The 72,089-nt window shown below is 35.3% G+C and overlaps 1 protein-coding gene across 1 annotated transcript; it reads right to left on the minus strand.

The window, feature by feature from the left end:
• Positions 1-314: 314 nt before the first annotated feature.
• On the minus strand, positions 315-39,937 carry LOC150103951 (uncharacterized). The gene is made up of 3 exons (XM_090396868.1): positions 39,852-39,937; positions 9,502-9,668; positions 315-1,537 (listed from the first exon to the last, which is right to left on the minus strand). The coding sequence occupies exon 3, from the start codon at positions 1,465-1,467 to the stop codon at positions 664-666; it is 804 nt and encodes a 267-aa protein (XP_090252994.1). The 5' UTR covers positions 1,468-1,537; positions 9,502-9,668; positions 39,852-39,937; the 3' UTR covers positions 315-663.
• Between the last annotated feature and the right edge of the window lie 32,152 nt (positions 39,938-72,089).

The following is a 72,089-nucleotide window of genomic DNA, read 5'->3' on the forward strand; positions in this document are numbered from 1 at the left end:
GGTAGGTGGATGCTTCTTCGTTTGTCGTAGATATTTCAGTCAGTATTAAAATGTCTATTTCGTCAATATCTTCCTTCGGATAAGCTTGCAGGGTCAGCCATTATTTTTGAATGCTTCTGATGTTGATCTGGAGAATAGATAGTCCTTTTTTGGGGATTGTCACTTGTTGTGACCATATAATAATAATAATAATAATAATAATAATAATAATAATAATAATAATAATAATAATAATAATAATAATAATAATAATAATATACAGAAATAAATAGTAAGAATGAACAGTACCCTATAATAAAATGAATTATACCAAAAGAACTAAGAAACACAATTAGACCGATGAAACGTGGGAAACAGATTAAAACGGGCCACCTAGATTAAAGTCATGAAAGAAAAATAGATTAAAAGATTACGAATCACTCATAATATTTGAAATTCAAAACATAAGTTGGATACTTGAATTCCTTTGAAATATTTCTTCATAATACTAACATATAATATTATTGATTTTTGATTTTCATTCTTATATTTACTGAATCAAATCCGTTGTCCCATAAATTGCAAGACGTGCCATATCACCAAATGTTTTATTATAAGTTTTAACATTATTTTCATCAAAAACTTTTGGACCAGGATTTCCGTAATGCCGAATCACCACATGAATTACATAGAAAGTTTTCCACTGATCCCTCGAGTTTCATATAACATACCAAACATATCAAGTACTCCGAAATCATTAGCAGCTACTCGGTGTACCAGATGAGGATTAGGAACAAGTATAGACTGTGTCGGTAGCTGTCCAGCATTATAATACCACTTGTCACCTTCATAGAAATGATAAGTATCATACCACAGACGAAGAAAACGAGCATTCTTATGAGCCACTATAACTTGATTTCCAAGATAATAATTTCCATCGGGCCATCCAATAGCCATTTCATATTTTCTGAAAGAATCTAATGATTTTACTATATAAGAATCGGTGTCCAGGTAGATTCCACCATATTTCATTAATACTTGAACACGAGCAACATCCGATGCATGCCAAACATGGCTAACAGGTATTCCAAAAATGTGAGTTGGCTTTTCAAAATCTTTCACTTCCAAAATAGATATATTCTTCACCATTTCCCAATACTTTCCACTGAGCTCTCGTTGGTTCGAGTGAATAATTATTTTATCGGGTTTCTGGTGTTTGTAAGCTGCTTTTATGGTTACTGCTTCTATAAAACTAAGTTGAGGCTTGTCAAAATGGACAAAATGGACTATGTTTGGGACTACGTAATAACTAAATCCAGTAATATTATCAGCGTTTGAGAAATTAATCACATCTCCGGCCAAATAATTTTGGATGGTAGGAATATATAGCCATATTAAACCTGCTACTGATGCAGTAATTATTAAGGAAAAGGATATTATTAAAACCCTTTTTCTCTGTCTCGGTAATTTCATGTTACGCAGTATCATATTGTGCTTTGTTGGAAACACGGGCAGAAAAAAGGTAGCTTATGCGGCTTCCCAATACACCCTGGTAAATCTGAAAAATAAAATTACGTATTAATGTACGAGAAAAATTTAAGAAATAGTACATTTATTACTCAGAATTATACTAAGATTAGAATAATATGTATCATAAAACACACCTATATAAGTTCTGTGGAACAGCCTTCTGCATGAAGTATTCCCTCAAGACTACAACTTCCAATCCTTTAAGTGGAATATCAACCGATTATTTTGCTTTTTACCTCAGCCCACACACTACATTTATATTTTAATAAATCGGTGACGTAGCTAGAGCTTTTGCCACCCGGGGCGATCCCTGAGTTGGCCGCCCTTCTCAATACACACCAAAAACACTACAAAAAATTCAAAAAGACATACAGCATTTCTGACATCTGAGGGTTAGTCACGTCACCAGTGGTCAAACTGGCGGGCGTTTTCGTCGTCCCAACTCCCTGAGTGCAGAAAACGCGCAGCAGTATGATAGATTTGTTTAAATCTAAACTCTAGACTAGGGGATTAGCGACTTTTTTTTAGTGTGCATGCCAAAATCGCCAAAGCTTTGATGCAAAATTTTCTCACGTGCCAACCGAAATTTTGGGAAACATATTATTATTTGGTGTCTTTTAAGTATTGGGAAGACACTTTCAAATAATCAAAAATCACACTAGGGTGGTAAAATGAAAGAATATTGTAAGAGTGATTATTGTAAGCCATGTAAGATTGAATGAATGTAAAAATTAGTGAGGAATTTTTACTTAAAAGTCCTTCTACACTGTTGATAGCAAAAATATTTTTTATTTGCATTTCAGTGTAATTCTAGCTGACATATAAAGCCGCACAATTTAAAGACGCAATTTTAACATCTGCAAGAGTAAACAATAATTCTGAATTTCTTTTTTTTTAAAATAAAGATCAGTCAGTCATAATTTTTTTCAAGTTTTTCCAGTATATTGTAGTGCACAATCTCATAATCGTTTTACTTGACTAAATAAAAGAAAATAAAATTAAAGATATAATTTTATTACTTCTTAATCCATTACGAGTAATACATAAAAATTACAGATAAATTGTTATTTTATTTACATAATAATATAAACAGAAATTAATCTTTACCATTTTTAACAGAAAACATCAAATCAAAACTAGACAAAGAAAAATAGTGGACATTTTATTTATTTAGCATCAATGAAACTTCTGCTGTTGCTACATCACTAATGACGGATAATTTATATCAGGTTTATATTTTGTAACCTGTAGATATACGCATGCTCTACTAATTTCATCTGCAAGTCTTCTCCTGTTACGAGAATTAACAAAGTTCATCACTGAGAACAATGATTCACAAGACTATGTAGATGCAGAAATGGATAATAATGCTGTTGCATGGGTTTCTAAACATACAAAAGTTTGGAGAATAGCATTCCAAGTTCTCAGTACCTCTTCTTCCGCACGTCTCTCTGTTACTCCCGTCTTTAGTCGCTCGTTTTCAATATTTTCCAAGTCAACTCTGAGATCAACAAATTTCTGCCTCGAAATTGAGTTACTTTGTTTGAAAATCGATCAACTGCATTTCAAAATCATCCATATTTCTCCATGAAAACATCTGCAAGTTTATTTGAAGATAATTTTGTGTCCTGTAGTTTGAGATTGAAGTCATTTAAATGTTCCAAAAAAATCTGCAAAAAACATCCGTTTATAAATCCACATTATGTCATACATTTCTTTATAACACATTTGTTGATTAGTCAAAAAGAGATTTATCTCATCCAGACATTCAACGTTTCTGAACAAGACCTCGACTAAGCCAACGAACATTGTTGTACGCTATTATTCCTTCGTACACCAATCCACCTCATTCAATAGATTCTGAAATTGTCTTTTATTCAAAGCAGGTGCAGAAATGTAATTAACAACTTTGGTTACTGTTTGCATCACTTATTGAAGTTCTTTTAGGCCAGCGTTTGCACATTAATTCTCCTCACGTAGGATGCAATGAAAACCTATCAGTGGATGATCACCATATTTTGCAAACAGATTTACAAAACCAATCATGCTGGGCGCGCACCATCTGTAGTGACGGATGCCACTTTTGAAATATCAGTTTGTCGAATAGATAATTCGTTCATAACTTCTTTACATATTTCAACCCCACTGATACGCTTAGGTAGTGTTCCAATGTTAATCCTCTCTTCGCATACTTCGTCATGCCTACAAAATCGAGCAAAGATTGCCAGCCTAGCTGATGATGTAACGTTTGTGCTCTCATCAACACATATAGAAACGAACTTACCTGAAACCAAACTTTTGTTAATTGTTCTTCTGTAATCCTTTCCAACTTATGTATCCTATCCTTAATTGTTTTTCTACTCACAGACAATTCTTTAATGCGCTGAATAATTTTTAGCTTTTCCGAAAGATTGTGAAAAAGGACAGGCGCGCATTCTAGCAATGCTTCTTTAATATACTCCCCATAATAACCGAGTGGTTTTCCATGATGGGCATTTACTTTTGAAACCTTAAAACTAGCAGCAACTAAGTTGGAACTAGGTCTACCTGAAATAAATATTATCAACGTATCGGACTGTTTTTTTCTCTTGATCAGTTCACTAGAAATAAATTCTCTCTGTTCTTGCTCAATTTTATTACTTAATTTCTTATGAACAGTTACAAAATGTCTATTTTCAGAAGTCTTACAAACAACTGATTCGGAAAATAAATGCATAATGCTTTATTATCTTTCTTAATCTTGCCAAATTTTTCAGTCCAATATTATTTAAATTGTCTAATATCCTTTTCATTTGAATGTCTGTTTCTTTGCTGGTGGTTGTGACATTGAGCTAAATCTGTAAAGAGCAAATAGCAAATAAATAAATAAATACATAAATAAATAAATATATATATATATTGTTGTTGTTGTTGTAAGTGTGTAATGTTTCTGTCGATCTTTTTCGTGTATATTATATCTTTGTACTTTGACACCTGAAGAAGTTGGCTTTACAACGAAACTAGTTGTGTCTGTATTAAACATTTATTCTTAATTATCTCGATGGTTGTAGTCATTAAAATTACTAAACATGTTCATAAACCGAGTCAATCTGCATACAAATTACAATATTCCTTATGACGAGGATACCCAACATCTCATCAAAGACTACCAAAGGATCGGAACTAATTGTAGATACTAAACGCAGTCTAGCTTCTTTTTTCACCAAGAAACGTTCTCTAGAAAACCGCTTAGAAAACCGCTCTAGAAAAATAGATCTTCCGAAGAACCGCTTTTCTCTTTGACAATATGTCATGGAACAACACGAAAGAAATCAGCGCACTTTTGGTTCCAGATCCGAAAACATAAACAAATTTAAACTTGTCAGGAAGTTCGATTCTCTCAGACATACAGGAACGTTCCTTCTCTTCTTATGCTTCCTCTTTTGTTAAAGAAGTAGTTGTAAATAAATCGTCACATATCCTCACAACGGCAGAAGAAAGTGTTCTTGCAAAGGAACTCAATTTCGTCCTCGCTCCTACATCCATTCCCAAAGAGCTTTTTCTCACTAAGATAAAAGTTGCCTCCTTACTTCCAACCCAAGACGCAAACCTACTTCGGATGGAGGATATTTTCACAATAAATAATAAAAACCTCCTTCTGACAACGTTTCTCCTAGTGAAAGAGTGGCCATTAAAACACTGAGAAAGAACAAAGATATTATTATCCTACCAGCTGACAAAGGAAATGCTACAATGAATCTTAATAAAACAGACTACCGCAACAAAATTCTTAATTATTAGAGGCAGATACTTATTCAGAACTTAATATGGAACCCACAAGAGAGTTACATAATAGGACCAACAATCTTCTAAAATCAACTTCGGAATTACCTAGGAATATCCGCCTTTCGCTCAGATCCCTTCATCCTCTTATCTCACGTTTGTATGGCCTTCCTAAGACTCACAAAATAAATACTTCCTTAAGACCCACAGTTGAAGGCATCGACTCGCCCATATATAACTTATCAAATAACTTGCCTCATCCTTAAGACATCTCACAGGTAAATCCGCTTTTTACATCAAGAATTCAGCTGACTTTGCGTGCAAGATCAGAAACCTAAAACTGGACAAGTCAGTCATGATGGTAAGCTTCGACGTAGTTTCTCTTTTCACCAATGTACAAACTCAGGAAGTTGTCACTCTTCTCAAGAACAAATTATCCAAGAAACTCTTCACGCTACTTGCCCATTGGGTCAGCTCAGGCTACTTCAGATTCGAAGACAAGATCTACAAACAAAACACCTGTCTAGCAATGGGTAGTCCGCTTTCCCCGGTACTAGCAAACCTATTTCTCGAAAACTTTGAAGAAAAAGGAATTTCTTCGGCCACAATGAAACCCAAAATCTGGCTCCTTTATATTGACGATGTTTTTCTTATATGGGAGCACGGGGCCCAGACAATCTCAAAGTTTTCTTAGAGCATCTAAATAACTTTCATCACAACATCAAATTCACCTCTGAGCTAGAAGTTAACAATTGTCTTTCTTTTTTAGACATAAAACAAAACAGGAGTACTGATAATATTAAAATTTCAATCTACAGAAAACCAACGCATACAGATAGATATCTTCATGCTTACTCTCACCACTACCCTCCTCAGAAATATGTCATTATTTCCACTCTTGCACACGGGGCCAGTTCCTTATTATCAGACGACGAAGAGTTTCAAAATGAAATAAACTCCCTCACAAAGACCATTGTCAATAATGGCTTTGCGCCAGAAAGTATTGAGAAACTTCTTTTTCTTCGCCGTCAACAAACTATTGAAGATTCTACTATCCCCAGAGCTTAAATTTCCTTGCCTTACATTAGTTCTTTCTCCCCCAAACTGGCTAGAATTTTAAAAAAGTTCGACATCAAAACGTGCTTCTCTGCTCTTCCTAAACATCCTAAACTAGTGGTTGTGGCATTCTGTTCAATGTGTAAAGAGCAGGAAGCAAATAAATATATATGATAATCATCATCATCATCATACGTATCTAGGATTTAGGCCTAGCATGGCTTGTTCCGGCCTTAGAAGTCATCGTTGAATCGTTTAAGAGGACATCCTGGTTTTCTTTTTCCTAATGGCTTGTACTTTAAGGCTTGTTTTGGTAATCTTTCTGTTTTCATTCTTTGAACGTGTTCCATCCATTTATGTTTATATTTTTTAATTTTTTCTACTACTGGTTCTTGGTTTAATTCTTTCATAATACCTTCGTTTCTTTTGTGATCAAATAGGGTATACTTTGCAGTTTTTCTCATAAACTTCATTTCTGCTGTTGTTAATCTTTGTTTGTCGTTTTGTTTTATTGTCCAGATTTCTCTTCCATACGTTAAGACCGGTAAGGCTAATGTATTGTATACTTTTAGCCTGGTTTGTTTTTGAACTAGGTTTGGTTTAAATATAGAATTAATTACACTTGTTATTTTTAAATATATGATATATGATAAATGTATGAAAAATATATGATAATAGTATGTTTATATATATATATGTATATATATATATATGACTACTAATATTAACTCGGCGTTGGGATATGTTCATTTTAATATAAACTGACTAAAAAACCGAGAATTCTAACAAATTGAGATTTATTTGGAACGCAACATGTTTCGTCGGGATCGACTTCATCAGGCGTTAAGAACATAGAAAGATATTAAAAGACACAAAACATTGAGACGCTCTGAAACTATACAATTATAAAACTATAATATTCGACTGTAAATTGCAGTTATTATGAACTTGAGCTATAGTCCGTGTTACAGTTCTATAGTTGTCTACTTGTGCGTGTGTGGAACCACGCGATCTCCAGTATCTGATAGTAGAGATGAAAGAGTCAGGCAAATTATAGCTGAGATTGTTGTTAATATGAAGAGGGTCCAAGGTGATTTCTTTTGACTCGACAATGCGGCGTTCTACCTCATCGTGGCAAATGTGTAGGTTTGAAGTTGTTGTCCAATTTATTTCATGTTGGCGGCTTTCGTTGTTCGTGTTTATTGAAAACAGGACATGGCCCGACAGAGCAGTAGCTCTGGTTCTCTTATAAGCAATGTCTCTCTGGTGCTCCTCGAGACGCAGTAGGATACATTTCTCCGTTTGCCCATAGTAAGGCTTTCCGCACTCATATGTGACCTTGTATACACCTGGGAATTGTAGAAGGTTGCGTAACAACCTTCTTGTAACATGTTGCGTTCCGTAGCTTTAACAATAACTTATGTTTATGGCAATGTAGTGTAGTTTGAATGTCGGGGTGGCTTAAGTGTCTGTTAGGATCACTGATGATGATATGGCAATGTAAAGAAAATTTACAATTATATCTAATAAATTAAACATATTAATTGACAATAAATGCTTCCAATCCATATTTTAATGACTTACGATTTAATTAAATTCACACATAACACTTTGGAAAACCAATAAATTCTTTACACTGTCTGGCTGACTGGTGATGCAACAACTGAACGGGACAAAACTTGTACGTCGGTATATCGCTGAGATAGACGGCTTGGAAATAGGATGTTTGGATCATTTTCTTATTATTTATTATTACTAAATCAGTTGATAGTGTTTGTTTCTTTATTGCATTTTTATCTGGTTTTTCTCTAGTTAATAAAATTGTATTCTATTAGTTAAAATATACAACTCAGTAAATAAGGTTAGCCCTGGGTTGCGTGCCAGAAAAAATTTGGTGGAGAAGTTGGTAAAGGAAGCATCGGACATCAACGGGCAGTGAGCTCATGGTACGTAATGATGATGATGAATAATTTATTAGTGTTTAGGTGGTTTTATTTAAGATATAAAAACTAGTTTTGCTGCTTTAAATGAAAAAGCGAATTTATTAACAGATAAGATAAAATTTAAAGATGAGAAGGAAAGAGTGAAAAAAGGAAAAAAATGCGTGATGACGTCGTTTCATTTCACAATCTAACGATGAGATTATATTACATTGGAAAGAAAATTTCATTTTTAATGCTTTTAATTTAATGTCAATCGAGATAAGCTAATTTTGGAAATTAATGAAAGAGTAAAAAACTATTTAGACATATAGATCAAGTGTTGACATGAATAAAAAAACATTTAAGAAGTAACTTGCTCGAAAATAAAACAAATTACCTGTCGTTATTATGCATTGAATCAAATGTAATGGACTCGATTAATTATGATGACATTATAGATATATTTGCTAAAACAAAGCTGGAAAAAACTTTGCTACTACTTTTTTAAATTTAAATTTGAAATGATTTATTTTTATACTTTTTTTTAAAAAAATCCAAATTTATGTATACCAATGTTGTGTTATTTTTATTTTATTAAAACGAGTTATTATGGAAACAATAAACTAAAAAAATAAAAAAAAATTTGCATGAATTTTATTAACTGAAATAGACTTCTTTTGAGGCCTCATCATGATGTTGCGCCTAGAGTCTCAAAAAGTATAAATTGCCCTGCATTTAGTCTTCAAAAAGTAAGTTGGTCTAAAACAGCCTCGCCTACTCCTTGTAGGAAAATAAAAGCCATTAGCGGATTTATTTTATTATTAAAATACAGAATGCCTGATTTTACCTTGTGCTTCTCAGTCTGTGTCCCCCCCCTCCTGTTTTTATTTATTTTTTTTTAAAGCCTTTTCTGCCGGGAATGTGGCGTTTTTTTCCGAAGACAGCCGACTGAGTTTTTAACGTGGAACTCGAAAAATCGACCTTAGATCTCACAATAATGTTGCCTGCAATATTCACGTGCACCCTTCCTTCTGAGCATGCCACCTAGGAATGCAGTCTATATAAAGGATCGATCGTTTTTTTTTTTTTAAAGTTAGGACTACAAAAAAAAAAAAAAAAACTGCTGCCCATATCCTTTGGGAATAAATTATCATTAGATGATTATTACTAATATTATTCAAATATATTATAAATTTATCATAATAAAATTTCATGTACATTTTAACTAATATTATTCCTATCAATAACTTACAATTTCATGGATTTTGCTCAGTTCCTTATTCCGCATAAAATATGCTATTCCTTGTTTGCATGGCATCGGTTGCACTCTGTTGACTATGATTGGTGATCTTCCCGTTTTTTGGGGGAATTGCTTGGAATTAGCAGCTCGGAGTAAGATGATCGTAAATAATGGCTTGGCTGTTCGAATGCACAAAAAAAAAAAAAATAATAATAATAATTGTTTAAGTACACAAAATTTTAACTTTTGAAGACGCAATGCCAATGTTCAACTGGAATTTTCTGTAATGACGGACAGAGGTTATTTGGTTATCTCTAACACTGTATCGCTCAATAAAGAGACTGTCATAAAGAGGGTGATAGTACTGACGCTGTACATATTATACAAGCTTTTAATCAAAACATGGCCAGAAGGCGTAATGCTATAATTAATCTCTGGAAATATAAAAAAGATAAAAGATAAAAATGAAACTATAACACCAAAGCAATCAAGCGTTGGATATTCTGTCTGTCAGTAATTCAAATAGCACTTACTACATCACAAAGACAAAAGTAAATGAAAAAGTTTAAAAAAGATAAGCGGAATAAACTTTACAATGCACGAGAATCAGAAAACGATAAAATCATGGAAAAACACACTAATAAAAATAGAAAATATGAGATTTTTGATAATACATCTAATACCATATATTCTTCCGAAAAAGCAACCAATAACTTTATAAAGATTTCATACATAGCATAATATAGTATATTATAAAAATCAAGTGGATATTATATCCAGCATTACTTCAAAGCCGGATGTAGAAACTATGAAAGTTTCGTACAAATAAGTTGCCCAGAGAGATTACGGGAATACGCCGGCCGGCTACGAGTCAGCCTAGCGCGGATCACTTTAGAAAACATGCACGCTACACAGGCGTCCATTATTATTATTATTATTATTATTATTATTATTATTATTATTATTATTATTATTATTATTATTATTATTTTCATACAATTTTTGATTCAGTGCTCTTGCCAAAACAGTACAGAGTCCTGCAGCAGTGCGGGTAAGACTACAACTGCACGGTAAGCGTGTTTTTTTTTTTTCCTTTCTTTTTAAGATAGATACTTCACATTGATAATCATGGAAAAACAGCTAAATGAGACAATATTCGAGGAGGTAGATAAAGAATTTATAAGACTAGGTGAACTACTTAACAACAATTGGCAGGGAAAAGTGATATTTTACGACACGTTTTCCCCGGAAAGTGTCACAGACGTTATCGCAGAAGGTCAGTCAGATTCAGTGCCTTCTACTTCTTCAGACTTTGTAGAAGTGCGAGCACGCAAAAAGCGAAGAACAACAGAAGAACCGCACAATGACAATAATGAAATGGAACAGGATTCTCAGGGTTCGGACGCCGCTATTTCTCGGAAAGAAAAGGTGCCTCCGATCATCCTCAGAGAAAAGCAGAAGTGGGCAGCTTTAACATCCACAATGTCCAATCTGCACATTGGCTTCATTAAGGCCAAAAACATAGATGAAGGCATAAAGATCCAGCCAGCAACAGTGACAGACTACAGAAGGTTGTCCAAAGAACTGGACGACAGAGGCATCCAGTATCATACCTTTGCGCTCAGTTCCGAAAAAACTTAAAAGTGGTCCTTCGTGGTGTCTGTGAAGACATTGACACAGCATAAATAGCTGCTGACCTGAATTCTCAGGATCTGCCTCCAGTCAAATATTAGCTTCCTTTAGCGATGTAAATTTTACTTTCTATGTAACCACAACAGATAGCGGGGAATATGAAAAGCATCTTGCTTTAACCCTAAAGACATAAATGTCAATTGTCAATTGTCAATTCCTTAGTACTGAGAATGATTACGACGAAGAGAGAACCCTGTTTTTTAGGATTGACGTTAGTGAAGTTTTTTGTCGATTCAGGAAGAAGACAGACGTGTTTACTTCCTTCTGCTAGAAACCGTGCTCTTTTAGGCTGTATTATACTATTTACGGAACCAGTGCAATTCTGTGAATCTCGAATTGCACTGGCTCTAACCGTGCCCGAATTCCTACTGTCTCCCTCTACACGAAATGTGTAAGAGAGCAATGGTTACGTAGGCACCACCCGAAATCAGGAACTTTGGTGGATGTATGGTTTTAGGGAGGTAGATAATTCGAGCTGAGCCAAGTAATTATCTTATTCTTCCTTTAACACTTATTGATTCTTTTCTAACATAGACTGCTAGTAGAACACCTCGGTCCACAGGTGCACAGGTCCGTAGACCTGCGGGATTTTTCTTGCGGCTAATCGCACAAGTAATCACCGTGAGCTTGTCCGATCCAGACACCATCATAGACTTGCTCGATAAAGAGCTGGCACTCAGCTTCTTAAACAAACTTTTAAAACAGTTTGAACTTGATCGGCCAGCGAGTATGATTGATTCAGACATCATAATTGACTCTCTTGATAAAGGGCTAGTACTCAGCTTCTTAAAAAAGCTTCTAAAAAAATTTGAGCATGAATGGCTAGGCTCCCGAAATTTATATTCATTTCCTCGGATTGATGATGATGAGAATGAAGACACTCCTCAAATGGAGTAAAAACTTAACTTAGTGGTCTCCGTTGTATTATACTATTTACGGAGATATTCAGTGAACCTTGCCTTGCACTATCTCTAACCCTTCCCGAATTCTTACTCTCTCTCTCCCCCTCTACACGAAATGTGTACGAGGTCAATGACCGCGTAGGCCCCACCGGAAATGAGGACCAGTGGTGGAGAAATAAAGTACGCAAGAAGCGCAAAACTCACGACTCGGAGCCAACAAATGATGTTGCCATGAATCAAGACGCTCTCAATTTGGACTCCTCTTCCTCCTCCAATGAGAAGGTGCCGCCAATCATCCTAAGGGAAAAGCAGAGATGGACAACCTTACGAATCACAATGGCAAATCTACAGATAAATTATTCTACAACTAAAAATGTAGACAAGGGCACCAAATTCAGCCCGCCCCGGTGACAGAGTACAGAAATTTAACAAAATATATAGACGCCAGGGGTATTTAATATCACACCTTCTCACGTAACTCGAAAAAAAAAAAATTGAAAGTAGTGCTCTGAGGAATCTAACAAGATATTTGAGAACAAAGAAACCATACCAGATTTAAACGAATCGCAATGGTAGAACATATAATACAGAAAAACACGGGGTTCAGGTGTTTTAGCTGCGGTGATTAAACATTACTTTGATGCCAACTACAGGATAACCAGAACCACATGTCATATCACAAAACTCAGACAACTAACTACATCGCATATAAATATAACAATGGAAAAGCCATTTGGAGCTTCCACATTCCAAATATATTAAACTAAGTTTTGGAAACAGAAAGCTTACAAATTACAGTGCCCTAAACAGAGACTTAAGAGTAGAGTATCAACAAGAAACAGATATCTTACATACCATAAAAAATAAATGAGACACACTATGCTCCTTCATGCTTTCCTGTTCAATAATGCATCGGAGGATTGCTAGTTTCTCTCTCCTTCTCTCTCTCTCTCTCTCTCTCTGTGTGTGTGTGTGTGTGTGTGTGTGTGTGTGTGTGTGTGTGTGTGTGTGTGTGTGTGTGTGTGTGTGTGTGTGTGTGTGTGTGTGTGTGTGTGTGTGTGTGTGTGTGTGTGTGTGTGTGTGTGTGTGTGTGTGTGTGTGTGTGTTTCTCATCCTACTGCATCAGTTTAAAATATATCTCAATGTATTAATTTTCAGTCTATTTGGTCATTCCTCAGACAAACCTAACACAAACTTCGAGGATGCAAGCTGATCCATTAGTGCTTATCCAGAATCCATGCAAAGGAAAAAATATTTCATTTATACAACTGTAAAAGTATTAAAATAAACTTGCATTATAGTATACAAATTGTAAAAAATTAATTTTATGTAAACGTTTATTGTTCATATGTACAAGAAATAATATATATATATATATATATATATATATATATATATATATATATATATATATATATATATATATATATATATATATATATATATATATATATACATATACATACATATATACATATATACATATATATAAATTAAGTGGATATTAAATCCAACGTCATTTCAAACCGAATGCAGAAACTATAAAAGTTTCGTGCAAAGATTAACTGGACCTACGCTTTTAGCGGTCGTGCTTTCCTATTAGGTTCGGCGAGGGTAACTAGTAATATGGCACGGTGTATTCCCGTTAGCTCTCTGGTAATCTCCGCACGAAACGTTTATACTTTCTATATTCGGGTTTGGAAGGATGTTGGATTTAATATTTATATATATATATATATATATATATATATATATATATATATATATATATAAAATACGAATGTATACAATGGAAATAGAAAGCGTGAAAGAAAATCAATTATGATGAAAAATAATGAATGCCCTCTGTACTTTCCGAAGTCTTTGTACTGGACAGAAAGTTTAATTTTTAATAAGTTTAATTAATAATAAGTTTAATTAATAGTAAGTTTAATTTTTAATATTATATATGTAAATACTGTTCATTATAATAAATTATTCCAAACTCTGAAAAAATATTATTATTATTATTATTATTATTATTATTATTATTATAGTCAAATGGAGGCCGCAGGAGTTTTCTTCCCAGAAATACATGTTTTTCATCATGAAAAACAGGCACACTCAGAAGAATACACGCAAGTAACATACGTAATACACTAGTCATAGATTCTGTTCCTTAAGCAGAATTCAAAGCATCCCACCTCAACTCTGTATAAAATTTAGTTTCTTAATATGTCTTAATTTCGTTTTATGTCTAGTTAGTATACTTTGCTGTTTTTCTCATGTCTGAATATTCACTGAGAATATCTTTAATGGTTTTTTGAAATATTTTATAACTTGAGAATAATAAACATCTCCCTTTGTTTTAGTGGCTGTCTTTCTTTCTGTTAAAAGCGTAAATTATAATTACATTATACCAGTTACTGGATATAATGTGTTGCTATAGACCTGGCTGTTCAGCTGCAGGAGAACGACGAAATGCATCGCCCACTTACTAAACTATTGATTATTATGGGCAACTAATTATCCAAACATAGATTGGGTAGAAAGAAATCTCATGATTACAATAAAGCAAAATTTTTTGATTCCCTGGAAGACAACAGTCCTTACAAGTCTCTGCTTTCTCAAGCAGCATGCGAAGGAAGGAATTCGAGAGCAAAGAGTGTTAGATTTATTCATAGCATCAGAAGAGGTCTTTGTTAAGAATATGACAATTTTACCATTAGTTGGTGACAGTGATCATGTCGTACTTTCCTGGGAAGTAGATACTACATAGATGTTCCAATCAGAGGTGACATGCGGAACTACAAAGGTAGAAATTATGACCAACTTAGAAAATACTATCTTCGGTCCAATAGTATCAGTTAATGAATGGAGAGTTAATGAATCGGCAATTAGTGAGAATCTGAAATAAATGTTTAAATGAAGCAGTAACTGAATATATTCCTAGAGTTCAAAGAATAAATAGGGTGGAAGTGAGATGGATCCAAGAGATCCATTAGAAGATAATTTGGAAGGAATCGTGGGAATAAGAGTGGGAGGAGTTATGAAATATACGAAGCGCAGTATAACGTTTTTTTGGAAGTATGGATTTAGTGAATGTGGACAGTAGTGGAGTGTCAGATGGTAATGAGGTTGTTCAGTTAATGAGTGCTCAATTTGCTAAGATATATCAGCCAGATGTATGTAACATGATGCACTGTTCTACTGTTACAATGGACGAAAAGTTAGTGGTGCATGTGAATGCGACTGAAGAGCTGTTTCCTAACTTGGATAAGAATTCGGCAATAGGGACAGAATATCGGCTCGTATGCTAAAGGCATGCTTGTATAAATTGAGTCTCAGCTAAGGAAAGATAACACAGGAATGGAAAGAATTACAACATGCAGCCAAGTGCCATGGTGTACAAATGCCACATCCACTGAGCTACAGAAGCTGAGTACTAGCCCTTTATCAAGAGAGTCAATTATAATGTCTGAATCAATCATACTTGCGGGCCGATCAAGTTCAAACTGTTTTAAAAGTTTGTTTAAGAAGCTGAGTGCCAGCTCTTTATCGAGCAAGTCTATGATGGTGTCTGGATCGAACAAGCTCACGGTGATTACTTGTGCGATTAGCCGCAAGAAGAAATCCCTCAGTTCTAGGGACCTGTGCACTTGTGGACTGAGGAGGTCTATTAGCAGTCTATGTTAGAAAAGAATCAATAAGTGTTATGGGAAGAATAAGAGAATTACTTGGCCCAGCTCGAATTATCTACCTCCCTAAAACCATACATCCACCAAAGTTCCTGATTTCGGGTGGGGCCTACGTAGCCATTGATCTCTTACACATTTCGTGTAGAGGGTGACAGTAGGAATTCGGGCACGGTTAGAGCCAGTGCAATTCAAGATTCACAGAACTGCATTGGTTCCTTAAATAGTTCCGTAAATAGTATAATACAGCCTAAAATAGCACGGTTTCTAGCAGAAGAAAGTAAACACGTCTGTCTTCTTCCTGAATCGACTAAAAACGTCACTAACGTTAATCCTAAAAAAACGGGATTATTGGACGGGGTTCTCTCTTCTTCGTAATCATTCTGAGTACTAAGGAATTGACAATTGACAATTGACATTTATGTCTTTAGGGTTAAAGCAAGATGCTTTTCATATTCCCCGCTCTCTGTTGTGGTTACAGTGAGGGTAAAATTTACGAGCAGTTTGCTCGTCCTGGATGGGCATGGAGATTATGCATCGCTAAAGGAGGCTAATATAGCTTTTGGTCTTCTATATTTGAACATTTCCGGTGCCTCGCATGCTGCAGCTTGCTGAACCAAATCGTTGCGGTGTGCCGACGTCTTTAGGAAAAACGTGGATGCTAAGGATTGTAGAAAAGAGAAAATTTAAGGAATATTTGTATCTCCATGAAGTTGATTGTTTCTAACATACCACGGGCAGTTCAGAATCATTCTCAAGCACTTGTTCTGTACTCGTTGTATCTTGATAATGTTAGTATTAGAGGTGTGGCTCAAGGCTGGAGAGGCATAGGTGATTATTGGACGAATCGCCATCTGGTGTTGCTGGAATTTGATTCTATTGCTGAGCTTGCTATTTCTATTAATTAGCGGATAGATCTGAGCTATGGCTTTAGATTCTTTTGCGCACGTAGACTTGATGTGTTGGTTGAAAGATAGCTTTTTGTCGAGAATTACACCCAGGTAATTTGTTTCTGTCTGTCAGGGAATTTTAAAATTCAATAGTAGCACATCTCCTGCAGGAGACATTGGCCTTTTTGTGAAAAGAACGGCTGAGCTTTTCTGGGGGTTGACTTCCAATCTCCATTTCGAGAACCAACCCTCCAGCTTTAGAAGGTTTTCTTGAAGTTTTCTGGTAACGATATGGGGTCGGAGAGATCTGGTTAGTATTGCTGTATCGTCCGCATAAACGGCAAAAATGGAAGACATCTGATTGTGCGGGATGTCCGACATGTATACAGAAAACAGCAATGGAGCTAGTAGGGATCCCTCTGGCACTCCTGAAAAGATATGGCGTTGGGACGATGTAGAACCGTTGATTTTTACTTGCATTGATCTATTCTGAAGATATGAATGGATTAGATGAATCATTTTTAGTGACGTTCCGGCTGAGATAAGTTGGTGTAGGAGTCCAAAATGACAGATTTTGTCAAATGCTTGGATAGGTCTAGGAAAGCAGCTCTTGTGTACTGGCGCCAGTTATAGCTGGTGGTGATGTATTCCACAATTCTGTGGATTTGCTGGGTAGTACTATGGTGTTGCCGAAAACCAAACTGTTTTTTATGGAGGATGTTTAGGTCATTTACTGAGGTTTGGAGTCGTGAAGGATGACCTTCTCCGCTACCTTACCCAGATTAGAGATAAGACTTATTGAACGATAATTTTGCGGTAGGGGGAATCTGCTAATTCCAAGCAATTCCCCCAAAAAACGGGAAGATCACCGATCATAGTCAACAGAGTGCAACCGATGCCATGCAGACAAGGAATAGCATATTTTATGAGGAATAAGGAACTGAGCAAAATCCATGAAATTGTATGATATTGGTCGGAATAATAGTAGTTAAAATGTACATGAAATTTTATTATGATAAATTTATAATATATTTGAATAATATTATTTAGTAATAATCATCTAATGATAATTTATTCCCAAGGGATTTTTTTTTTTTTTTTGTAGTCCTAACTTTAAAAAAAAACGATCGGCACCTCGATCCTTTATCTAGACTGCATTCCTAGGTGGCATGCTCAGAAGGAAGGGTGCACGTGAATATTGCAGGCAACATTATTGTGAGATCTAAGGTCGATTTTTCGAGTTCCACGTTAAAAACTCAGTCAGCTGTCTTCGGAAAGAAACGCCACATTCCCGGCAGAAAAGGCTTTTAAAAAAATAATAAAAACAGGAGGGGGGGACACCGACTGAGAAGCACAAGGTAAAATCAGGCATTCTGTATTTTAATAATAAAATAAATCCGCTAACGGCTTTTATTCTCCTACAGGGAGTAGGCGAGGCTGTTTTAGACCAACTTACTTTTTGAAGACTAAAGGCAGGGCAGCATTTCTACTCTTTTGAGCCCCTAGGCGCAACATCATGATGAGGCCTCAAAAGAAGAAGTCTATTTCAGTTAATAAAATTCATGCGAATTTTTTTTTTTTTTTTAGTTTATTGAAAATGAAAGTCGTAATTTTCATAATAACTCGTTTTAATAAAATAAAAATAACACAACATTGGTATACATAAATTTGGATTTTTTTTAAAAAAAAAGTATAAAAATAAATCAGTTCAAATTTAAATTTAAAAAAATAAATAGTAGCAAAGTTTTTTCCAGCTTTGTTTTAGCAAATATATCTATAATGTCATCATAATTAATCGAGGTCATTATTGATTCAATGCATAATAACGACAGGTCATTTGTTTTATTTTCGAGCAAGTTGCTTCTTAAATATTTTTTTATTCATGTCAACACTTGATCTATATGTCTAAATAGTTTTTTACTCTTCATTAATTTCCAAAATTAGCTTATCTCAATTGACATTAAATTAAAAGCATTAAAAATGAAATTTTCTTTCTAATATAATATAATCTCATCGTCAGATTGTGAAACGACGTCATCACGCATTTTTTTTTCCTTTTTTCACTCTTTCCTTCTCATCTTTAAATTTTATCTTATCTGATAATAAATTCGCTTCTTCATTTAAAGCAGCAAAACTAGTTTTTATATCTTAAATAAAACCAACTAAAGACACTAACAAATTATTCATCATCATCATCATCACGTACCATGGGCTCACTGCTCGTTGATGTCCGATGCCTCGTTTACCAACTTCTTCCACCAAATGTTTTCCTAATTAATTAAATTAAGCGCCCCCTACCTTCCAACTACACTGCCTTGCCATAAACATAAGGTATTGTTAAAGTTATGTGAAATATATTATCAATATTCATGATTATGAGGTTTTATCTGCACGCGATTAGATTGCATGCGTACCTTTCTCTTTTATTGAGATGTGTGTTGGTGTAGGTAGGCTTATATTTGTACTAGTTTTGGTGTTTGCTTAAACTTGGTGGGTGTATGCAGAGAGTGATTATGATGAGATTTTCTGATTTCAAATTATAATTTTTGTCACTGTCCATACGTCTCTGCCCACATTTTTTCATCCCATGATCTGATTTCATTAAAGTTGGAAGTGTATGAAGAAAGCAATTGTTTTTTGTATATATCTTGTGGTTGTACAACTTTGATCATTCAGTTTTAATTTACTTTTTTCCTTTTGCTTTATTCCCTTCTTGGCTTCCTTTCTTTATTTCTTCTTTTTTTTTTCTATTCATTAAAATTCTAGCCAGTTTGGGGGAGAAAGAACTAATGTAAGGCAAGGAAATGTAAGCTCTGGGGATTGTAGAATCTTCATTAGTTTGTTGACAGCGATGAAAAAGAAGTTTCTCAATACTTTTTGGCGCGAAACCATTATTGACAATGGTCTTTGCGAGGAAGTTTATTTCATTTTGAAACTCTTCGTCGTCTGATAATAAGGAACTGGCCCCATGTGCAACAGTGGAAATAATGAGATATTTCCGAGGAGGGTAGTGGTGAGAGTAAGCATGAAGATATCTATCTGTATGCGTTGGTTTTCTGAAGATTGAAATTTTAATATTATCAGTACTCGTGTTTAGTTTTATGACACACTCACAGCCGAGGCAGTGAGTGTGTCAGAATTGGTAAATGTAGCATTGGACGTCTGCTTTTTGCATATGACCTAGTTCTGCTTAGATCTTCCACAGATGACCTCCAGCGGACCCTGGATAGGTTTGTAGCTGTTTGTACAGACGCCGGAATGAATATCAGTGTGGCCAAAACTGAAACATTTGTGGTCTCAAGACAACCATCCCAGTGCACTCTAAATGTAAGTGGAGTCCCAATGAGACAGATGGAGAAGTTTAAATACCTTGGGTCCATATTCACGGATGATGGAAAATGGGACGTTGAGCTAGATACTCGAATTGGCTTAGCAAGCTCAATATTGCGGGAGCTTGGCCGTTCGGTAGTATTGAAGTGGGAGTTAAGCCAGAAGGCAAAGTTGGCTGTCTTCAATACAGTCTATGTCCCCATCCTCACCTATGGTCATGAGAGTTGAGTAATGACCGAAAGAATGCGGACACGAATCCAAGCGGCTGAAATGATGTTCCTTCGAGGGGTTGCGGGGCTGACAAAACTCGACAGAGTCCGAAGCTCTGCAATTCGGGAAACCATCAATACTCAACCGCTGCTTCTCCGTGTTGAGAGATCACAGTTACGCTGGTACGGGCACCTGGTTAAAATGCCACAAGAGGGGGGGCTCCCTCAGCAGGCCCTCTTTGCCGCCAAGCCAGAGGATGGGAGGCCACGTGGAAGGCCAAGGACTCGCTGGATAGATTATATCCAAAACCTTGGTTGGACACGTTTGGGAATCCCACCAGAACACCTGAGCTTGGTGGCAGAGGATCGTGACCATTGGAAGTTCCTCTTGCAGCTGTTGCCCCCACAACCCAATTAGGAAGAGTGGGCCTTGAAGATGTATGTATGTATGTATGTATGTATGTATGTATGTATGTATGTATTATTATTATATTTGATTTTTGAAATCACAAATAACCACAATAGTATCAAATACACAATAAACACAATATACAGACCCCCAGATAATAATCCACTCAGTTTTCTTCACGAATTTTAAACATGGCTAAGCGGCATTGAACCCCGTACAACACACAGGCTCATCCTAATAGGAGACATTAACATAAATACTCTTGACCACGCTTCTTCAACCACTAACACATATCTTGATATACTAAGTCAGTACAACATAAACCCTAATATTAACTCCCCAACGACAGAAGAAATACTCAATAACTCACTAATACAATCATGCATTGATCATATCAACATACGGGCTCCCATCCATACATATACATCATCAGTAATTAACGTCAAAATTGCAGATCACTACTTTGTCTCAACTTCGTTTTATTACGTTTCCTATCCCCTTCTCCCACCACCACAGAAAACTCGACAAAACTCGATCAGTATGATCGAGTTTTGTCGACAACCATGTAAAAAATACAGACTGGAATTCGCTACTTAAAATAAATGATCCTGTAACATTATACGAGAATTTTCAACTAAAGTTCACAGAAATATACAAAAAACAACAAAGCCTACACAAACGAGGCGACAAACAGACAACAATCCATGGATAAATGACGACATACTAAAGAGTATTAATGTAAAAGAAAATCTATGGAAAAAACTTAAAAAGTCAACAAGTAACACACATTTACAAACCTTATACAAAAACACAAGAAATCAACTAACAACAAAAATTCGTAGGGCAAAAAGACGCTACTACTTCCAAAAATTCATGGAATATAACGACAACATTAAGCAAACATGGGCTACACTGAACGAATTTGTAATCCGAAAAAAAAAAACTTCAGCACAAGATTTTATTGCAAAAAAGCTTCTGTCAGGACACAAACCAAGAGGAACTAGCAGACTCATTCAACTATGCTTTCACAAACAATATCACACAACTCAAAAAAGACAAACTACCAACGATCAACAAAAAACTACCGACACAAAGTCAACAACAAACGATGTATTTTCCACCCGTAACAAAACAGGAACTGAAAGAAGCACTCCTGCAACTAAAACCAAAGACCACTCCAGGAGTAAACAAAATAAGACTCACAGACCTTATTACACACTTTGAACAAATAAATCCAATACTTTTGAAACTCGTGAACATAATATTCGACACAGCCATTATTCCGCAACAACTAAAAACTGCAATAATTACGCCAATATACAACCACGGCAAAAGAAACGATACTTAGAACTACAGACTAATAGCTCCCCTACCAGTCATCTCAAAAATTCTAGAAAAAATAACACACACCAGACTACAGAACTATTTACAGAAGTACAACATCATCTCACAAAACCAATACGGCTTTCAGAAAACAAAAAGCACCATCACTTTATTAGAAGACATCGCCGACACAATAAACAAAGCTGTCGCCAAAAACAAGTACGCCCTCCTTATACTGCTGGACCTAACCAAAGCATTTGACACACTTGAACAAGACATACTACTCACCAAATTATACTCAATAGGTATAGGAGGAACACTGCATACATGGTTCAAGAACTACCTCTCAAACAGAACACACGTAACAAAAATAGATATACATGTCACAGTCGTGGTATACAAATAAAATACGGTGTACCTCAAGGTGCCATATTATCACCCACTCTATTCAACATAAACATTAATGATGTTCATAACATAAGTCAAATATTTCAGCACGGAGATGACATTGTACTACTAGCAATCCACACAAACATCAACACGGCTCTCTGCAAAGCACACCTAAATGAAATCACAACATACTTACACCAAAACACAATTCTAATCAACGGCACCAAAACACAGATGTTGATAATACACAAACCCAAGAATCATACGTCCCGCATCACTATCAATACACTGTCACACATACCGTTGCATTAACAACAAAAATACCTGCCAATGTTCCGAAATCAAACTTGTCACACATGCAAAATACTTCGGTCTCTATATAGATTCCCACCATGAATGGACAAAATATATAGAATACCTACACACACCAAACTCCGGATCATCGCAGCAAAACTCTTCCAAGTTAAAGACATCATTCCATCCAACATAAAAAAACTCCTATATCACGGTATCTGCGAATCCTTACTCAGATACGGAATAACAGTCTATGCAAACACATCAAACAGCCACCTAACAAAATTAGAAACACTACACAGGAAAATCGTGTCAACAGTGATCTGGACACCTTACACGCAACAACCAATATCCGACAAGCACATGGCGATACACAGAATTCTGAGCATTAAAAACCTGAAACACTACATGATATTAACAAGGAATTACTTCAACATCACCTATCGAAACAACGGAGACACATATCGTATAACACGACCCACAACAACTCTCTACATCCCTACACCCTTCAACAATTCATACGGTTCTTTTGCGAGATCACATCAGATACCCACGCAACTCAACAAGCTACCAAGAAATTTAAAACACATTGATAACTACAGAATATTAAAACACGAACTCTGGAAAATATACGAACAAAGTTAATATAACATTAACACTAATATACACATCACAAATCACCAGCATCCAATGTCAACATCCACACATAAACAGTAGCAACAACATAAATACTGAAGCCTAAATCCCACTCTGTTCCCACCGAAGTAGGTGAGATTATATATATATATATATATATATATATATATATATATATATATATATATATATATATATATATATATATATATATATAAGGAGGAAGGAGGGTGGAAGGAACTGGATTTTATGCGGTTATTAAGGGATAACTATCTGCGACAGCATGTAATGGAAAATACTAGGGGTCAGAGAGTGCTTGACCTAGTAATTACATCTGAGGATTTGGCTGTAACAAATATGACCACATTGCCACCAATCGGTGAGAGTGATCATAGGGTCTTAACTTGGGAGGTGGCTAAAGGTGCAGAATTTTCAATTAAGACAGGATACATGTGGAATTATCGGGCTGGAAAGAATGACAAGCTTAGGAGTTTGATTGGTTCAGTGCCATGGCATGTACAACTGCAAGGACTAGAAGTTGATAGTGCATTGGAGGTAGTTAAGAAGTGCTTGCATGAAGCAATGGCTGACTGTATACCTAGAGTCCGAATAATAAATCAAGTAGGGGTTAAATGGATGAATAACACCATTAAGCTTGAGTTGCAAAAAAAGAAACAACTATGGAGGGAATTTAAGGAGAAGGGTGACCGGCAGGCATATGAACGATATAAAGCGCAGGCCAGAAGGGTGACGAGTGTGGTAAGAAAAGCAAAAAAGGATTACGAAAGAACATTGGCCATGCGGGCTAAAGAGAATCCTAAACAGTTTTTTAGATATGTAGCAAGTAAAAGGAAAAATGTACATGGCAGATTGATTTTAAAGAATGCCGATGGTAGGGAGGTAACTGAATCAGTTGAGATAGTTGAGTTACTGAGTGAGCACTTTGCAAAAGTATATCATCCAGGTGGTGACATTGCAGAAACGAATAAACCAGTAGATTATACGGGAATTGTGGTTAATGAAGTGGAGGTGAGTAGTCTATTGCATAACCTCAATGTCAATACATCTGTGGGATTGGATGGTATACCAGCTCGTGTTGAACGAGAAGCAGCTAAAGAATTGTCAGTACCCTTGACCATTTTGTTTAATTTGAGTCTCGGGTCTGGGTTAGTCCCGAGCGGGTGGAAAGAGGGGAAAATAGTTCCACTGCATAAAGGTGGTTCCAAGACTGCTGTTGTAAATTACCGACCGATTAGCATATCAGGAATCATTGTCAAGGTCTTAGAGAAAATAGTCAAGAGGAAAATACAAGATTGGATAGAAGAAAATGGGATACTGTATCGGGGACAGCATGGTTTTGTGAAGGGTAGGTCATGCCTCAGTAACTTGCTCACGTATTATAACACAGTGACGGCCGAACTGGATAAGGGTAATGGGTTTACGGTGATTCTACTGGACCTTGCCAAGGCCTTTGACAGGATTCCACATGGAATTCTAATCAGTAAATTGCAGCATATGGGAATGGACATAGGGTTGGTGAGATGGATAGGAGGGTGGTTGACGGAGAGATATCAGAGAGTGGTTTACTCGGGAGTAGAGTCCACAAGACGGCCTGTGACTAGTGGTGTGTCACAAGGATCTGTTCTTGGACCACTGCTGTTTAATTTGTTCATAAATGATATAGGAAATGATCTGAGAGGAACAGTTCATTTGTTTGCGGATGATGCGAAGTTGGGTAGGGCAATAGTGAATGCAGATGATGTCAAAATTTTGCAGGATGATTTGGATAGATTGGAGGTCTGGGCTAAGGAAAATGGATGTCAGTTTAATGTGGCAAAATGTAAGGTTATGCAATTTGGGGTGAAAAGATTTCGCGGCAGTTTACTGCATTGGTGGAACCGTGCTCCAGGAAATTGATGAGGCACGAGATTTAGGAGTGTTGGTAGATAAGGAATTGAAATTTAGGGGACACATTGCAAAAGTGACCAAAACAACTCATCAAATCACTTGGTTGCTGAAGAATACGTTGACAAGCAGAGACAAGCAGGTTATTGTTCCTCTGTATCGAGCCTTGATAAGACCCCATCTAGACTACTGTGCTCAGATTTGGTCACCTAGGTTTCTTCTTGGTGGGGAGGAGGTGGAGAGGATCCAGAGGCGAGTGACCAAGATGATAGCAGGTCTGTGGAATGAACCGTATGAGAACAGGTTGAGGATTTGTGGGTTGCAAAAATTGGTTGATAGGCGGAGGAGGGGAGATATGATTGAGACATTCAAATTACTGAAGGGTTTCTATAAAATTAATTCAGAAGATATTTTTGAGAACAAGGCTGGTTGTGGGAGGTTGAGAACAGGTTGAGGATTTGTGGGTTGCAAAAATTGGTTGATAGGCGGAGGAGGGGAGATATGATTGAGACATTCAAATTACTGAAGGGTTTCTATAAAATTAATTCAGAAGATATTTTTGAGAACAGGGCTGGTTGTGGGAGGACTAGGGGACATCCATGGAAACTGGGCAAAAGTGTGGTTAGTAAAGGTGTTAGAGCTAGGTTCTTTACTTTTAGAGTAGTGAATGAGTGGAATGCGCTCCCTGAGTCTGTGGTGGATGCTGTGACAGTGAATGAGTTTAAGGCGAGGTATGATAGATACTGTATGAATGTCAAATAGTTGTGATGAATATGATTTGGGGCCTACCTCGATGAGTCTAATGACTCCCTGGAGTTGCCCGTAATAATAGTAATAATAGTAATAATAATAATATATATATATATATATATATGCATGTTAATGCTATGTATTGTTTCAGGTTTTTAATGCTCAGGATTCTGTGTGTCGCCATGTGCTGGTCGGATATTGGTTGTTGCGTGTAAGGTGTCCAGATCACTGTCGACACGATTTTCCTGTGTAATGTTTCTAATTTTGTTAGGTGGCTATTTGATGTGTTTGCATAGAGTGTTATTCCTTATCTGAGTAGGGATTCGCAGATACCATGATGTATGATTTTTTTTATGGTGGATAGAATAATATCTTTTACTTGGAAGAGTTTTGCTGCGATGATCCGGAGTTTGGTGTGTGTAGGGGTATTCTATATGTTTTGTCCATTTAAGGTGGCAATTTATGTAGAGACCGAAGTATTTTGCATGTGTTACAGGTTTGATTTTGGCACATTGGCAGGTATTTTTGTTATTAATGTAGCGGTATGTGTGACAGTGTATCGATAGTGATGCGGGGCGTATGATTCTTGGGTTTGTGTATTATCAACATCTGTGTTTTGGTGCAATTGATTAGAATTGCGTTTTGGTGGAAGTATGTTGTGATTTCGTTTAGGTCTTGTGCTTTGCAGAGAGCCGTGTTGATGTCTGTGTGGATTGCTAGTAGTGCAGTATCATCTGCGTATTGAAATATTTGACTTCTTATGGATATGTTATGAACATCATTAATGTATATGTTGAATAGAGTTGGTGATAATATAGTACCTTGAGGTACACCGTATTTTATTTGTATACCACGACTGTGACATGTATATCTATTTTTGTTACTTGTGTTCTGTTTGAGAGGTCGTTCTTGAACCATGTATGCAGTGTTCCTCCTATACCTATTGAGTATAGTTTGGTGAGTAGTATGTCTTGTTCAAGTGTATCAAATGTTTTGGTTAGGTCCAGCAGTATAAGGACGGCGTACTTGTTTTTTGTCGAGAGCTTTGTTTATTGTGTCGGCGATGTCTTCTAATAAACAAATGTTGTAAATACATAATATAGAGGCAAAAAAAAAATACTATTAAAATTTTTAATTGAAATCCGATGTAGAAAATGCAGCACTTAGTGCTGAATTCTGTAAAATTATAAGTTGCAATGTCACTCAAGATGTTTATTGTATGAGTAAATAATTTAGAAATAAAAAAAATATGTTATTCTAAACAAAAAAAAAAGATTCACAGAGTTCACAGTCTTAAAAACGTAATATTGCGTTTAGGTGTTTAACACTGTGTTCGGATTTCTCATCAATATTTTATTAAAACTGATACTACTGGTTAGTATAAAATTGAATGTTTTGCCTGATATTCATTAATTATGCTTTCATAGCGGGAAAAAAAAAAATATATATATATATATATATTTGCTGTAGCCAAAATTCTTTGCTGTAATTCTTCTGATATTTCAGTTATCGATTTTTTTCAGGATTGTATCGTTTTACTAAACTGCTCTTGTACTTTTCTTGCATACGTTTTATCTTGTTTTAAACTCTTTAAATTGCTAACTTTTACTTTTGATTTTAAATGTAATTTCCATTTTGGAGTTCCTCTTTTTGCTTTATTCATCTGTTTTATTGTATAATCAAGTTCTCTTGTAATTACAACTAGAGCACTGTACATCAGCTGGGTTGTTTCTTCAATCGATTATTATTATTATTATTTTTTTTTTTTTTTATTTTTTATTTTTTTTTATTATCTGAGACCTCAAGGGAATCAAAGATCCATCGAGGGAGGCTACATATCACCCAAACCAGCTTTATACCTTCCCATAATCACTTTTGTGCACAACCTCCACAGCTTCTTTATCTCCTAGGAACCTAGGAGAGTAAACCTAATGAGACTTGGCTAACAGTAGATGACGTAGTTGCGGGGACGGGTGATGGATTTAATATTTTCAAGAATGGTAAGTTAGACAAGGGGTGGGGTACTCCTGTGATATTAGATGAATTTGCAGCCAAAAGAGTAGGAGTAAGCATAGCAGATAGCAGTTCTTTTGAGTTAATCTGGTGTGAGATTGAGGCCGATAAGACCAAATATAAAATTGGTTGCTGCTATACGCTAGGGACGATGTGGAAGACTGCATCAACAAATCAGTACAATGAGTGCAAGTCAAGTAATTGTTATGGGAACTTTAACTTCGGAGGCATAAACTGGAAGGAGGAAAGATCACATGGCAGAAAGGTAAATGAATTTATACATTTTCTGCGAGATAATTACTTGAAGCAGAATGTGAAGGAAGGAATTAGGGATACGAGAGGGTTGGATCTGGTTATAGGATCGCAATACCTGTCTGGCTACATTGCCTTCAACTGGGAAGAGTAGCCAAGTGGTCTTGACTTGGGAGGCAGCAAAACTTGTGGAAATTGTATTTAAGAAAGTGTGTATGTGGAACTACAAGGCAAGTGGCTATGACATTCTTAGGAGCAACCTGAAGCAGTACCATGGCATAAAATTAGTTGATAACTCGAAAAAAAAGGATGAGGGATGATAGAAACATTTACGTTACTTAAAGGATTTTATTTTATTGGAATTTACTTCGATGCAAATATGAACTGGAATAGCCACATAAACCATCTACACAACAAACTCCGAACAATAAGTGCCAAATTCTACAGGTTAAAAGACAGTTCCCATACGCCTGAAAACACTAATATACAAAGCACTATGCCAAAATATACTAAGATACGCTATAACAACGTATGCTTTCTGTGCACCCTAAAAATTAAATTGATTAATGTCGCTACAGTACAAAATGATAAAACTGATCGTTTGGAAACAAAGAGAAAATAACGACCTTATATACATTGCAATGTCAGAATACAAAATACTGACAGCAAAACATTTATATCACTATGCAGCTTTGCTAAAACATTATTTCGATGCCAACTACAGGACAGTCAAAAATAAATACCGTATAACAAGACCTCAGACTATTAATTATATCACATATAAATACAATAATCACTACGGAAAGGCCACGCGAAACTTCTACATCCCAGACATGGTAAACAAATTACCTTTTGAATACAGAAACCTCATAAATTGCAACAGCCTGAAAAGAGCTCTAAGGACATACTATGAACAAGAAACACGCACCCAAAATACCATACAAACTTAATGAAACACAATATATTCGTTTCGTTCAGGCTTCCAGTTCAGCGACGCATCAATACATTTCAAGTTTGTGCGTGCGCGCGAATTTCTCAATCATAGATTTCGCAGCTTCCCAACATAGCAAAAAAAAAAAAACAATAAATAATAACCAACTGGTGTCATCCTCAGATAAGCTTACATATAAGCTTCGAGGATGAAAGCAGAGAAATTAGTTCTCATCCAAGATGTATCATATGTAAAAAAATGCATGTAATGTACGTATCACATGAAAACCAATGTATGTAATGTATGTATTATATGTTAACAAATGTAAGTAATGTATCATATGTAATCAAATGTATGTAATAACTGTAACAAAAGTATGCAATATAGAGGGATTATATCCATTGATATTGTATATATAGAGTGTAAGATTGCAAAGAAACATCTGTAATAATCATCAATATGAATATTAAAATAATATACGTTGTAAACAGTTATTGTTTACAACGTATATTATTTTAATATTCATATTGATGAGTATAGCTGTTCAGAACTGAAATTAAAAAAAAAAAAAACCCATTCTTCTGTTCCTAGATAACACTCCAGTAATTGTAATGTATTTAATTTTAGAATGAATTTTACACAAATAAAATTAATTTTATTAATAAATGAATAAAAATTACATTTCTTAAAACATGATTTATTATTTTTATTTTATTATTATTATTATTATTATTATTATTATTATTAGCTATCAATTAGTGCCTTTTTATTCCCGTATAGGGAGTTTAGGCAAGGACGTTTTAACCCTATCCAACTTTTGGAGACTGAGTGGGCAGTTCAATCTCCTATAGCCAATCAGAGATTGCTGACCCAAGGCTATCACTAATTAAGTGGCACACAGTGAAGAGACGGCTCAACAAGTGTCGCTATCTCGTTGTCCCTAACCCAATATATTTAAAGAAAAATAGTGTGTGTTGTACGGTCAATTTTCTTGAGTTACGGACGAAACACCCGAATTTCCAGAAGAAAAAAACAGCTTGCCCATGTCAGAGATCAACTAACTCGGGAACCGGCCGAAAAAGGCTTAGAAAAATTTCCTCTATCCGTCGACTAGATTTAAAACCAAGTCTTCCTTCATGCAGCCAAGTGCCTGGTTGCAAATGCCACATCCACTGAGCTACAGCATTAAACGTCCGTGGAGTCAAAAGATTCATATACAGTATAGATCGTATTTACTCGAATATAATTCGCAGGTTTTTCCCTAAAATTAAAGTGAAAATCATGGTTTGATATATATACATGCGGGTATTCAGGAAAAATTTAAATTGACGTTAAAAAATAAAATCAGCTAACTCCTTTTATTCCTTTATAGGGAGGAGGCGAAGCCTTTATACCCTAGTTTATACCGTGAGCAGTTTAATTTCCACCGGTAGCCAATCAGAGATAGCTGGTCCATGTCCATCACTTATTATATAGCTTCCGATGAAGTGGCTTTCAAACAAGTGCTGCCATCCCTTGGTACATAACCCTAACAAGATATGTTACTGTCTGAAATAATGTGGGTACTACGACGGTCGATTTTCTTGAGTTTACGGGATGAAAAACCAGAGCTTCCTGGAGGAATCCGATGTTAGGTCTCTAGAGTAGAGTTTTCAGAGGAAAAATGGATAAAAATATAATATATAAAAAATATAATATATATCTTTATATAGAGGGTGGCCATAATTAAAGAGGAGGTGTTCAGAATCCTGTAGCAAAAATGTATTGGACGAAATTCAACCAATCTTGGTGAAAGTACACTCTGGAGCATGAATTTTTGATTTACAGAAAACAAAGTACAAACTTCTGCCATAGGAACAGTTAGAACCAGAATCACATAATAGTTGTAATCTCACTGTTTCTACTGACAAGTTGGTGGATATAAGGAAGACCGAAACGGATTCGCGTCATTCTGATAAAACTGAAGTGCTATGGAATACGAAATTTTATACGTCGATCTCTGCCACGGGCAAACTGGTCGAAAAAAGTCTTAGAAAAATTTCCTCTAGTCGCCGACTAGACTCGAAGCCAAGTCTTCCTTCGTGCGGTCAAGCGCCGTGGTGTAAAAACGCCACATCCACTGAGCTACACAGGCTCCTTAAGCTTCTTGTGGGTATAAAATAGAAATGGAATCAAAAATTTGAAAAAAAAGTTATCCGGTGCACAAAATCGTAAGCGTCATGCTGTGAAAGAAGCAGATGTTAAGAAACAAACTGGGGCTCTTAATAAATTTGTTAAAATATTAAAATATTCCGATGCAGATTGTAACCAACTCGATACATCAGAAATCAGAGTTGAAGAACTGTGCACATCATCCAGTTTGCATGAAAGTACTATTGCAACTATTGAATAAGACAACAAGACGCATGATTTAAGTGAAAAACAGTTAGGAGAAGATTTAGTTGTAGTTGACCACGAAACTAACACATTGTTAGTCTCTGTGAATTTAGAAGATCCAGGGGAAATATTGATGAAAAATTACGAGTTGTTTTAATTGAAATGGGGCCTGTTCAAAAGAAAAATATGATATATCCCAGAAATACATATGGTCATAAATTTGGCGACACGTATTATAATAGAAAAATGATAAACGTGCCAAGAACATGGCTCATTTATTCCGAAATTTTAAATTCTGTTTTTTGCTTTTGTTGCAAACCTTTCGCACCCGAATCATGTAGTCTTGTAGAAGGTTATAACCATTGGAGAAATGTAAGTACAACTTTGCATAGGCATGAGACTAGTTTAACTCACATGAAAAATTTCTTAAAATGGAAGGAGATAAAAGTTTAAAAAACAAAACTACTATTGACTGCCAGACTCAAAGCATGTATGAAATGGAAAAGAAACATTGGACGAGTGTTTTAGAACGCTTGATTGAAATTATAAAATTCCTTGGTAGCCAAAATTTAGCTTTTCGCGGATCATCTGATAAATTATATGAAAGGAATAACGGCGATTTTTTAAAAATTAGTCGAACTGTTTGCGAAGCTTGATCCCGTTATGGAAAATCATGTTGAAAGGGCCCTACAAGAAACAATAGAGTACACTATTTGAGTAAAGACAGTCAAAATGAAATATTGGAAACTTCAAGTAACGGAATCAGGGATACAATGTTATTATCAATTCGAAAATCTAAATATTATTCCATAATTTTAGACTGCACACCTGATGTAAGTAAAACAGAACAAATGACCATTATTATTCGCTTTCTTTCCTGTGACAATGGAATTGTAGAGATCAGGGAAAACTCTAGGTTTTGCAAATATATCAGATTCCACAGGACGTGGTTTATGTGCAACAATAATGGAACAACTGGAAAAATGGAACATTCCCATTGAAGACATGCGAGGTCAAGGGTATGGCAATGGGGCAAATATGAAAGGGAAAAAATATGGGCTCCAAAATTTGCTTTTGAACAAAAATCCTCGAGATTTTTACGTGCCATGTGCTGCTCATACTCTAAATTTACTTTAACGATGCAGCCAAAGTGAATGCAGATGCAATTAGTTTCTTTGCAATTATTCAAGAAATATAAAATTTCTTTTCTTTCTCTTACAAACGTCGGGCAATCTTTTTAAAGGTTCGTAAAAAAATTAACATTGAAACAGCCATCAGAAACGCGATCGGAAAGTAAAATTAATGCAATCCACCCTCTATGATATCAGGAGAAATTTATGATGCACTTTTTGAAATTTTAAATAATGAAAATTTTAATAAAGAAAATCAGCATGAAACACAAACATTACATGCTAAAATAAAGGACTACAAAAATGTATTTGCTCTCTTATAACTTGGCATGATTTACTTAACAGAATAAACCCTGTAAGTAAAATGCTTCAAGACAAAAATATAAACATTATACATGCTTTAGAATCTATCGAATACTTAAAAATATTCTTACAAGAGTATCGATCAGATACAAATTTTAAAGAAGTTCTAAAACGGCAAAAGAACTGAGTGAAGAGGTGGACAAAGAAAAAGAATTTAAAACTGGTACGGAAGTTCGACGACGAAAGAAGACACGACAATTTGACTACGAGCATTACGACGAAACGCCACTATCGACAGAAGATAAATTTAGAGTGAATGTGTTTTATACACTTCTAGACGTTGCAATGTGTTCGTTAATAGAACGTTTTGAACAACTAAAAACATATGATGATAATTTCAATTTCTTGTATAGATTACTACAAATTAATAACGAAGATTTACAAAAAATTGTGACGATTTAGAGATTCTCTTGAAGGACCGCGACAATAAAGACGTAAAAGCAATAGAACTGTATGACGAGTTATGTGCTTTCAGGGATATTTTTCGGAAGGATAATTTAAATATTCAAAACCATTTCGATATTCTTAATTTTATTGTGCCCAATAATTTATCTTTCCCTAACTTTTCAATTGCTTTAAGAATACTATTAACCTTACCTGTTAGTGTAGAGAGCGGCGAACATTCCTTTTCCAAGATGAAATCGATTAAAACCTACTTAAGAACAAGTATGTCACAAAAAAAAGGCTTGTTAGTTTGGCGTTAATAGTTATTGAAAATGATATATGTGCGGAATTAGACGTTAACACTATTATTTCTAATTTTATGAATATGAAATCAAAAACCCTAAAATTTTATTTTTAAAAATTTCAAGTATATTTTTGTAATTTAATTTATTTTCTGTTATTCTGTAAAGATGTTATTTTTTGAATACTTATATTAAATGTTCTAATTATTTCTGAATTAATTTCTTATTTTCTCATCTATCTTGAGTTTCTTTTATTTTCCTAAAAGATAGTTCCACTTATAAAAATTGTTAAAAATTTTTACAAGTTACTAAGAATTTAGTAATTTGTAAAATGCAAGAATTTTTTAAACTTTAGTTCAAATAAATTTTAACTTTAATTAAAATTCATTTTAATTTTGTTAGCGATTCGGGTCGGTGAGAAGACTATAATCCATGTATCATTATATTCAACGACTAAAGTGAATTGGCTTTATCAAAATTTGCTTTAACTTTTGAGAATTTTTTGAATATTCGGGTTTTTAACGATTATCCTGCCTGGTCAACATCCCCGGTTCGTTACATTTAGCGAACCAACGTGTGGCTGTTCTATCAAAATTTATTTAAGAAATTTGAAATAATTTCAATTTTAATTATCGTAAAAGAACCAAACACGCCCGGATCGTTTCAGGGGGCGCTTAGATAGACATTGAATGTGGGCAACAAAGACCATAGCGCCGGCTCTGGATGTTTGTATCATTTTCTTATTACTTATTATTACTAAATCAGTTGATAGTGTTTGTTTCTTTATTGCATTTTTATCTGGTTTTGCTCTAGTTAATAAAATTGTATTCTTTAAGTTAAAATGTGTAACTCAGTGAATAAGGTTAGCCCTGGGTTGCGTGCCGAAAAAATTTGGTGGAAGAAGATAGTGAAGGAGGCATCGGACATCAACGGGCAGTGAGCCCATGGTTCGTGATGATGGTGATGAATAATTTGTTGCAGTCTTTAGTTAGTTTCATTTTAGATATAAGAAATAGTTTTGCTGCTTTAAATGAAGAAGAGAATTTATTAACAGATGACCCAAAATATAAAGATGAGAAGGATAGAATGAAAAAATGGGGAAAAAAAGCGTGACGTCGTTTCACAATCTAACGATGAGATTATATTACATGGGAAAGAAAATTTCATTATAACAAAATTTTACAAACTTATGGGAATGATATTGACTCAGAAAAATTTATTGAAGTTAATTAATTGTTAGTAATGATAAAGGAAGATATTTCTTCAAATAAAAACGTGTACAAATTTATGAACGATGGATTAAGGTCTACTTTTCCGAACGTGGAAACAATTTTAAAAATATTTTAGACGATTGTTTTTTTAAAGTTAGGACTACAAAAAGAAAAAAAGTGCTGCCCGTATCTCCTTTGGGAATAAATTATCATTAGATGATTATTACTAATATTATTCAAATATAAATTTACCATAATAAAATTTCATGTACATTTTAACTAATATTGTTCCGATCAATATCTTACAATTTCATGGATCGCCGAACTGAAGCCTTTTGGCTTTTCATATTAGTAAATACAGTACTTTTACGCACCGATCGACAGTTCGTTTACAAAAAATACACCTCTCCGACGTTTCAAGTGCCTTAGTACAAAAGTCTTAAACAAAGTCTTAACCTTAAAACAAAAGTCTTCCTTACCACACATTTGCTTTACACAGTAAAAAGAATCTGAAGGTGGTACTTCGTGGGGTAACCGAAGGGGTCACCTCTGAAGAAATCACTGCTGACCTTGTCAGGGCCTGACCCCAGTAAAAGTGAGCAGGATGTTCACTTTTAGGATGTTCAGGTCAGATAAACGGCCTGTTCCACTGGTGCTGGTAGAGACTGACAAGACGCAGAAGAACATATATGAACTTACCGTTATCTGTGGCCTCAGAATTTCTACTGAGCCTCTAAGGAAAAAGTTGTCAGCTGGGCAGTGCCATAGGTGCCAAAGGTTTGGCCATGCCCAAAAACTATGCAAGACCAATTTCAGGTTTAAAATGCGGCGAGGGCCATCAGACCATCACATGCACCAAACCAAGATCCACGCCAGCTAAATGCGCCAACTTGGAAGACCTCACCCTCCAACTACAAGGGGTGAATTGCACACCCAAAGAACCGTGGGTCAGCAAAAGCTGCCCTTCCATATACCCTGCAGCGATGCTCAATGCAGCAGTGTAGGTCGCCCACCCCCCGGTCCAAACAATCTCCAGTTCGGCAACTTAGGAATGAAAACAAGCTGCAGCAACGACCAAAACTTATGCCGAAGCCACACGAACAAGGCTATTTCATTCCATGAACAAATAAGCTCTAATCTAATATCAGTATCGACTGCCTCACTAGCTACCATGTTACAAGAATTCAGCATGACAAATCCTTCACCATCTTACACGAAAAGATTCCTTTAAGGTATCCTTCAATTTTGACAGCTCTCTCAACAATGAGTAAAAGAAAATACAAGCCAAACTCTCTCATGATCACTGCATGGAAATCAAATGGACTGAACAACAAAATCCTGGAATTGCAAGAGTTCACTCACACACACAATCCTGATATAATATTAGTAAATGAAACACATCTCAGGCCAGCTAATAATCCTAAATTACGGAGCTACATACTGTACAAAACAGACAGACTCACTACCTGTGGAGGAAGTATAGTACCTAAGCCATAATATCCTGACCAATCCGCAAACCAAGAACCTGGAGATAACAGGGGCGTTGAAGTTCATACAAACAATTCTGGCAATATCAAAATCTATGCAGTATACAATCCACCCAGCATCCCATTACTGGTATCTGACTCGGACTCCATTCTTGGCTCCACAGACTCCATCATCATGGCTGGAGATTTCAATGCCAAGCAAACAGCTTGGCACAGCTCTACAATCAATGACAAAGGTCGTACTCAACCATTACTCAACGCAAAATTCCATTGTCATAGCCGGACCAACAGAACCCACCCATCACATCCCAGCTGGAAGCTCAAATGTACTTGACATAGTCATCCCCCAGAAACATTAGATACCAATATTAGTTAGAAACATTAAATAAGCTGTCTTCCGACCACAACCCCATTCTGCTTAAGCTCGGTACACAAGAGCAATTCTCTCCTCCGCACTCTTTTATATCTTGGGACAAGCTTTCCAAAATTCTCCCAGAGCACATTGGTCCAGTCCCTGTTATTCACAATAAAGAGGAGATAGACTCTGCTGTAAACAACCTAACCAATCAAATCAAAAAATCAATAAAGTCAGTCGCCAAAACTGTAGTTTTTCACCCTAGCGGTCGAATCCCCGAGGAAATCATTGATCTAATTAGATTCAAAAACAAAGCCAGAAAGAGGTACCATAACACAAGAGCCCCACACGATAAAACAACTCTAAATAATCTTAATAGATAAGTCCGCGAAGCTCTGCAAAACATTGAACCCAAGATTGGGAAACCAAGTTGACGAAACTGAACCCAGAGGATACCTCCATCTGGAAATTCTTAAGAACCCTCCGCACTAAAAGGCAACTTATACCCCCAATTCAGACCAAAAGGGAATAGCCCACACTGACAAAGAAAAATCAGAAGCTCTAGTTGACAGCTTGAAAACAAAATGTAGCCCCTCGTATTCAAATCTGATTATCAATCTTATCTACAAGATTCACCGCCAAGCCAAGCAGGTCAGAACACAACAAAAGGACAACTCTGAACCAATCACACCCACTTCTCCAGCAGAAGTTATAAACATCATAACCCATTTGAACAACAATAAGGCTCCAGGTCAGACGAAATCACAAACGGAATAATCAAACTACTCCCCCAGAAAAGTCATTGTGCATCTAGTCAATATAATCAATGCTTTCCTCAGATTCAAGTATTTTCCCTTATCATGGAAGACGGAATCACATCAATCAAAAAGATTGAAAAAAACACCCAGCTCCCGGAAAGTGACAGACCTTTCAGTCTTCTGTCCAGCCTTGGAAAGGTTGTAGAAAAAGTCATCCTTACAAAGCTTCAATGAGCAACGGATAAATTAGGAATTATTCCTAATGAGCAATTAGGATTCAGAAAAAAAAAACATAGCACCGTACAACAGATACATCGACTGGTCGAATTTATCACTAAAGGTTTCAACTGGAATCTCCACACAGCTGTGGTCTTTATAGATGCTGCCAAGGCTTTTAATAAGATGTGGCATCAGGGTCGTCTCTACAAACTCATCAATATTCAATATACCAATTAATCTAGTAAAAATAGTTCACACATACCTCAAAGACAGATTCATGCAAGTCAAAATAAATGAAATTGTATCAACCAGATGCAAGATCCCTAGAATTTTAATTCCAGGGCGCACTTCTGGCCCCACTGCTATTTTCTATCTACATAGCTATAAGAAGACTCCAAAACAGCATTCATACATTGGAGAAGTGGCTCATGGACTGGAGGATCCAAACAAACCGACAGAAGAGTTTAGTATACTGTTCACTAAAAAGAAGCTTCCGACCAAGGAAGACATACACCTGCTAGGAGTCAAGATTCCATGGCAGAGCAAAGTCAAATATCTCGGCGTGATGCGTGATAAAACTCCAATTCATCAGTCATATAATAATCTGCCATTTCGACAGTTCCTTTTAATTTTTTCTTAGTTTCAGTTAATACTGTTATATTTATATTTTTTCTTTTAACTGTGTGTTGAGTTCGGTTTCTTTCCTAGATTAGCCCTACCATTAAACGTGGCGGCTTTTAATTATCGGTAATTCCAAATCGTTTGCCCTTTTTCTTGCTGTTATCATTTCCAGTAAATCAGTCATACTTTTCGTCTGAATGTTTCTGAGTGCATCAATTTTTTTTTTGTTGTTGTTATTGTTTTTTTTTTGTTGTTGTTATGAGAAGGGAGTTGAGCCAGAGACTGGTAACCTCTGAACCAGGGTGCCGTTGGAGTCATTCAAATCACGGTAATTCTATTCAAAAATATATTGCACTTCAGCTCAAATCACCTAATTTTTCTTTAATCGAATCTTTTTCAATAAATAAACTTGAAAATATTGGCGAAATTACAAACTTAAAGAAGCTTTATAATGATAAAAATGAACTTATCATAATGGCTTGAAAGACAATCATTTCGATCATCATAATAAAAACGACAAAAAGATAAAAAGATTAGTTTTCTCAAAGAAAAAAAAGGTAAATCTGTATATATTTATGCGGGTAAACTATTTTCCAAATCATTTACATCAAAGTTTATAGAAGACCACCCTCAAAACTGGAACAACTCTTGGAGGACTGTGAAATTTCGCATAATCACATATTTGGTGTGTGTGTGTGTGTGTGTGTGTGTGTGTGTGTGTGTGTGTGTGTGTGTGTGTGTGTGTGTGTGTGTGTGTGTGTGTGTGTGTGTGTGTGTGTGTGTGTGTGTGTGTGTGTGTGTGTGTGTGTGTCAGACGACAATCAAAAACAAACAGAATTGATAATGAATTACTAAAGCAATTAGAAATTGAAAAAAAAAACTATTGGAGAGATTTATTATTTTCAGAGTAATTGCAAAAATCAAATTATTATCTAGTTTAGCTTTTAGGTGCCATGAGGAAAGGGGGAAATCGAAAAACAAACAAACAAAGAAATACTTGATATGTTTAATTTACTCAGCAAGTATGGTACTCTTTTTTTTTTTTTTTTAATTAGAGTTAGATAAATATAATTCTTGTGGTTCAAGAAAAGCAAATTATTTATATTATTCCACTTGCTATGAATTTATATTAATTATTGAAATTCATATAATGAAATATATAATAACAGAAATTAACTATGCAACTTTTTTAATATATTTTTTCATTCCACTGAAATATGTCCCATGGTCGGACACCAAGTGGCTATTACGTAAGGTATTTACTGTCCAGTAGCGAAGCCAAAGAAAAATTTATTTGCTTCATCTTGGTCGAGCAGCATGACAGTCAATATATAGAAAAGGTAACTAAAATGTTGGCCGATATGAACAGTGATATTAAAAAAAAAAAAAAAATGCAGAGAGCAAGCATAAAATAATACTGCGAAATGGCTGGCCAAAAAATATAGTCCCATCCAACTGCAGTTTGTCTTCCATGCGCTACTCATTTTCTCAATTGCTTCCGAAAGATATAGTCATGCATCAAATTATTCTGATTTTGTTCAACATTATTGACTTACCTTTTTTTCTGCGTCAACTCGTAAATGGGATATTTTAAAAAACAAACTTCAAGAGTGTGATTGGCCAAAAGGATGATAGCTACGAGCTGGTCTGTTAAAGCAGACGCTACGCTGCGAATTCTTAAGAAAAGGCTACAAGTATATAAAAAAAGTTTAATCGAAATTGCGAACGAAATTGACAAAAAAAAATCGCTATTTTAGTCTAAAAATTAGCAAAAAAATTGATATGTTTGGAATTGAATTTATGACTATATTTTGGAATAATATATTGCAAAGAATGGATGCTATTAGTAAAATTCTGCAATCATTTAAATGCAATATTTTTTAAATAATCTCTAATCTTTTGAAATCCTTTTCAAAATATATTAACAAAAAAGTCAGAAAAATGTGGTAAATTTGAAACCATTTATTTAAAAAAAAATAACTCAAATGAACACGAATTTCCAAAAAAGGAAATTTTTCAAGTGAATACCATATTTGTCATATGCGATTCTTTAAGCTTGTACTTAAATAAAATTGAAAATAATAACTTGTTTCAAAAATTCTAAGATGATAATGTATCAATAAATCTATCAGTATCAGGAAGTGTTCATATATACTTTGATTTTTTTATATAGTCTGGCCATTAGCGCTAGGTGTCGCCCTCCAAATGTCTAAACCGCTACTGAATTATTATTATTACTATTATTAGGATAATAATTTATATTAGATAATGTCTGTTTGTGTGGTGTAAAATCAATTTTCTAATAATGTCATTAAAGGAAATTAAAACAATTAATTTGTCTCGGGCAAACCCTGATTTCTCAGCTAATTTTAATAAAGAGAACATATGACTAACTATACGAGAATAACTGAAATTACTTTGTCAAGCAAAAAAGTGATTTTTTCCCCTCTTACTCTTAAAGCAAGCGTCCAGAAATGTTGATAACGTTTGCATATTGAATAAAATAGCTTTCTTTTTCTAGGCTAGATTAGCAGTGAAAATATATAAAAATTATTATTATAATATATAATTATATAATTTAATGCAATTGAATGCCAGCAGGTTGGTCGATTGGTAGAGCTTCTGTTACCACTGGCTCGTAAAAAGTTAAGCAAGTTTGAGAGCGGTTAGTAGTTGGAAGGAGTTTAATCGTTCGATGCAGTTGGCACACTCTCCCTCCATGAGTCTTTGGACTCCCTGGATGTGTCACATAATAATAAATATAAGTTAATAATATAATTTCTTGGAAATATATAATTTAATTTTTGCTTTATTATGCGTATAATATGCTTACCGTATATCAGGAAACTGCTTAAGTGATGCCGTCACTGGCAATACAACAAGTAAACATGCTCGTGAGACTTATTTGTTTCTATTCTCACTACCAAATTGCTATTGTTCGAAAGATGAAAACATGCAAACAAGTTTAAAATCGCTGACAAAATAAATTAATTCTTTGCACAATATCGACAAATTAATTCCAAGTATTTTAGTATTAACTTTCGAAGAGAGAAAAATTATTCCATAAATATGAAATTAAAATAAAGAACATATTTTATCATCTCATTATTCATGTAATAAAGTTTCTCGTTCATATTATGTATGCTCTTAGAGTCCGTTTTAATATACTATAGTTTGTAAGGGCTCTGTTTTGAAAAGGTAGTTCGTTTAACATCTCATGCGGAACTCAGTGTTACTCTTCCATAGTGGCAGTTATATTTGAATGCGATATAGTGAGTTGTCCACGGTCTTGTTATGAGATGTGTAGTTCTGGCTATCCTTGAAGTGGTGGTGTCAAAGTTCTGTATTATTTTAGCATAGCCACATAGTAATATAGGAGTTTGCTGTTAGCATTTTATGTTCTGTTGTTTCAGTGTGGATAAAAGCTGGTACGTATAGTCTCATTTTTCCCGTAAGATCAGCTTTATCATTTTATACTCTGATATTAATCTATTTAACTTTGTATTCTGAAAAAAAAAACGCGTGCGTTATAATAATAATAATAATAATAATAATAATAATTAATAATAATAATATTTTGGGAGGTCGAAGACTACTCCCACCAGCTACCATACGCGCTCTTGTATTCATTCACACAATTTGCACACACGACATTCAAATATCAATCCTCTCTAATTACACATCATTCTATAAGAGAAAAATCTAGCTCTCAGAACCTTGTAGACAGCATTTATTCTTAATCGCTATGATGCCCTCTAGTCATTTTCCCGCCCTCCATAAATTGAAAAATTCCGTTTAATGATATCCTGTATGATCCTTTCAGTTTGTAAGTCTCAATCATATCACACCCTCTTTCTCCTGCTTGCTAATGTCTATAGTCTACAAATTCTCAATCTATCTTAATAATCAGTATTCGGCAATTCAGATAGCATTTTAGCCTCTCCTTTGCTCTCTCTCTCTCTCTCTCTCTCTCTCTCCTGTATCAGAATCACCACGGAAACCAGAAGACCATACATACACACACAATAGTCCAAGTGATTTCTTATCAAGGCCGTAGAGAGGCAAAATGATGCACTAATCTTTACATGTTAAGATTCGTTTCAGCATTAGTAAATCTCCTCTGAGCTGTATTTACAATCTTTATTATATATGCCTTGAACTTCAACTTTCTGTCTACTAAAACTCCAAGGTCTCTAGCCTGATCAGTTTCTTCTAGCATTTTTTGGTCTGTGGGCTGTCCTCCCTGCTTCCAACAATTTTTGACAAACTGTCATATCCGAAAAATTAATCCCACTAGTCGCCAATCTATTTAAGTCTACAGCAGACAATCTTCGATTCATTTTGCTTTTCCTAACTAGTAAACGATCTTGAGTGAGTGTAGTTTTTCCTTTTCTGTCAGAAGAAAAGGTACCTGTCTCCCTAAACCTCTTTAAAATTGCATTAACAGTACCCAAACCAACACCACACTCATTGACAATTTGTCTTTGAGTCATGGATGGGTGCTCAGAAAGAATACCTATCTTTGAACGCTTTCTTGAAGATGTATCCATTTTATAGCTACACGAAATTAATAAAACGATACGAATATCAACTTATTTACACTATTAAAAAAACTTAAAAACGCACAATGCTATTAATAAACATCGTAGAGACAGTTAAAACACGCAGCACTCAACCAAAATACTGAAGTAAAACCAAAACTGAAAATACTAAACCGAAATTATTGTGAAATGAAACAAAAACCAAAATGCTATTTGATATGTTGGGAGAAGGGGTTATCTGTTTCCAGGATGATCTTTTGGTTTACTCATCTTGCGTCGAGGAGCATAAGAGACTACTAACAGGGGTCATGGAAAGACTTAACAAAGCTCAGCTATCCCTAAAGTGTTCCAAATGCCAGTTTTTTCTCAAAGAGGTAGAGTATTTAGGTCACGTGGTAAATGAACGCGGCATAACTCCCACAGAGGAAAATATGTCTCCCATATTGAAGGCAAGAACTCCCTCAACTATAAGACAAGTTAGGAGATATTTGGGAAGGGTCAACGTTTACTGGAAATTCATTCCCGAATGCTCCAAACTGATGGAACCCATAGTCAGACTCACAAAGAAGGGAAGAAAATTCGAGTGGGGAAACGAACAGCAAATTGCTCATCAACGCTTAAACCTGGCCCTAACTAAGTCACCTGTTCTGACCTATCCTAAACTAGGTATGGATTTTTATCTCTCCGCTGATGCTTCAAACGATACAATCGCCTCCGTTGTAGAGCAAAGAGAGGAAGAGGGGTTTAGACCGATTGCTTTTATCAGCAGGAAACTTTCATCTTCCGAGATAAATTACTCAGTAATAGAAAAGGAAGCCCTCGCCATTGTTTATGCATTGAGAAAGTTCAGGTATATGTTATTAGGACAACATATTATCTTACGTTCTGATCACAAACAATTGTCATTTATGTCCTCAATGAAGGACAAGAATCAGAGAATCGTTAGGTGGGCTCTGGAGATGCAGGAATTTGACTTGGAAATAAAATACATCCCTGGCTCAGCGAACGTGGTCGCTGACTATCTATCCAGATCTCTGGATGTCGCACATGATAGTGATGTCATTCTTAGTGAAGAGGTGATTTTCCCTATATACAGAGAAAAGGGGAGAGGAAAAGGGGGAATCAATTCTTCAGAACAACAAGTATGGGATAAGTCTCGCATAATCGAAGAGCAAAGGAGGGATCCAGTATGGGGGGAGATTTATGAGAAAGTTTTGAGAGGAGAGAAGTTCCATATTAAAGATTCCTTCAATCATACACTATACATTGATTCGAATGGTCTCTTATTGTCTAAGCAAAGCGTCACAGGAAGATGGAAGGACAAAATAGTGGTTCCAAAAAAATGATCCCATGGGTACTGTTCACCTTTCATGACTCTGATCTGGCAGGTCATCAAGGAATACATAGAACGTGGAACCGAATCCGTGATCGTTATATATGGAAGGGGATGAAGGGAGATGTAGAATCATATGTGACTTCTTGTCATTTGTGTCAACAGAAGTCCAGCATTGTAGGTAAGGCTCCTCTCCAGTCCTTCCCTAACCCAATGCGTCCCTTTCAGGCTGTAGCCATGGATATCGTGGGCCCCCTACCTATCACCAAGAAAGGAAATAGGTACATTTTAGTGGTCATAGACATGTTCTCACGATATCCAGAGGCGGTAGCTATTAAGAATCAATCTGCCCAAACAGTAGCTAGTAAATGTTTCAAGCTGATTATTTCTAGATATGGAACACCCCAGACACTTCTCTCTGACAAAGGCTCCAACTTCACAGCTGAAGTTATGTTACAATTGTGTAAGTTATTAAGAGTAAAGAAATTGTTCACTACTCCTTACCATCCTCAAGGCAATGGAATGGTGGAAAGATTGAACAGGACTTTAAAGCTTACCTTGTCAAAGATATCCGACCTCCAGATCTCGAATTGGGATACCTTTCTGCCTCACACGTTATTTGCGTGCAGAATCGCTCTACATACCGCCATCAGAGAGGCCCCCGCAGTTATCCTCTATGGTTTTGAGCCAACATTCCCAGCTGATTTCAGGAATTCCCATGTGAATTCGGGGTTTCCAGATATTGATGATTATCTCAACAGCCTGATCACTGATAATAGAATTGCGTATGAGATGGTGTACGAAGCCAGTGAAGCTTGCTCACAAAAGGCAAGAAATTATGCCAACAAATTGAGGAGATACAAGGATCTGAATCCTGGCGATCTGGTCTTGTTAGAACAGAATTCAGTTAATAAAAGAGGGGGAAAGTTTGGAAGGAGTGCAGTCGGACCATATGAAATTCAAGAAAAACTGTCCCCAGTGACCTTTAAGATAAGAGAGAAAAAGGAACAAGGGAAATCTTGGGTAGTGCATTCTGATAGATTAAAACTTTATAAGACGAGGTCAAAAAGATTGGTGTGCCTGGGAGATTCAATGGAGAGAGTATGTAGAAATAGAAGGATTACAAGAGGGGATAACAGTCCTTGTCAAGGAGGAAGCCGCAATGTGAATGCCCCCTCAGGAAGAGAGAACAGTACGGATTATCAAGGAGAGAGGGAAATGCCAGGCTCAGAAAGGCAGTTCTCCAGGTTCAATCAGTTTGAACAATGCATGGGGGAAGGCATAGCAAACAAGCAAGTGCTGACAAGAACAGAAAATGAGGTAGATAGGGATCAAAGTGAAGACAGAATACTAGAACAATCCCGATACAATCTTAGGCCCCGACGAAATGGGAACGTAGATCACAGGAAAGGAGTTTATCCTTTAAGGATGCACGCCTATGATAAATGGACATCTGACAAGAATTTCTCAATACATAGGTTAGGTGGGAGAAGGAAATCTGAAGGAGAGAGATACAGTCAGGATAAAGCATGTAGCAGAGCTTGGTGCATACACTTCACAAGGTATTTTTTTAACAAGCAGCAAGTTCCTATTGGGATGAGAGGAGAAGGAGTGGAAAACACTTCGAGAAAAAGAAATTTCTCTTAAAGAAATTTTTTTGTTTAAAGGGGGGACCTTTGTTACACCTGATATCTTGAGAATATAATATTGTCAGTTATCATGGTGTAACATGAAAAATAAATAACATAAATAAAAACCCCTACATAAAAAGGATAATTTAATTAATAAAATATTCTTGCATCCAGTATAAATTGAGTAAAATGTAAAGGTCTATTGTTTAGTTAAGATAACAAAAGAAAAGAATGTATTAAGATGTATTATGACTAAACAAGGAATTTGTATTAAATAAGTAGCTAACTAAGAATTAATATAGTAATGCGATTAAGAATGAAAGAGTTAAGTGCATAAGTATAAAAGAATGAGTCATGAAATACGCTATGTAAGAGGCTACAGATTACGCATTAAGTAGAATTCTGAGAAAAGGTTTAAAAGGGGGTTAAGATAGAGGCTAACAAGAGAAATAATGGAATATCGCTTAGGGCCTCTACCCGGATAGAAACTTCGTTACGAGTTGCCGATCAAAATGACGTATGGCGGCCAGATGCTACCCAATTGGTAGACAGACGGAAAACAAGTAGGAGGTGGGAAAAAGAAGTAAGAAAGGGCGCCGTTAGGGAAGCAGCTATAAAAGGGTTGGTAAACCCCCCCCCTCAAGACTTTTTTCGAAGAGTAGGCTCTTTTGGGTTTTGGGGAAGACGTTTAGATAGTCAAGGAGGCTTGAGGCCTTTTTACTTTTTGCGAGAAGAGAAGAAACGTTTGGATAGTCGCGGTGGTTTGAGTTTGGTTTTCTAGTGGATTTCACGGTGTTCCTGAGTGGAGAGGTATGGCTTATATCCTCATGCCACAACAAGGAATCGAAGGTGAGCGGGAAAGCTATTCCCGTATTCCTATGTAGAAAGCGAAATATACCATAGAGTCATAGGAAGTTGTGAAAATATCGATGTCCTCGTTTCGGATGGTACAGCCGACGGCACAGATGTTTATATAGTCCTGAATTGCAAGAAGTTATGCAAGCAAGTTCGTTCAGTAGAAGGTAAAGGCCCGTAAGTGAAGCTAAAGAAAGGTATTGTGAATTTTGTCTTATGTTAACTAGAAGCTGTTTGTGATAGGTACCATTGTCATAATACGGAACTGTTAAAGTGATTAGGGAGAAATTATAATAGGACTTTAGAATTTGATAGAGAGTGTTAAAAGTAAGCTAGCTAGTGTTGATAATTTGTGAATAATTAATTATCCTAAGAATCTTGAATGCCTACTACATTGTAAAAGGAAAGTTAATGACATAGTTGTGTATTAATGAAGTAAATGGTTTTGTTAATATTGCGTTTGATTAGTGTAAATTGACTAATCAAGTAGCCTGAGGAATTTGAATGCCTAGTGTGATGTGTAGAGAATCGGAATTTGTCATAAGTATGTGCTAGAGTAGTTAATGATTTTGTTAGTGTACTTGAAGTTAAATAATTTAATAATGTGTGGTAATCTAATTTTTCCATGTTAAATGAATTCATGTTTTGTATGAAGTTTTGTGGCGGCATGATCGTAGTATCTTTTGTCGAATCATAGCCCAACTACTTGTATTAAGCTAATCTTAGTGTGTAAGTAATTTAGTTGAGTATTTTGATATGTACCATGTTTAGAGAAATAATAAACCCTTTGTTTAATGATAAAGAAAGTTGTCTGATATTGCTAATCCAATGCACCGCTTAGAAACATTCGAGCCTAACCACGCGGGAAATCAATGTTAAGAAACGGGAAGTTTAAGGAATTAATGTTGAGTAACAAGGAATAATGTCACGACTGCAATAGTTACACTTTAAGATATTTGAGTTCCTTTTCTCTGTTTATGTATAAAATATCTTAAACTAAATATCCCAAAGGGCGCAGTTAAAATACAAATACTAGGGATACTTACGGGGAACAATAGCTCAGATATTGGTAGAAATTTTGGTGATGTCTTGAAAGTAGAAGTTAGGAGAATATAGACGAAGGCAGTTTGTAAGACAAACAAAAATCGTAAGATAGGGACATAACACATACAAGGTTGTCAATTAAAATATATATTTTGCAAGGATTCTGTGGAACGCTGGATTAAACCTTGTGCTTTGAGGCATAAATCTAGCGAAGTTTGTGGAAATATTAAGGAAAAAAGATGGGAAAAACAGTGAGGAAACAATGATCAGTCAAAATTAAAACGTACTTTACGAGTGATTATCTATTTACGAACACACGGACTGAGAAGAAATTCTTGACAAAATAATAGAAATTTAATTGTGTATTATGGCTATAGTATCATGTGCACTCCTTGATGATATGTGTAAGGAATTCAAGATGATTTGACGACAAACGACATTCTTCATACTAAAGGAAGGTGGGAGAAAGACGTGAAGATTCTCAAGACAACAGTTGCAAAAAAAAAAAAAAAATTTCGATGCATTATATGTCACTGTCTTCAGCGTGACAAGTAGAGTTACTTTATGATACTTTTAAATTAAAAAACAGGAGTTTGCACCACATTAAAACTATAAAACGACCATGCAACCATTCGTATGCCTACACAGCGCCCTCTTGTTATAAATATAGTATATAAATATATAAATAATTTATATAAATATATATATAAATAATAATAATAATAATAATAATTCTGTTTATTACAGTACACTACTGAGGTTCAGTACGAAACTGCTGAATAATTGTTTGAAATAAATAAACATAATGCATTTATATATCTTTTTTTTTCACTTGCATTCCACCTTTCTCTTTCTTTTTTGTTCTGCTAATACTCTATTCGCATCCTTGAACTTTGTGTTCGAGGATTGGAGTAGACCATTAGCAGAACCAAACAGGCTTATATGAGTAAGCAGGGCCGCCCCTAGGAATTTTGTCACCCCATGCAGTAGCATATTTTGCCGCCTCTTTTCTCTTATTTTTCGTATAGTCGCCCCGTGAAGTAGCATATTTTGCAGCCCCTTCTCCCTTATTTTTCGTGTAGTTTATGCCAACTTTTCCCCCCAAAAAAACTTGTCGCCCCGTGCAAATGTAAGGCTTCCACCGTCGGTAGAGCCGGCTCTGTGAGTAAGGTTTTGGAATAGTGAATGGTTTCGTGTTTTTGATGTAGTAATCAAAAATCAACATTTTACGCGAAGTATTTGTTTAAATGCTTTTAAATTTCAAATTGAACATGCAGAAAATATGCAGAATATAAGACGGATTCAAAATGAATATCACACACAAACTGTGTCAGGAAAAAATTACACGGGATAAAATTACACGAGGACGAAATTACACAGGAAAGAAAGTACACAAAGAAAAAATTAAACATAGATAAAATACACTAAGAAAAAAATTAAAAGGAGAAATACACAAATAAGAAATTAAACAAAAAATTCCACCTAGATAAAAATACACTAAGAAAAAAATTAAAATGAAAAAATACACAAGTAAAAAATTACACATAAAATAAAATTTACCAAAAATTGTACAAAATTTATAACCAGCAACGGGTAAATCACTAGTGCGGATTTGGGCAAGGGGATTAGGAAGGTGGTTGAGTTGGAAACTCAAAATGATGTAGTGATTAGCTACCCTAATTAGTACTTACCTCAGATTTACAAGGAATAATTTCCTAAGGTATAACCAATCGACAATTGTTAATCACCATGAACTGCTCAAGAATTTCTAAGAATTGTTTGGGTGAAGGTATATAAGTAAATTTTTGTCTTACATTCTTCAGTTCCAGTTTAGTGACTTGAATACAACTAGTGTATAACGTGCGAGTTAACAAATTTCGTGATTAATGTTTTTTAATTAATTTTTAATTTACCAATGGCTAATTTTGAGTACGGCGTTAGTAATAAAGGTGGTCAAATTATAATTTACAAAGGATTCGAGTTTGTTCGTCACCGTGAAACTGCTATCGGAACTATTCATTAGCGTTGTGCAAAGTTTAGAACTTTACATTGTCGATCGCTGCTCCATACCAGAGACAACAAGATTATCCGTGAGTCTTCAGAACACTGTCATGTTAATAGGACTTTTGAATCTGAAGCTCATCAACTTGCACATCAAAATGAAAAGAAAAATGTCGAATCCAAGCGCAACGGCTCGTGCAATTATAGCTAACAGTTAAGTGACTGTATCAGACGGATTAAAAATGTGCCTACCGAAGAAGAGCTCCATGACGAGGCGATTAAATAGATCCAAAGCTAAAACAATCGGAAACGTTTAGTCAAATCCAGATAACAAAAATTTCGAAATACCAGAGAAATACTCTAAATGGATTATTCATGATTCCGGGGCAGAAGATCCAGAACGTATAATACCAATTGGGCACAAGACTCTTCTAGATCAACTTGTAGTTAACGATTTTTGGCTAGCAGATGGTACATTTAAAGTGGTTCCAGAAATATATTATCAGTTATACAGAATCCATGTCCAATATGATTCAGGCGTCGCTTTTCCTTGTCTACTGGCTCTTCTTTCTTCTTCTTCTTTCACTACGCGTTATTCCCGCTACCTATGCAGGGCCTGCGTGTTACTTAGATGCGACTTCCTGTCAGTATCACTCCCAACCGACCTGTCGCTTGGTTTACGCTGGGGGAGGATATATTTTTGACTGTAGCAGCGTGTGTTCACGGGGACGGTTTGCCTGCTTGCGGTGTGAAAAACGACTGGCTTTTCTACCAGGGAAACAGGAAGAAATATACGTGAAGATTCTGAACATGTTACTGGAGAAAATTCCTCAAGCTCGACCATGAAAACTTTTGACCGATTTTGAAACATCAGCAATGAATGCTTTCCGTGCCGTGTTTGAAAACATCGAAATTGGTGACTGCTTTTTCCTCTTATCACAATCTATTATACGCAAAGTAAATGAATGTGGAACTAAAATCTCTATATGAATCCAATCAGTCATTTGCAGTTCATGTTAAATTAAATTTTGCAAGTGATTGTAAAATGTTACAATCACTTGCACGTTTGGCAGAAGAAGTGTTAGAAACATTTTTAGAAATTACTGATCTGTTCTCTAATTTAGACGAATATAATGAACAAATCGAGCAAGTTCTCCTTTACTTTGAACGTACATTTATTCGAGGTCGACAGCTCAGGAACGGCACTTATAGACAACCTCTATTTAATATATCTACTTGGAACCATAGACACTCCGCAGCCAACTGTATAGTTAGAACTACAAATTCTATCGAAGGATGGCACTATGGACTTCAGTCTCTCTTTCAGTGTTCCCATCCAAGTGTTTGTAAATTTTTGGATAACATTGTTAAAGAATTATCTTTACAACATACAAACTATTTGCAGCATTTAACTGTTCAGCGAAACCCAGGACGTCGTAGGTACATTTCGCTAAAACAACGTATTTCAAATATTGTACAAAATTACGACTCTGATAGACGATTGGATTTTTTACGTTGTATAGCTTATATGACTTAGTGTTTGTTTGTTTATTATTTTTTTAAAATAAAAGTAATTTTTGCAATATTAAGAAAGTTTATGTGTTTAATTTGACAACAAAATACCAATAATATTTTAATCGAATTAAAGTCAACAGGTAGGTCTTATAAAGTATTACAAAATTATCGGAACTCTTATCTGAAAATAAATATAAAATTCATCATAAAAATTTATAAACTCTAAAGTAAAAAACTTCGATGTGAATATTCAAATTTTTTTGTAATTTTTTCTTAGTGTATTTTTATCTATATGTAATTTCATCCTTGTATGAGTTCTTCCTTGTGTAATTTTGGCAGTGTAATTTTATCCCGTGTAATTTTGTCCCGTGTAATTTTAACATGTAACCCACAAAACACGTGCGCTCTCGCCTGTATTTTAATCTTCTCATATCTCACTCTCTCTATGACGAGAAAGACGATAATAATGATATTTCTTTCATTTAGTAACTGATGCCCCTCCTCAGGCTCTGATCATTGAGTTGATTCAAAGGATATGAATGCAGAACTTGCATGATATTTCAAATCGAGATAGGTGAAAAGGAACTGTCTGTTGTAATCAGCTACACTGAATTTAGTATGCATGATAGTTCTATAAAAAACGGCACTGCATATTCATGTATGTGTGTTGAAACAGCCTTCATCATTCTACATCCCTACAAATATGTCAGCGTTTCAAAATAACTACGAAATGCGTACTTTCCAATACATACAACCTATACATACCCTACAGCCCGCATGCACAAGAGTGAGGCCTTCATCTGTATTAAGAGATCGATAATGTTTAAATACATTTATGAGCTATCAGATTTATTTGAGAAAACAAGAATTTATTGTATTTGTATAATTTTAAAAAGAAATTATATTTCAAGTTTTGTCTTGAATGCTGTTGTAGCTGCCTCTCATGATTTAGACATATTTAGAAAATTTATAAACTATTATAGGTAATTTGTAAAATGCTAGTAGCTCATGTTAATCGTCAAGTGAGGCACATATTTTATTGTTCTTTCAAAACTCTGGACAAGAAATTTCGCTACACGTGATACTCACTTATCTGGTACCAAGTCATGTTTTTTTCGTTAGAAAAGCAGCAAACAAAGCTGTTGGACCAACTGTTGGAAAAAAGCTGTTGTCTCCACCTTGAACACTGGTCCAAGCTTTTGAGACAACAGTAAACGTTAATACAGTTTTATAGATGAAGACAGAGACAAAATTCGAAATGAGATTATGACAGATCAATGATCATTAGACTAAAGCGTGAAGAACATTTAGTATTTAATTTTAAACTAAAATAATTGTGTTCAAGCAATTTAGATGGCGGATAGTGACATTTCGTGTAGATAACCTGTATGTAGTAGAAGTCCACCCCAGCGATTAGTTGAATCCCTGAGAGCTGTCAAGTAATAATAATAATAATAATAATAATAATAATACTAACAATTTTTTTAAACATTTTATTATGTCTCAGTATAAATTATACACAATAATAATATTTACAATATTTACAATAAGGATTATACAAAATTTTTGAATTTAGAATATACATAATAATAATAATAGTAATAATAATAATAATAATAATTTATTTATTTATTATTATTATTTTTTATGCCTCAGATGAATTGCATACATAGTTGCTGTAGTAATTATATATATATAATATTTATAACACATTACAAGTGTGTATAACAGATTCTTGCAAGTTAGTAATTTTCTTCCTCGAAGCTTAGCTGAGCTTATCTGAGGAAGATAATAGATGACAGGGGTGGTGGTTTCATGGTTGTGTTCCTATACTGGTCACAAGCCAGGTGTTGGTTTTACTGTTTGTTGGTACGTGCTTGGAAGACTTCGACTGCTATTACAGTTTAGCTTTTTTTTTTCTTTTTTTTTTTGAGCAAATAGGGTTGGATTTAGACATGGTGTGTTTGTTTCTTTGTGTTCTTGTAGTGATAGTTTTTGAGAGGGGAAAATAATAATAATAATAATAATAATAATAATAATAATAATAATAATAAAGAATAAAATTTTTAATTCGTTTGAAATTTAATTACTAGAAATGATTAACTTAAAATAACGAAACGACTGTTATAATTTATTTTTATTTTTTTTAGTAAATGTAAAGAAATACAACATTTTTTGTTCGCATCTGTATGTGTACATTTTTGGGAAATGCAATCACGATTTTTTTTTTTTTGGATTGCACATACAATTTCTGCTCTCCACGTTAAGCTGCGGCATGATGGCATGATATGAACTACCTGGAGCGACATTTTGGTCTTAAAAAGAAACTTCAACTCACCTTTTATTTCGAAAAAATTAGTACAACCATAGCTCAATCGAAACAACACATTTCCCTTTGATAGGTAAATGCAGCCTATGATAAGCAAAATGTTTATAAGAACCTTTCATCTAGAGATCAAGGAAACCTGTGTAGCTTAGTAGGGTTGCAGTTGGAAAAAAAAAAACTGAGTGCGATCATTCTACGACGCGATAAACCTTTATAAAGCTATTCGGCTTTACAAGTAACATGTTTACCTTGATAAGGAATTTTCAATTAATGGTGAGTTAGCGGGGACTCATAAGCAGTCGGCGTGCTTTTCATCCCGAAATCTTGGGTTCTTTCGTCAAGACAGTCAGAAGAATACACGCAAATAACAGATATAATATACTAGCCTTAGTTGCTTTCCGCGTAATTCCAAATAATAACAAGAACGGTAACAATTGTAGATGACTTAGATATGTGCTGCTAGAGTGTTCCTTCCTAGAAACTTTTTTTTTGTTTCTTTTCCTTCATTAAAACTGATTTAAAGCATTCGCCTCATGGTCTTAGCTGTCTTGACATGATCACGAAAATAGCGACAGCCATTTTATTAAATAAAAACTTTATTAAATAACAAAAAGATATCAATTCATATGGCTGACTCTTTCATGATTTTTTTCAATGGAGGTCGAGTTTACTAAATTCAGAGTGAGGCAAGGCCTTTCCTCTTACAACACAGAAAATTCTTATGAATATATTCGACAGGTGACGCTAACGCATCCTCGGCCTTGATTGTCTAAAACTAATTTCAGAAACAAGTCATGATTACATACTATTGTATAGCGTTTAACTTTGCGTCACTGAAATTATTGCAATCAATAGGAAACGTGCACGCTGCTGGCATAATAAGAATAATTTTGATTGATGGCTATGGATAATATAAATAGCATTTAGCGGAAAACGAAAGACCTTCCCATGAATAATGGTAATTTACATGTAGTCCACTCGCTCCACATCTCAATAAACGGCGCGAGTGAAGAAATCACATTCATATATTCTTAAACATCATATGAGGGACGCTGGAAAGTTTTGATCAACTTTCCAGCCTCCCTCATATTTCATCCGTAATACCTTTGAAATATTTGTTGTAATTCTCAAAGCCTAAATTTTTGCCTCGTATACTCTCGAGCCCTCAGCCATTCCGCCTTGTAGTATAGGTTTCGCAGTATGATTACGTTCTGGTCGCACGTCTGCTTCGCTATTTCTGTTTTTCGTTTCGTACCTGCACATATACTCCGAGTTAAGATCTGGGAGGGGGGACAAATAATAATAAATATATACAGGGTGATCAAAATTAAATCGTGCTTGTTTAAGGCATCGTCCAGCACACCCAGTGATCCATTTGCTGTGAAACCTTGCAGCAGGAATACATTATGCGTCATGTGGAAGCGAAATACGAAAAAAAAAAAAAAAAAAAAAAGAAGTAACTATACATAATAAATAAAGGAAAAACTCACGTAGAAATATTATTTAATAGTATAATTTTCGCCTGTGTGTCACAGGCATCTTCAGTACAATTAAGCTCAAAATTAAACACTAACTGACAATTCCAAAAAGCGCCACCTAAGTAGCTGGTGTAAGATAACTAAAAAGGTCAATAACTGTCCTAAAAAAAAAAAAAAAAAAAAATTAATACAATAAAAAGTTAGGAAAGATTAGCTGATTTGTAAAGTACTATCTCCCATAAAGGGGATAGACGTAAGCCGTCGGATCTGTTTAAGTTAGGAGAATGAAGTAGAGTACTTTAAACCTGAAAAGTCTGGACTTGCAGAACATGCCATCTTCACTAGACACAGAGTTCATTGGAGAAAGACAAAAGTTCTTCACAAAAGTCAGTTTCTCATGGAACGCCTTTATAAAGAAGCATGTGAAACTCTACTTCATTCTCCTAACTTAAACAGATCCGACGGCTTACGTCTATCCCCTTTATGGGAGATAGTACTTTACAAATCAGCTAATCTTTCCTAACTTTTTATTGTATTAATTTTTTTTAAATTTTTTTATTTTTTTTTTAGGAAAGTTATTGTCCTTTTTAGTTATCTTACACCAGCTACTTAGGTGGCGCTTTTTGGAATTGTCAGTTAGTGTTTAATTTTGAGCTTAATTGTACTGAAGATGCCTGTGACACACAGGCGAAAATTATACTATTAAATAATATTTCTACGTGAGTTTTTCCGTTATTTATTATGTATAGTTATGTCTACTCACAGTTTACCTCTTTTAAAACTTAAAAAAAGAAGTAGTTGCAACATTCGCTTCGCCAAACAGGGAAAGATGTGCTGAATGTCGATGTAGTAATTTGTGTGTGTGTGTGTGTGTGTGTGTGTGTGTGTGTGTGTGTGTGTGTGTGTGTGTGTGTGTGTGTGTGTGTGTGTGTGTGTGTGTGTGTGTGTGTGTGTGTGTGTGTGTGTGTGTGTGTGTGTGTGTGTGTGTGTGTGTGTGTGTGTGTGTGTGTAAGAAGGAAAAAAGCGACACAAGCATAAATAACACATTTTTATTCACTTCCATTATTTTCACAGGCTGTTCAATGTGCTACTCTGCCACACATACCGGGAAGGGTAGCACCATTGAACCTTCGCACAGTGTGTTCAATAGCAGAATGAAGCTGGTTAGGACGGATGTTGCGCACATGCTGCATTACGCTATCTTTCAGCGTTGGCAAGTTATAAGGATGATCCTGATAAAGCCTGTCTTTGAAAAATCCTCAGAGCCAAAAGCCACAGGAGATCACATCAGGTGAACGAGGCGGCCATGCAGCGAGAAACGCATGGTTGATCACTGTGGCTTCCGTGAAATGTTCTCGAAGAATCTCCTATACGGATCGACCGATGTGTGGAGGGACGCCATCCTGCAAGAAAATACTGAATCCATGCACAGGCGCTACTTTGGCACAACAAATTTGTTTATCATATCGCAATACCTCTCGGCAATAACGGAGCAGGTCACAGGACCCGACTGGCGAATGCCCTCAAAGATGAAGGTCCAATGATAAACGAAGCTGTAAACCCACATGAGACAGTAACGTTGGGTTAATGCAAAGGAATTTGTTGATTTGCATGAGGTTTTGCAAGTATTCACATCTCCGTTCAGGTAAAAGTGAGTCTCATCTCCCCACGAAATCACCCAAGGCCACGCAGCATCCAACTCTACTCGAGCGAGGAATGTTAAAGCGATTGTCAATCGACTTTCAAAGTCCTGTAAGAGCGTAACTCCGTATTAGGGTTATTTTGAAAGGGTAGAAATGCAGAATCTTACGTAGAATTTTTTAGACAGTTGTGTAAGGCACATTCACGCATCTTGATACAGTACCTGCACTGCAGGAACAAACGTTGTTATTCATGGCCTGCTCCACAACGGAAATAGCAACTTCATTCACTTGTTGTGAACTGATTGGCTTGCTACCTCTGTCAAGTCTAACGTTTTTGTACTTTATTGTATGTATTTATAAGGGTGTTCTGTACCGGCAATCCATAATGAGGTGGTGCTCCATCTTGCATGAACATGGTAGAGTCAAGGCATCTTCGCTGCTGCAGTTGCGGATCAACAGAGTTGCACAGCATCTCATGTTACCTAACAGCAGAGACGGTACAAGTGACTGATCCTGTCGGGCAAAGTTCTTCGAAAAGTACGGACCGATAATAAATGATGAAGTGAAGTCACACCACACTACTTTCGGTAAGTATAAAGGTGTCTGATGGAACACATGAGGGTTATTCGCAGCCTAAATGTGACAAGAGTGTGCGTTAACACTACCGTTCAAACTGCAGTCGGAAAGTCGACTGCAGTTGACCCTGACGTTCTCAGCTCTAATGGAGGTGAATGTGCCTCGTCACTCCATAAGATCTTCCACGGCCATGCATCATCTACCTCCATTCGAGCTAAGAACGTCCGTGCCAACTGTAGTCGAGTTTCCGCATCACTGTGAAGCAAACGTTTGAGTATGCGAGACCTTGTAGAGGGAAAATCTCAGCAATTTACGCATGACTTTACACACTTTGACAGGTGTCCAGTTGCCCTGATATATTGCCAGCTGACTTCTGGACCCTAACGAGTAATTTATTCCGTTTTCGACGAAGGCAGTTTCAACTTCGTCATCTTGTTGAGGAATAATCCGTTTGCGCCCTCGTCCTGGCCTCACTGCTAAAGATCCGCTATTTTCAATTAGTTAAATCACTTTTCTAAGATTTATTATTGTCATTGGACCTTTTCTCCTATCTTTTAAATTCCCGGAGTTCTCGAAGTGCGGTATTAGCATTACCGTGCTGTTGATAGTAAAGCTTGACTAGCAATGCACGTTCAGGTTAGATGAAATCCACTTCAGTTTTATCAGAATGACGCAAATCCGTTTCGGTCTTCCTTATATCCACCTACTCGTCATTAGAAAAAGTCAGATTATGCAAATATCACGTAATTCTGGTTCTAACTGTTCCCTATGGCAGAATTTTGTACTTTATTTTTTTTGTAAATCAAAACTCCATGCTTCAGAGTTTACTTACATCACGTTTAGTTGGATTTCGTCTAATACATTTTTTTTCTCTTTAATTATGGCCACCCTCTATACAAAGATATATATTATATCTTTTATCCATTTTTACTTCCTAAAAACCCTACTCTAGAGACCTAACATCGAACTTTTTCAAGCCACTTCTGGTTTCCAATAAATTAAACACCGCGATGTTTCTCCTAATGTCATTATTCATTATCACCGCGTTTCCTCGAATATAACTCGTCCTCGCATATATCTCACACCCCTAATTTTACTTTACGAAAAAGAAATTAAAAAATAGATTTTGAATGTTATTATGGAAGTTTCAGATATTTTGCAATTCGGTTGAATAGAATCAATATTTCAACTCAACAACCGTCGAGTCGCGCGATCTTTCATTAATACCGCACCAATCATATGCGAGACAGTTAGTAGCGATAGTGAATAGTAGATTCTTGGTAAGTCATACCTATTTTCATTTTTTTCTAATCATTGTGATCTTATGATTCATAAATGATAAAAGGACAAGCAATAATGAAACTGTTTGCTTTAATTTAATTACAGAAGCATTGCCGCTAAGGATTCGAATATGTCGGGTGATGAAGGATCGCGTAAATAATGTTGATAATTAAAATTTAATTGCATTCATCTTATAAATAATACGAGCAATTATACATTATAATGAACACTGAGATGTGCAACAGAGTGGAAGTGACGCTTGCGTCCTGTGCGCTTGGTCGTTCGAAGTTTGACTTAAGTTCAAGTCTAGTCGCCGACTGGAGGAATTTTCTTAGCCTTTCTTCGACCGTTCCCGAGTTAGTCGATCTCTGGCACGGGAAAGTGGGTTTTTCCTCCCGGAAACTCGGGTTTATCATCTCATAAACTCAAGAAAATAGACCATAGTACCCACATTATTTCAGACAGTAACATATCTTGTTAGAGTTAGGTAGCAAGAGATGGCAGCACTTGTTTGCCAGCCTCTTCATCGGTGACTGCCATAATTAGCGATAGACATGGGCAAGCTATCTCAGATTGGCTACCGGTGAAGATTGAACTGCCCACTCAGTCTCCAAATGCTAGATAGGGTATAAAGGCCTCGCCTACCCCCTATAAGGGAATAAAAGGCATTAGCTGATTTTATTTTTTAACTTCAATATAATTTTTTCCCGAATCCTCGCATATATTTCACACCACGATTTTTCTCTTTAATTTTGGGGAAAAACGTACGAGTTATATTCGAGTAAATACGGTATATACTCCATATGAGTCTTTTGACTGCACGGAGATTTAATGCTGTAGCATGTGTAGCTCAGTGGATGTGGCATTTGCACACCATGGTACTTGGCTGCATGTTGTAATTCTTTCCTTTCCTGTGTCATCTTTCCTTAGCTGAGACTCAAGTTATACAAGCATGCCTTTAGCTTACGAGCTGATATTCTGTCCCTATTGCCGAATTCTTATCCAAGTTAGGCAACAGCTCTTCAGTCGCATTCTCATGCACCACTAACGTTTCGTCCAATGTAACAGTAGAACTATGAATCTTGTTACATACATCTGGCTGATATATCTTAGCAAATTGAGCACGCATTAACTGAACAATCTCATTAGCATCTGACACTAGAGTACTGTCTACATTCACTAAAGTTATACTTCCAAAAAAACGTTATACTGCACTTCGTATATTTCATAACTCCTTCCACTCTTATTCCCACGATATTCCTTCCAAATTATCTTCTAATGGATCTCTTGGATCCATCTCACTTTCACCCTATTTATTCTTTGAACTCTAAGAATAAATACAGTTACTGCTTCATTTAAACATTTATTTCAGATTCCCACTCATTGCCGATTTCTCTCCATTCATTAACTGATACTATTGGACAGAAGATAGTATTTTCCAAGTTGGTCATAATTTCTACCTTTGTAGTTCCGCATGTCACCTCTAATTGGAACATCTATGTAGTGTCTACTTCCCAGGAAAGTACGGCATGATCACTGTCACCAACTAATGGTAAAATTGTTATATTCTTAACAGAGACGTCTTCTGACTGTATGAATAAATCTAACACTCTTTGCTCTGGAATTCCTTCTTTCGCAAGCTGCTTGAGAAAGTAGAGACTTGTAAGGGCTGTTGTCTCCCAAGGATTCAATAAATTTTGCTTTATTGTGATCATGAGATTTCTTTCTAACCAATCGATGTTTGGATAATTAGTTGCCCATAATAATCATAGCTTAGTAAGTGGGCGATGCATTTCGTCGTTCTCCTGCAGCTGAACAGCCATCTATAGCAACACATAATACACAGTAACTGGTATAATGTAAATATAATTTATATTTTTAAAAGAGAGAAAGACAGCTACTAAAACAAAGGGAGATGTTTATTAAACTCAAGTTATAAAATATTTCAAAAAACCATTAAGGATATTCTCAGTGAATATTCAGACATGAGAAAAACAGCAAAGTATACTAACTAGACATAAAACGAAATTAAGACATATTAAGAAACTAAATTTTATACAGAGTTGAGGTGGGATGCTTTGAATTCTGCTTATGGAACAGAATCCATGACTAGTGTATTACGTATGTTAATTGCGTGTATTCTTCTGAGTGTGTATGTTTTTCATGATGAAAAACCTGTATTTATGGGAAGAAAACTCCTGCGGCCTCCATTTAATTATAACAATAATAATAACAATAATAATATTTTTTCAGAGTTTGGAATAATTTATTATCATGAACAGTATTTACATATATAAAAGTAAAAACTTAAACTTTAAATTTTCTGTCCAGTACAAAGACTTCAGAAAGTACAGAGGGCATTCATTATTTTTCACCATAATTGATTATCTTTCACACTTTCTATTTCTATTGTATACATTTGTACTTATATACATACACATACATTACTTATATATATATATATACATATATATATATATATTGTACATATGAACAATAAACTTTTACATAAAATTAATTTTTTACAATTTTTATACTATAATGTATGTTTATTTTAATACTTTTACAGTTGTTTGTATGAAATATTTTTTTCCTTTACATGGATTCTGGATAAGCACTAATGGATCAGCTTGCATCCTCGAAGTTTGTCTTAGGTTTGTCTGAGGAATGACTAAATATACTGAAAATTAATACATTGAGATATATATTAAAAAGACGCAGTAAGATGAGAAACACACACACACACACACACACACACACACACACACACACACACACACACACACACACACACACACACACACACACACACACACACACACACACACACATACACACGAGAGAGAGAGAGAGAGAAACTAGCAATCCTCCGATGCATTATTGAACAGGAAAGCGTGAAGGAGTACAGTGTATCTATCTCATTAATTCTTTATGGTATGTAAGATATCTGTTTCTTGTTGATACTCTGCCCTTAAGTCTTGTTTAGGGCACTGTATTTTTGTAAGCTTTCTGTTTTCAAAACTTAGTTTAATATATTTGGAACATGGAAGCTCCAAATGGCTTTTTCCATTGTTATATTTGTATGCGATGTAGTTAGTTGTCTGAGGTTTTGTGATATGACATGTGGTTCGGGTTATCCTGTAGTTGCCATCAAAGTAATGTTTTAGCTGCTGTGATTAAACTGAACCACGTGTTTTTCTGTATTATATGTTCTATCATTGAGATTCGTTTAAATCTGGTATGGTTTCTTTGTTCTCAAAAGGTCGGCTTTTTTCATTTTATTATAATAATAATAATAATAATAATAATAATAATAATAATAATAATAATAATAATAATAATAATAATAATAATAATAATAATAATATGCAGAAATAAATAGAAAGAACGAACAGTACACGATAATAAAATGAATTATACCAAGAAAACTAAGAAACACAACTAGATCGATGAAACGTGGGAAACAGATGAAAACAGGTAAAAACCTAGATAAAAGTTATGAAAAAAAAAAGACTAGAAGATTACGAATCGCTCATAATATTTGAAATTCAAAACATAAGTTGGATACTTAAATGCCATTAAAACATTTCTTCATAATACTAAAATATAATATTATCGATTTTTGATTTTCATTCTTACATTTACTGAATCAAATCCGTTGTCCCATAAATTGCAAGACGTGCCATATCACCAAATGTTTTATTATAAGTTTTAATATTATTTTCATCGAAAACTTTTGGACCACGATTTCCGTAATGCCGAATCACCACATGAATTACATAGAAAGTTTTCCACTGATCACTTCGAGTTTCATATAACATACCAAACATATCAAGTACTCCGAAATCATTGGCAGCTACTCGGTGTACCAAATGAGGATTAGGAACGAGTATAGACTGTGTCGGTAGCTGTCCAGCATTATAATACCACTTTTTACCTTCATAGAAATGATAAGTATCATACCACAGACGAAGAAAACGAGCATTCTTATGAGCCACTATAACTTGAGTTCCAAGATAATAATTTCCATCGGGCCATCCAATAGCCATTTCATATTTTCTGAAAGAATCTAATGATTTTACTATATAAGAATCGGTGTCCAGGTAGATTCCACCATATTTCATTAATATTTGAATACGAGCAACATCCGATGCATGCCAAACATGGCTAAGAGGTTTTCCGAAAATACGAGTTGGCTTTTCAAAATCTTTCACTTCCAAAATAGATATATTCTTCACCATTTCCCAATACTTTCCACTGAGCTCTCGTTGGTTCGAGTGAATAATTATTTTATCGGGTTTCTGGTGTTTGTAAGCTGCTTTTATGGTTACTGCTTCTATAAAACTAAGTTGAGGCTTGTCAAAATGGACAAAATGGACTATGTTTGGGACTACGTAATAACTAAATCCAGTAATATTATCAGCGTTTGAGAAATTAATCACATCTCCGGCCAAATAATTTTGGATGTTAGGAATATATAACCATATTAAATGTGCTACTGATGCAGTAATTATTAGGAAAAAGGATATTATTAAAACAATTTTTCTCTGCCTCAGTAATTTCATGTTACGCAGTATCATATTGTGCTTTGTTGGAAACACGGGCAGAAAAAAGGTAGCTTATGCGGCTTCCCAATACACACTGGTAATTCTGAAAAATAAAATTACGCATTAAGATACGAGAAAAATTTGTGAAATAGTATATTTATTATTCAGAAATATAATAATATTGTAATAATATGTATCATAAAACACATCTATCTAAGTTCTGTGGAACAGCCTTCTGCATGAAGTATTCCCTCAAGACTACAACTTCCAATCCTTTAAGAGGAATATCGACCGATTATTTTGCTCTTTACCTCAGCCCACACACGACATTTATATTTTAATAAATTGGTGACGTAGCTAGAGCTTTTGACACCCGGGGCGATCCCTGCGTTTGCCGCATTTCTCAGTACACACCAAAAACACTACAAAAAAGTCAAAGACATACAGCATTTCTGACAATATGAGGGTTAGTCACGTCACCAGTGGTCAAACTGGCGGGCGTTTTCGTCGTCACAACTCCCTGAGTGCAGAAAACGGGCAGCAGTATGATAGATTTGTTTAAATCTAAACTCTAGACCAGGGGATGAGCAACTTTTTTTTAGTGTGCATGGCAAAATCGCCAAATCTTTGATGCAAAATTTTCTCACGTGCCAACCGAAATTTTGGGAAACATATTATTACTTGGTGTCTTTCAAGTATTGGGAAGACACTTTCAAATAATCAAAAATCACACTAGAATGGTAAAATCAAAGAATATTGTAAGAATGATTATTGTAAGCCATGTAAGATTGAATGAATGTAAAAATTAGTGACGGAATTTTTACTTAAAAGTCCTTCTACCCTGTTGATAGCAAAAATATTTTTTATTTGCATTTCAGTGTAATTCTAGCTGCCATATAAAGCCCTATAATTTAAAAACGCAATTTACAAACGCAGTTTTTAACATCAGCAAGAGTAAACAATAATTCGGAATTTCTTTTTTGTTTTTAATAAAGATCAGTCAGACATAATTTTTTTTAAGTTTTTCCAATATATGGTAGTGCACAATCTCATAATCTTTTTACTTGACTAAATAAAAGAAAATAAAATTAAAGATGTAATTTTATTACTTCTTAATCCTTTATGAGTAATACATAAAAATTACAGATAAATTGTTATTTTACCTACATAATAATATAAACTGAAATTAATCTTTACCATTTTTATCAGAAAACATCAAATCAAAACTAGAGAAAGAAAAATAGTGGACATTTTATTTATTTAGCATCAATGAAACTTCTGCTGTTGCTACATCATTAATGAGAGATAATTTATATCAGGTTTATATTTTGTAACCTGTAGATATATGCATGCGCTACTAATTTCATCTACAAGGCTACTCCTGTTACGAGAATTATCAAAGTTCATCACTGAGAACAATGATTCACTATTGGGAAGTAGAAATGGATAATAATGCTGTTGCAAGAGTTTCTAAACATATAAAAGTTTGGGGAATAGCATTCCAAGTCATCTATGAGATCAATAAATTTCTGCCTCGAAATTGAGTTACTTTGAAAATCGATCAACTGAATTTCAAAATTATCCATATTTATTCATGAAAACATCTGCAAGTTTATTTGAAGATGATTTCGTGTCCTGTAGTTTGAGGTTTAAGTCATTTAAATGTTCCAAAAAAATCTGCAAAAAACATCCGTTTACAAACCCACATTATGTCATACATTTCTTTATAACACATTTGTTGATTAGTCAAAAAGAGATTTATCTCATCCAGACATTAAACTTTTCTGAACAAGACCTCGACTAAGCCAACGAACATTGTTGTACGCTATTATTCCTTCGTACACCAATCCACCTCATTCAATAGATTCTGAAATTGTCTTTTATTCAAAGCAGGTGCAGAAATGTAACTAACAACCTTGGTTACTGTTTGCATCACTTCTTGAAGTTCTTTAAGGCCAGCGTTTGCACATTAATTCTCCTCACGTAGGATGCAATGAAAACCTATCAGTGGATGATCACCATATTTTGCAAACAGATTTACAAAACCAATCATGCTGGGCGCACCATGTGTTGTGACGGCTGCCACTTTTAAAATATCAGTTTGTCGAATAGATAATTCGTTCATAACTGCTTTACATATTTCAACCCCACTGATACGCTCCGGTAGTGTTCCAAGGTTAATCCTCTCTTCGCATACTTCGTCATGCCTACAAAATCGAGCAAAGATTACCAGCCTAGCTGATGATGTAATGTCTGTGCTCTCATCAACACAAATAGAAACGAACTTACCCGAAGCCAAATTTGTTAATAGTTCTGCTGTATTCCTTTCCAACTTACGTATCCTATCATTAATTGTTTTTCTACTCACAGACAATTCTTTAATGCGCTGAATAATTTTTACCTTTTCTGAAAGATTGTGAAAAAGGAAAGGCGCACATTCTAGCCATGCGTCTTTAATATACTCCCCATAATAATCGAGTGGTTTTCCATGTTGGGCAATTACTTGTGAAACCTTAAAACTAGCAGCAACTAAGTTCGAACTAGGTCTACCTGAAATAAATTTTATCAACGTATCAGACTGTTTTTTTACCTCTTGCTCAGTTCACTAGAAATTAATCTCTCTGTTCTTGCTCACTTTTATTACTTAGTTTCTTATGAACAGTTTCAAAATATCTCTTTACAGAAGAATTCTTACAAACAACTGATTCGGAAAATAAAATGCATAATGCTTTATTATCTTTCTTAATCATGCCAAATTTTTCAGTCCAATATTATTTAAATTGTCTAATATCCTTTTCATTTGAATGTCTGCTTCTTTGCCGGTGGTTGTGACATTGTGCTAAATCTGTAAAGAACAAATAACAAATAAAAAAAAAAAAAAAATAAAATAAAAAAATTAAAAAAAAAAAAAAAATATATATATATATATATATATATATATATATTATTATTATTATTGTTGTAAGTGTGTAATGATTCTGTCGATTTTTTTTGTGTATATATCTTTGTACTTTGACACCTGAAGAAGTTGGCTTAGCAACGAAAGTCGTTGTGTCCGTATTAAACTTTTATTCTTAATTATCTCGATGGTTGTAGTCATTAAAATTACTAAACATGTTCATAAACCGAGTCAATCTACATACAAATTAAAATATTCCTTATGACGAGGATACCCAACATCTCATCAAAGACTACCAAAGGATCGGAACTAATTGTAGATACTAAACGCAGTCTAGCTTCTTTTTTCACCAAGAAAAGTTCTCTAGAAAACCGCTCTAGAAAAACGGATCTTCCTAAGAACCGCTTTTCTCTTAGACAATATGTTAAGGAACAACATGAAAGCAATCAGCGCACTTTTCACTTCCAGATCGGAAAACATAAACAAATTTAAACTTGTCAGGAAGTTCGATTCTCTCAGACATACACAGGAACGTTCCTTCTCTTCTTATGCTTCCTCTTTTGTTAAAGAAGTAGTTGTAAATAAATCGTCACATATCCTCACAACGGCGGAAGAAAGTGTTCTTGCAAAGGAACTCAATATCGTCCTCGCTCCTACATCCATTCCCAAAGAGCTTTTTCTCACTAAGATAAAAGTTGCTTCCTTACTTCCAACCCAAGACGCAAACCTACTTCGGATGGAAGCTATTTTCACAATAAATAATACAAAACCTCCTTCTGACAAGGTTTCTCCTGGTGAAAGAGTGGCCATTAAAAAACTGAGAAAGAACAAAGATATTATCATCCTACCAGCTGACAAAGGAAATGCTACAATGAATCTTAATAAAACAGACTACCGCAACAAAATTCTTAATTACTAGAGGCAGATAGTTATTCAGAACTTAATATGGACCCCACAAGAGAGTTACATAATAGGACCAACAATCTTCTAAAATCAACTTCAGAATTACCTAGGAATATCTGCCTTTCGCTCAGATCCGTTCATCCTCTTATCTCACGTTTGTATGGCCTTCCTAAGACTCACAAAATAAATACTCCCTTAAGACCCACAGTTGAAGGCATCGACTCGCCGACATATAACTTATCTAAATATCTCGCCTCATCCTTAAGACATCTCACAGGTAAATCCGCTTTTTACATCAAGAATTCAGCTGACTTTGTGTCCAAGATCGGAAACCTAGTCAAATCAGACATGATGGTAAGCTTCGACGTAGTTTCGCTTTTCACCAATGTACCAACTTAGGAAGTTGTCACTTTTCTCAAGAACAAATTATCCAAGAAAATCTTCACTTTACTTACCCATTGGGTCCGTTCAGGCTACTTGAGATTCGAAGACAAGATCTACCAACAAAACACCGGTCTAGCAATGGGTAGTCCGCTTTCGCCGGTACTAGCAAATCTATTTCTCGAAGACTTTGAAGAAAAAGGAATTTCTTCGGTCACAATGAAACCCAAAATCTGGCTCCTGTATATTGACGATGTTTTTCTTATATGGGAACACGGCCCAGACAATCTCAAAGTTTCTTAGAGCATCTAAATAGCTTTCATCACAACATCAAATTCACCTCTGAGCTAGAAGTTAACAATTGTCTTTCTTTTTTAGACATAAAACTAAACAGGAGTAGTGATAATATTAAAATTTCAATCTTCAGAAAACCAATGCATACAGATAGATATCTTCATGCTTACTCTCACCACTACCCTCCTCGGAAATATGTCATTATTTCCACTGTTGCACACGCGGCCAGTTCCTTATTATCAGACGACGAAGAGTTTCAAAATGAAATAAACTTCCTCACAAAGACCATTGTCAATAATGGTTTCGCGCCAAAAAGTATTGAGAAACTTCTTTTTTATCGCCATCAACAAACTAATGAAGATTCTACTATCCCCAGAGTTTAAATTTCCTTGCCTTACATTAGCTCTTTCTCCCCCAAACTGGCTAGAATTTTAAAAAAGTTCGACATCAAAACGTGCTTCTCTGCTCTTCCTAAACTTCGATCTATCCTTAGTCAGCCAAAAGAAAAACATCACCATCTTCAGTTCCCAGGAATATACAGAATGATCTGTAGTTTTGGTAAACCTTACTACGGACAAACTGAAAAATCAATCTTTTTTCCGTCTTGAAGAACACAAAAGAAACATTTCTATAACAGAATCCGAGCCAGTGCCCTCGCCAGCCATGTTTTGTTCTCTGTATACTCTAATGAAGGCCGCCAACACCAAATAGACTGAATTCAAATTTTTAATATTCACAAATGTTATGATGAACTTGAAAGACGTATTCTGGAGTCAAAAGAAATCACCCTCGATTCTACCCACATGAATAACAACCTTAGCTAAAATTTGCCAGATTCGCATATTTCTGCTATTCAATGCTGGCGTTCTCGCGAGATCACTCGCACGCGTGTAAATGTAACTAGAAATGAAGCACGGACTCCAATCTGAACTTAACTGTAGATTTTTGACAGCTCTGTTGCTGTAAGTGTGTAATGTTTCTGTCGGTCTTTTTTGTGTATATATCTTTGTACTTTGAGACCTGAAGAAGTTGGCTTACCAACGAAACTAGTTGTGTTCGTATTAAACTTTTATTCTTAATTATCTCGGTGGTTGTAGTCATTAAAATTACTAAACATTATATATATATATATATATATATATATATATATATATATATATATATATATGAAAGTATTTTACCTTGGGTATAATAAATGTTAAGAATACCAAGCAATTTTTAAACCTGGTTTTACTCCATTTCCCAAGTAAGCAAACAGACAAATAAGTCAAGTTTGCGCCTGCAAGTGATGCAAGTCTAGCTGATCCTACAGGTAGTGCAAGACCAAGGCAACTTGTGGTAAAGGTGGCATGATATCTGATCACTAATCTTTATATTTACCCTTAATGCCAAAACACATCTCCAAGAAGGAGATGCATGATGTTTTGTATTAAAGGCAAGAGGCCACTACCCAGACCGGTTTCGACCTTTATTGAGGTCTCATCAGTGGGAGCTAGGCTAGAAATACCAAGATTTAGTAATACAGAGCTCATAAGTATTTTACCAGAGCAAGTTGCCATAAGGTGTTTTAACCTTATTAAATAAAAATCTCTGGAGGAGATACCAGAGATATATATATACTTCCTACAAATATATATATATATATATATATATATATATATATATATATATATATATATATACTTGTAGAAAGTATTTTACCTTGGGTATAATAAAAGTTAAAGATACCAAGCTATTTTAAACCTGGTTTTACTCCATTTCCCAAGTAAGCAAACAGACAAATAGGTAAGTTTGCGCCTGCACGTAATGCAAGTCTAGCTGACCCTGTAGGTAGTGCAAGACCAAGGTAACTCATGGTAAAAGTAGAATAAGCTCTTATTACTAATCTTAATATTTACCCATAATGCAAAGCACATTTCCTGGAGGAGATGTATGATGTTTTGTATTAAAGGCAAGGGGCCCGCTATCCAGACCGGTTTCGCCCTTTATCTGGGTAGTGGCCCCTTGCCTTTAATACAAAATGGAGTAAAACCAGGTTTAAAATAGCTTGGTATCTTTAACATATATATATATATATATATATACTGTATATATATAATTCTTTCTTCATGCAGTTTTTAACTTTAATGAAAATCGCATTATGGGGTGTAAAATTGTGGACAGAGACATATAGACACTGATACAAATTATAATTTGGACGAGGAAAATCTCATCATAATCACTCTCTTCATATACCAACCAAGTTTAAGCAAACCAAAAATTAGTACAATTATAAGCCAACCTACACACATGCAAATGAAAGAGAAGGGTACGCATGTAATCTAATCAACTGCAGATAACACTTCATAATCCTGAATATTGATAATACATTTCACATAGTTTTAAAAATAACTTACCGTATTTACTCGAATATAACTCGCCCTCGCGAATAACTCACATCCCTGATTTTACTTTACGAAAAAAGAAATTGAAACGTTTCGCGTATACCTCGCACAAGAAAAATTAAATTTAAACACACTTCAGGACGATAGTAACTCGCTTCCCGTGGTAAACCACATGCCCTCCCCAGTAGCCAATAGCGATGCAGACAGAAGTAAAAATAGGTCGTTTTATTGTATCACTGAACAAGGTACAGAGACATTTGCAGTCTGTGTAATATATTTCTCAACAAATAGTGCAATTCGAGACAGCTGGGATAAAAATGGCACTAACTAATGAATCACATGTTCCCTTTCCACAGAAACTATGCTATTTAGACTCAAGCAAAACCATGTGTTGCACCAGCAAACACGGTTCTAACTAAAAACTAGATGTGCGGGAGTCTGTCCCCCCAGCTGAAATGCAGAGCAACAATAAAAAGAAACGGAAAGTGTTAAAATTCGTAAATGTGTTAAAACTAAGAAATATATAGTGAATATTTTATGGTAGTTTCAGATATTGAATTTGGGAATGAAGGGAATTAGCATTTCAATTCAAAATTTTCAGCTTGCTTTTATGTTTGACTCCAGCGATATTTGGTTAATACCGCACCAATTATATGCAGTCTTCATAGCTGCTCTATTTTTATTGGCCTAGTACCATAGTGTCTGTTCATTTGTTCATTAGTCATTCGTGAAGGATTGTTCATTAAGTATCTTACGTCTTGTAAATTACTTGTAATTTTTGTTTGAAATAATGAGAAAGAAGATGGCGCTATTTTGGTAGGATGCACACAAGGAAACTGCTCTCTAGGCAGGAAATAGCAATAGCAATCATGGTGCGAGATATTAATAATATTATTATTATTGTTATTATTATTATTATTCCTGACACCTCCAAGGAGTCCGAAGACTCATCGCGGGAGGACACCTACAACTGTTTCAACCACTACATCGAACCTCTACTACGAATCATCCCCATCAACAGCCCACCACCACCACAACTAGTATTTTTTGTCTGTAAATTGCGTGTGTTCTGAAGGGCCGATTTGTCTGTATGCGGGATGAAAAACCCGAGTTTCCGGGAGGAAAAACCCTGCTACATTCGTATGAGATCGGCTAACTCACCTTCGATTGAAAATCGTCCAGATAAAGATTCCTCCCGTCGCGACGAGAATCGAACTTAGGCCTATTCCAATCGAAGGGCGCAATGTACCGTCGTTCTTCCAATTGTGCTATGGGGGCGCTTATATATGCGGGTATTTTACGAAAAAAACTGAAAACTTTAGGTTAATACCGGTTCCGAAATTTAGGTTCCGAAAATCCCCACATACATCTCGCACCACGATTTTTAGCTTTAATTTTGGGGGGAAAAAAGTGCGAGTTATATTCGAGGAAATACGATATGTTTATGGCAATGTCAAGGAAATTTGCTTTTATATCTAATAAGTTAAACATATTAATTGACAATAAATACTTCCAATCCATATTTTAATAAAATCCAAATCCACATATATACACACTTTAGAAAACGGATACGTTCTTTACGAAACGCGAAAAGATGTATGAAATGATGGTAAAGGAGTCACGCCACGTCTGGCTGCCTGGCGAATGATGCAACAACTGAACTGGACGAAACTTATACATCAGTATATCGCGAAGATAGATGACTTGTAAATAGGATCTTTGTTTCTTATTTTCTTATGACTTATTATTACTAAAACAGTTGGTAGAGTTTGCTTCTTTATTGCATTTTTATTTGGTACAGCTATACTTAATAAAATTGTATTATATTAACTATACATAAAAATATAACGGAAAAACTCACGTAGAAAAATTATTTAATGGTATAATTTTCGCCCGTGTGTCACAGGCATCTTCAGTACAATTAGGCACAAAAATTAAACATTAACTGACAATTCCAAAAAGCGCCACCTAAGTAGCTGGTGTAAGATAACTAAAAAGGTCAATAACTTTCCTAAAAAAAAAAAAAAAAAAAAAATTAATACAAAATTTTAATTAAGGTTGCCCAACTTACAAAATTAATTTTGTAAGTTGGGCAACCTATTTACTTACAAAATCTCAAAATTTTTATCTAATTTACTCTCCTCTTCAACTAGAAGAACTGA

Source organism: Typopeltis vanoorti, chromosome 8 (assembly GCF_054136105.1).
Source record: "Typopeltis vanoorti isolate ZY-2024b chromosome 8, IOZ_Tvanoo_1.0, whole genome shotgun sequence".
Taxonomy (NCBI): Eukaryota; Metazoa; Arthropoda; class Arachnida; order Uropygi; family Thelyphonidae; genus Typopeltis; species Typopeltis vanoorti.

What these genes read in the sequence shown, in the direction of transcription:
- LOC150103951 (XM_090396868.1), bottom strand. Translation starts at nt 1,467, where the DNA reads ATGATACTGCGTAACATGAAATTACCGAGACAGAGAAAAAGGGTTTTA.